Source organism: Crinia signifera, chromosome 3 (genome assembly GCF_055691185.1).
Source record: "Crinia signifera chromosome 3, ASM5569118v1, whole genome shotgun sequence".
Lineage (NCBI taxonomy): Eukaryota > Metazoa > Chordata > Amphibia > Anura > Myobatrachidae > Crinia > Crinia signifera.
This window is the reverse complement of record NC_139219.1, coordinates 222,450,144-222,522,232: the sequence shown is the minus strand read 5'-3', so window position 1 is coordinate 222,522,232 and position 72,089 is coordinate 222,450,144. Positions and strand designations below refer to the sequence as shown.

Here is a 72,089-nt window from a genome sequence, read left to right as displayed (position 1 = left end):
GATTTTGACTACAATTATGCGATGTAGTACAGAATACCTGCATACACATACTATACTAGCGATGTTGCATCACATCGCATCGCAAGGGTAAATAAAAACGTGTGATTTGAACAGATGCGATTTGAACTAAAAAGATCAAAATGCATGTGATAATTGCACCATGTGTATGCACCATTAGGCTACATTTCGGATCTACAATTTAATTATTATGTTAAACATATTTGTAAATTGAAGCTGGCTTGTCAGATAGCAAAAGAAGAGAATAAATAAAGCTGAGCTCAAAACCATAATCCATAATCTCTTGGAAACTGTAAAACAAGGCAGAAACGGGTGTGGTATGGGACAGTCGGGATCCCTACAGTCATTATTCCAACGTCGGGGTCCCGAATGCCCAGAGTCAGACAGCATGGCGAGCGCAAAAAAGCCCCTTGCGGGCTCGCTGTGCTCGCCATGCTGTGGGCACGGTGGTTCGCGTAGCGAGCAGGGGCGGGCTGGGCCGGGGGACAGGGTGCCATGTGCCCCCCGGGCCGCTTAGCCAGTCACTGGCTGCGGGCCACGCTGGTCACCATCCACCTCCTCCATGCACAGGCAGCCCTCCTGCGCTGGCCGCGGCTTCCAGAACACGGCCGTGGCTACAGGAAAATGGCCGCCGGCCCCCCTGCACTGAGGACATGTCCTCAGTGCAGGAGGTCGGCGGCCATCTTCCTGTAGCCGCGGCAGTGCTCTGGAAGCCGCGGCCAGCGCAGGAGGGCGGCCTGGAGGAGGTGGATGGTGATCCAGCGCGGCCAGCAGCCAGTGACTGGCTAAGTGGCCCGGGGTAGCAGGAGGGCTGTCTGTCCCGGACCCCCCAGCCCAGCAAAAATGGTGAGTTGCTGGTGGGGGCATGTGTGTCTCCTCTGGCACTGTGGGGGCATGTGTGTCTCCTCTGGCACTGTGGGGGGCATGTGTGTCTCCTCTGGCACTGTGGGGGCATGTGTGTCTCCTCTGGCACTGTGGGGGCATGTGTGTCTCCTCTTGCACTGTGGGGGCATGTGTGTCTCCTCTGGCACTGTGGGGGCATGTGTGTCGTCTCTGGCACTGTGGGGGCATGTGTGTCGTCTCTGGCACTGTGGGGGCATGTGTGTCGTCTCTGGCACTGTGGGGGCATGTGTGTCTCCTCTGGCACTGTGGGGGCATATGTGTCTCTGGCACTGTGGGGGCATCTCTGGCACTGTGGGGGCATCTCTGGCACTGTGGGGGCATATGTGTATCTGGCACTGTGGGGGAATATCTGGCACTGTGGGGGCATATGTGTCTCTGGCACTGTGGGGGCATATGTGTATCTGGCACTGTGGGGGGAATATCTGGCACTGTGGGGGCATATGTGTCTCTGGCACTGTGGGGGTATATGTGTCTCTGACACTGTGGGGGCATATGTGTCTCTGGCACTGTGGGGGCATGTGTGTCTCCTCTGGCACTGTGGGGGCATATGTGTCTCTGGCACTGTGGGGGCATCTCTGGCACTGTGGGGGCATCTCTGGCACTGTGGGGGCATCTCTGGCACTGTGGGGGCATATGTGTATCTGGCACTGTGGGGGAATATCTGGCACTGTGGGGGCATATGTGTCTCTGGCACTGTGGGGGCTTATGTGTATCTGGCACTGTGGGGGGAATATCTGGCACTGTGGGGGCATATGTGTCTCTGGCACTGTGGGGGTATATGTGTCTCTGACACTGTGGGGGCATATGTGTCTCTGGCACTGTGGGGGCATATGTGTCTCTGGCACTGTGGGGGCATATGTGTCTCTGGCACTGTGGGGGCATATGTGTCTCTGGCACTGTGGGGGCATATCTGGCACTGTGGGGGCATATGTGTATTTGGCACTGTGGCGGAATATCTGGCACTGTGGGGGCAAATCTGGTACTGTGGACAAGACATTGTGCGGTGTAATGGGCATCATGGTATGGGGCGTAATGGGCATTACGGTGTGGGGAGCATTGGGTAATTGCCATCACAGTATGGGCATCAAGGTGTGCTGCATAATGTGTAATTAGCATCACAATGTGCAATCTGCAGGTACACAATACAATCAAGGTACAGGCCACACCCCCTTATGATAGGCCACACGCCTAATTTTTCTGCGCGCCGCCGGCGCGCACAAGCATTCAGCTTTCCAGAATGATGGGGGGTATGGGCCAGTGCTCTGGACTTGCCCCCTAGGCTAAAAGTTGCCAGCCAGCCCCTGGTAGCGAGCCATCTATTCTATTCTCCCTCTCTGGGGGCCATGGACTCCCACGAGGGAAAATAGCGGGTGGCCGTCGGGAACCCGGCTGTTGGCGTTTTGACAGTCGGGATCCCGACGTCGGGTAAACGACTGTCGGGATCCCGACTGTTGGGAACCCAACCGGCACCCAAATAAACAGCTATAGCACTTTCAAAGCTTGTTATTGTAGTCATGGTCTCCGGTGTTTTGCGGTACCATGGGCATGTGGTGAGGGGTCATGGTGGCAGACAATGGGCCTTATTCTGGTTCGTGCGGCTGGGCCGTACACGTACGTTCCGGGGTTTTTTTTATCTGTGCATGCGTACCATCTCCAATGCGCAGGCGCGACCACTCCACAACGCTCACGGACGGGTCTTTCCGTACGAAAAAACCTGTACGCGAGAGTACGGTCATTGTGGGCGGCATAGGGGCGTGTTGAGGGGAGCGGCCGAAATAATGAGGGAAAATGGGCGTAAACATGGGCGTACACGGGGATGTGCACAAAAAATGAACGGTGCTACTACCGCTTGATCGGCGAAAGCACCGTTCATTTCGGACACAAAACAGGCGGCCGCCAACCGCCACCTCAGACCACCCCTACAGATACCGCATGACAGCGGACGCCTGGGTCTGCTAATTAATGCTGATTACTACTCAAACACATACACCTGAATGTAATAAGCAATGCTGCAGTCTATTAAGTCCAAACCATTATTTCACTACCTGCAAGCCACACACAGCACTCAAACACATTGGAAGCTTATCTTTCTATACTTCTCTACATTTAAAGGTTTGTTTAATTTAAGGTAATAATCTTTTTAAGACCTGCTTATATATGCTAAGGTAGGTATTTGTTAAACATTTATACACATTCACTACGTGTTTTCATATACTTTACACAGTAGCACACTCAATCTACACAAGTCGACATGTGTCAACGTGTTCACTCTAATACAAACATATGTTTTGTATTTATGATACAAATACATAAACCACATCTAACAGCTACAAAGGATGTTTCAGCAATGTTTTAAGCCCATGCCCACTATTTTGCACACAATCTTTGTATAGTACCCAAAATACAGAACTGTACCACTTTCTGATCTGCTATGAATTGGATGTTACTACACTCTGGATGTAAGATGCCACCAATCACATTATTGCAATCACATCTCTCTAACAAAGGATTCCTACATCTGCTTATGACACTGTAAAATCATATATATTTAAATAGTTAAACATGTTTGTTCACAAGCAATTTTATCATGTTTGGCCGATTCACACATCTTTAACATACCTGTACCAAGACATGACTGGTTTTTTAGGGAGGACACATATGCATTCCTACACAAATGTCCCTTTTGACCCTTGTTTGTCTACCTCACCCACTCCATGAGGAAATCATTGTTCTGGACCTGCTTTTACCTACTAATGTAGGAGCTACCTCACCTGTACACAAACTGCTTTCTCACCTATTAAGTTGCTCTGCACATGTGCTGACACAAACTAATTAGCTGGGAAAAGTTGGATATGAACATGTGAATGGCCATGGAGAGGGTTACACATGGGAAACTTCTACCACACTTCAAGCAATGCACAAAAATACCCTGGTCAGTAAGTACACATAAATGTATTATTTGTTTGACACAAGAAATTACATATACAACAATTGTGTGGTAATTGTGAAAATAAATTTATTTGCTGTTCAGCATCACAGCTTATTTGACACTTTAATGTCATAAATAAAATTAAAATATAAAATATAGACAAAAATAACAATCAGCCAGAACAAGAGGTTGCATATCTCCAAACATGTGTTACCCTGCAAATGCAATGGTGAAAGAAATGTGGACACCAGAATATGAACTGCAACAACCAGGGTGAATACTAAGCATGATACACACCACCAAAAATGTATCCTGCATTTCTAGAGGTCAAAATAAGAACTTTACTGCCCATGGCACGAAAATGGATAGATGGCCAACTCAGGAAGTGGATGTCCAGTGCAATTTAAACATTTGGGGTCCAACCACAGAGGAAGTGAACCAGGTGTCATTATTTTGGCCCTTTTTTCCCCTTTTTAGATGGGGCCTTGGGGACAGGAGCCTTTGGCTCTGATGGCTTGCGCCGTCTTCCCCTAGTGGACACAGGAGGGTCAGCAGAGGTGGAAGGTTGGGGAGCAGCTTGGGGTGGCCCAGCAGATGGGGGATTGTCTGTTAGGGACCTGGTGGTGGTGAGCAGCTCCACCAGAATGTCATTCTGGCGGCTGAGTTGTTGGGCAATGCTTTGCATGCCAGCCGCCAGAGTGTCATTCGTGCGGTTGAAGGCCTCACACTGCTGTCTGTTTGTGGCCTTCCAATCCGCCAGAAATTCCCCAACCTGCTGCTGACGGACCGCAGCCTCCAACCCTTGCTGCTCAATCCTCTCCAGCATCACCATCCACCTGGCTTAGAAAGTAATGTGTACGAGACACATTTGTTGCACTCCAACAATCCTCCTGCGAACTTTTATGGATATGTGAGTGAAAAAGTACGTTCCTATCTCAAAAGGAACGTTCCTCTTCTCCGCCTCACGATAAGTACATAGGTGTTTTATCACAATGGGTATATGGATGGAGAGTAACGTCCCTGTATCATAAGGAACGCTCCTCTTCTCCGCCTCAGGAAGGTTTAGATATAAACAAATTATTTCACCGTGTGTTCTTATTTCCTCAAATGTCGAAAACAAAAATGTGCACCCCTGCACCTCACTTTATAGGTACCGTACGCCCCTTATAAGGGATTTAACGTCTCCTCTTCTCCGAGGTAATATAATTTGGTCATACACCTGTTCACATTAGTATCCTTTCTTCTCCCATATATAAGGCCATAGATCGGGACACCATATGGAAATGAGATGGCTTTCTCCTGGTCTAGTCTTGCGACGGGAGAGACCTGGGTGTGCGCGTGCTCCCTTCCTCGCTATAACCACCGCGCGCCCCCTACCCTCGTGAGCGCGCAGCGCGTCCCCGCCTCATATCCTCCTCCTCCTCCTCCCCCTCCGCTTTTCTCTCTCTCACTCCCTCTCTCTCTCTAGACTCTCTCCCCAGTATATTTATTTTTATTTATTTATTTGTAATTACCAATTTTTAATGAGGCGTTAGTAAGCTCCTCTCCCCTTCCCTGTCTCCTCCATCGGCCTCTCCCCCACGCAGGAAAATAATTTCTTCCACTGTGGGCTCCCACCTCTGTGACAGCCTGTGAGCCGCAAGAGATAGGACGTATCTAGAGGTCTCCGGGCGCTGCTGGAGCATCTACAACGAAAACCGGAAGTGTGGCAAAAGACGCAACACCCGGACAAGACGGAAGTGGGGCAGCACTAGCGCTGACTACTTCCGCCATTCGCATCCAGGAACTGGTTTTGGCGCGATCAGACGGACCACCCTGATTGGCCATAGACCTTCATAAATAGAAGAAATGACAGCCTAACATTACATCCTTGAAAAAGACCGCAGCAGGCGGTTGAAACGCGTCGGATCCTGTGACTACCGATCGGGGGACTTGTTGCCGGAATAACGGAGGGTGTCTACCTGCCTGAAGTGAAAGAGTTTCCGGGACTCCAATCCTCCACGCTCGTTTGAGAACTTTTTCCACCAAGTTCTCCACCCATTCCGGTAATTGTTCGATTCCCCCCATACGGCTGTCTTTCATACCTTCACCACAGAACTTTTTATTTTTTGATTTGGTTTTTAATCATTTTGTGTGTCCTGAATAAAATTGTGTTACACTATATCCGATTATATCTCATTTCCATATGGTGTCCCGATCTATGGCCTTATATATGGGAGAAGAAAGGATACTAATGTGAACAGGTGTATGACCAAATTATATTACCTCGGAGAAGAGGAGACGTTAAATCCCTTATAAGGGGCGTACGGTACCTATAAAGTGAGGTGCAGGGGTGCACATTTTTGTTTTCGACATTTGAGGAAATAAGAACACACGGTGAAATAATTTGTTTATATCTAAACCTTCCTGAGGCGGAGAAGAGGAGCGTTCCTTATGATACAGGGACGTTACTCTCCATCCATATACCCATTGTGATAAAACACCTATGTACTTATCGTGAGGCGGAGAAGAGGAACGTTCCTTTTGAGATAGGAACGTACTTTTTCACTCACATATCCATAAAAGTTCGCAGGAGGATTGTTGGAGTGCAACAAATGTGTCTCGTACACATTACTTTCTAAACTCTATTTTTGTGGTACGGGGTTTACCACACGCATTCCATATCCACCTGCAGAACTCTAGCGCTTTGTTTCGGTTCACCGTCTTTGTGTCCACCATCCACCTGGCATCCCATGTGTACTGTGGCTGGGGGTGTCGTGCAGGGGCTGGCTGGCAACTTTTAGCCTAGGGGGCAAGTCCAGAGCACTGGCCCATACCCCCCATCATTCTGGAAAGCTGAATGCTTGTGCGCGCCGGCGGCGCGCAGAAAAATTAGGCGTGTGGCCTATCATAAGGGGGTGTGGCCTGTACCTTGATTGTATTGTGTACCTGCAGATTGCACATTGTGATGCTAATTACACATTATGCAGCACACCTTGATGCCCATACTGTGATGGCAATTACCCAATGCTCCCCACACCGTAATGCCCATTACGCCCCATACCATGATGCCCATTACACCGCACAATGTCTTGTCCACAGTACCAGATTTGCCCCCACAGTGCCAGATATTCCGCCACAGTGCCAAATACACATATGCCCCCACAGTGCCAGATATGCCCCCACAGTGCCAGAGACACATATGCCCCCACAGTGCCAGAGACACATATGCCCCCACAGTGCCAGAGACACATATGCCCCCACAGTGCCAGAGACACATATGCCCCCACAGTGTCAGAGACACATATACCCCCACAGTGCCAGAGACACATATGCCCCCACAGTGCCAGAGACACATATGCCCCCACAGTGCCAGAGACACATATGCCCCCACAGTGTCAGAGACACATATGCCCCCACAGTGCCAGATATTCCCCCCACAGTGCCAGATACACATATGCCCCCACAGTGCCAGAGACACATATGCCCCCACAGTGCCAGATATTCCCCCACAGTGCCAGATACACATATGCCCCCACAGTGCCAGAGATGCCCCCACAGTGCCAGAGATGCCCCCACAGTGCCAGAGACACATATGCCCCCACAGTGCCAGAGGAGACACACATGCCCCCACAGTGCCAGAGACACATATGCCCCCACAGTGTCAGAGACACATATACCCCCACAGTGCCAGAGACACATATGCCCCCACAGTGCCAGATATTCCCCCCACAGTGCCAGATACACATATGCCCCCACAGTGCCAGAGACACATATGCCCCCACAGTGCCAGATATTCCCCCACAGTGCCAGATACACATATGCCCCCACAGTGCCAGAGATGCCCCCACAGTGCCAGAGATGCCCCCACAGTGCCAGAGACACATATGCCCCCACAGTGCAAGAGGAGACACACATGCCCCCACAGTGCCAGAGATGACACACATGCCCCCACAGTGCCAGAGACGACACACATGCCCCCACAGTGCCAGAGACGACACACATGCCCCCACAGTGCCAGAGGAGACACACATGCCCCCACAGTGCAAGAGGAGGCACACATGCCCCCACAGTGCCAGAGGAGACACACATGCCCCCACAGTGCCAGAGGAGACACACATGCCCCCACAGTGCCAGAGGAGACACACATGCCCCCACAGTGCCAGAGGAGACACACATGCCCCCACCAGCAACTCACCATTTTTGCTGGGCTGGGGGGTCCGGGACAGACAGCCCTCCTGCTACCCCGGGCCACTTAGCCAGTCACTGGCTGCTGGCCGCGCTGGATCACCATCCACCTCCTCCATGCCGCCCTCCTGCGCTGGCCGCAACTTCCAGAGCACGGCCGCGGCTACAGGAAGATGGCCGCCGGCCTCCTGCACTGAGGACATGTCCTCAGTGCAGGGGGCCGGCGGCTATTTTCCTGTAGCCGCGGCCGTGTTCTGGAAGACCACGGCCAGCGCAGGAGGGCTGCCTGTGCATGGAGGAGGTGGATGGTGACCAGCGTGGCCCGCAGCCAGTGACTGGCTAAGAGGCCCGGGGGGCACATGGCACCCTGCCCCCCGGCCCAGCCCGCCCCTGGTGTCGTGTTGGTGGAGGCTGGACCACTTGCTCCACCTGTGGCTCTGCAGAGGAAGATGCTGCCGGTTCATCCTGTGTTTCTGCTTCTTCTAGGATAATAATTGAAAACAATGTCACCATCACATACACACAAAAAACTATTTTACCAAATACAATGCATTACTGTGACTTACCATCAAAAGCAGCATTAAAGACCTCCACCGGGAGCTCACTATCCATATTGGATATCCCCCTGACCTCGGCCACATCAATGACATCCAAGGCGTCCTGCTCCAGGGGGGTATATTCCAAATTATCTGGCATAGGCCCCCTCCCGGTGGACATGCTGTGGTTACCGGTCAGTCATCTTCCTCTTCAGTGTAGTTTTGAAGTCTGACCACCTACAAGTTCAAAAATACAAATATCACCATGAGATATGTGCACCACTGTGCTAGTGAACATCATGACTACGTTACATTTCCTAGTGTGGGTGATCTTATGTTTTTTAGGCATATGTTTCCCACACACACATTAATGTCTCCATTATGAGGCATTTCAGTGTCTCATTTCATTCATTAGGCCACTAAATGCACATACATAGATCACTATGCAGAAATGACATCATCCATGGCCAAATTATGCACCTCCACCTGGTGTGAAACTACACATTCCACCATAGCTTGACAGTGTTGTTATTATGGAGTAATTTTACTATGGGAAGGCATACTGGGATGTGTATTTTCTCACCAGCTACATGTGCACAGTTTGGACATTCTTGTTTCAGTAGCATCATATGGAACATGTTACAACAACTCTTTTTCAACAACACACTTTCTGTTGTCCCATCACATACTTCACATGAGCAGAACTGTGCCCATAACCTCACATCACACCAATGGTGCATGTTTTATATATAATAACAGACATGGTTGTGTTCACATGTGACATTGAAGTGTAGCACTATCTACAAACACACCTTTCTATTATTCTCAAAACATACATGTAACATATGTACACACATATGACATTATCAGGGGGAGAAACACACTTGCCTTTTCTTCACTGATAGCCAATCTCTGACCACTGGTGACACCTGGTTCACTTCCTCTGTGATCTTCTCCCAAAGGTTTCTCTTTGCACTGGCACCCGGCTTCCTGGTTGGCAATTTGATCCATTCTCGTGCCCTGGGCACTAAAATTCTCAATTCTGCCTCTAGAAATGCAGGGTTTCTCTTTTTGGTGGTGGTATCCTGCTCAGTCCTCGCCCTAGATGTTGCAGCTCGTTTTCTGGTGGCCCCAGTTCTCTCACCATGCACCTGCTGGGTCACACCTGTTTGGAGAGATGCAACCTCTTGTTCTGGCTGGTTGCTTGGCCCTTGTGTAGCTGGTGGTGTTGCAGTAGTGCCTGTTAGTGAGGGCCCCCCTTGCTCTTGGGTCCTCCTTGTCCTCTCCTGCTCCCTCTGCCTCAACCTTTCAAGCAAGGATTCTGCTCTTGCTCTCTGTAGAGCGTCCTCAGCTGCGGAATCATCAGAGCTAGACATGTTTGCAGCAATTATGGTCTGCATCTGACTGGATATTTGTATGGTAAACTCCCGCCATGAACAAGGGGGCGTATATTTTTCCCCGCAATGTAGTAGCTAATTTACGCCGATATTTCCCACTGATAATTCCCGCTTAAATTACGCAGGTCTCGACGCACCTGAACATTCACCTGTACATGCACATACACAGGTTGTTGACCATTGTGTGCTACATGGTTAAATGTGTGCACCTGTCATTCCAATGATGAGTGTTTTCAGGTGGTATCTGTTGGAGTTCGTGTATGCTTTCTGAATCACATTTAAAAACATAACAACGTTATAATGCTTTCCTTACATATGTTATGAGGATGAATTTGTCATACACCAACATGTTGTATGTGCCTTGTTATCAGCGTATGTATTAGTACATGGTTGCGTGTATTATTTTTCGCACACTGTATATACAGTACGTCTCTACATTGAAAGCATGTTGTATGTGCCTTGTTATCAGCGTATGTATTAGTACATGGTTGCGTGTATTATTTTTCGCACACTGTATATACAGTACGTCTCTATAAATTGAAAGCATACTGTTTGTTATGGTGTGTGTATATCGGAACGGTCCGCATAAGTTTCTATTCGCATACATATTGTTCATGTAAGAAGGATTAATAAAGTTAATACTAAACAAACAAGTTTTTAGACCAATCAGCAACCACCAAAACTTATATATGTACCTGCAATTAATAACTGCGCCATTGCCAATATGTCTTCAACCAGGGCTAACTCGTTTTCCATGCAGGAGCTGTTGGCCTTGGTTGAGGTGATGGACCGGTGCCTGGGGCCCAGGGGCCCATATGTGTCAAATAATGAGAAGCGGCGGGCGTATAACGCTGCCCGCCGCTTAATCTACGCCCGGACTGGCGTCCGCAGAAGCCTGGGGCAAGTGGAGCGGCGCTGGTCTGACCTGCGGCGGCGGCAGCCAGTGCTGCGAAGCACAATTCGCCGCCATATTGGCCGATGTAAGTATATATTTACAAATATGTCTGTGTTTGTTAGCAATGATTTCTGTAGTTGTTATAAATATGTGCATGAGTATGTGGGTGTATATGGGGTGTATATGGGGTGTATATGGGGGGTATATGTGGTGTATATGGGGTGTATATGGGGTGTATATGGGGGGTATATGGGGGTATATGGGGTGCATATGGGGTGTATATGGGGGTATATGGGGGGTATATCTGGGGTATATGGGGGGTATATGTGGTGTATATGGGGTGTATATGGGGGGTATATGTAGTCCCTCTGTTTTTGGGTGTAGCATATCAATTAGTTAGCTTGTTACATTTATTAAATATAGCTGCAATGATAATTTGTAAGGTTATGAGCATGACTAATGTGAATTTTTCTATCCCCCAATTTTATGAAACCCAAACTTCGATTTCTATGCCATCAACATGAACATTTCAGCACGCGCAAGGGCACGCCTGGCAGCCCGGGAGGAGGCAGCCCGGGAGGAGGCAGCGCGGGAGGAGCCAGCCTTGGAGGAGGCAGCCCCAGAGGAGGCAGCCCGGGAGGAGACAGCCCCAGAGGAGGAAGGGCCAGAGAAGGAAGGGCCAGAGGAGGAAGGGCCAGAGGAGGAAGGCCTACACCAGGAAGAGGAGGAGGAGGAGGAGACATTGGGGCCTGCTGGTGCCCACCCCATTTCAACCTCTCCTTCCACCAGCCACTCCCCTACCCCCACCCACACCCCTACCCCCACCCCCTCCCCACCCCATTTCCAAACCCCCTACACCTCCCCACCACCCACCCCAAATCTCTCCAATCCCCACTCCAACCCACTACCTCTATCCAAAATCCAATCACATCCCCCTTGCTCCTGACCCCCCCAACCACCGGACACCCAACCAGTGGCGAGCAGGATGGCTCAACTAGCCATAAGTAAATAATGTGGCTAATGTTTACCTACACATTTCTACACATAAACAATCACAACAACCACATATGTGTATTCAACATCATCATTAGTTGTAACATATCACTGCAGGTCGACCATGAGGTGTGGCCTATCCTTCTCCAGGAACAAGGGTCCCCTTGGTGGTTTTTTTGAGTGTGGCCATGGCTCACCCCTTGAATAATTGACATAACAGTACATCCAATGAGATATCCGACATTAGTGGTGTTGTAGTTATGTGGGTCCAGGTGTTGGGTAACTCCACTTCCCAGCATGATGTGCAACATTAATTTATAGATTGTTTTGTTAATAGTGTGTGAGGCCATGCGGATGCATGCTTTACAAACATAGCTTTAGGCCTATAATTTGTACAGCAATGTCCAAAATTTAAATTAGTAAGGAGCGCTTAAGCCCCAACAATGTCATTACCCTTAAATAGCACAGACTAATTGTGAGGTTAGAGGTGAGTCCCCCAACACAAACCTACCAATTGGGATACAGCATACATTCATCCAAGAAGGAGGAATTTATTTCATGTAATGTAATATGTACAGTATGTGTGTGAAAACATAATAGTATTTAGTACCGTGTTTACAGCATACCCATCTTCAATGTAGTTGAAAAATGTATGCGGCCTTCACACTTAACTTCTTATTATGTTAAAATAGAACACACATTTGTGTATATTATATATTCATTATTATTTTTTCTTCCCTTCACTACAGACACTGAACAGCACCAGGATGATGTTGGTGAAATTATGCGGGAACTCTTTTCGACCCTGCTATATTTAAATATTTTGTTTTCCCGATTGGAGGCCCTACTTTAATTCCCCCCCCTTTCAGTTTTGTTCTAAATAAAAGTGTTTTTACAGTTAGAAGTTGCCTGTGTTTTTAATCATAAATATGTGAGAGGGTTTGTAAGGGCAGGTACATACCGATGTGTAATGTAAGTTATATTGGTAATTTGAGGTGAGGGGTAACGAATGATGTGTGAATGTGTGTGTTTTTGTGTGAAATAACACATAGTGAAAAGGCATGATTTTTTATTGTTGTTAGATTAAAACATCACACATAACATCAGGGTAGGTATACATGTTACAAAATCGGATTAAACTAATTGTTGACATAATTTAGTACATACACACAAACAACACCATGACTTTAATTAAATTTAAAAGCAATGTGGGGACACATAGATAGTGATTAAAATGCAACCTTAGAACATAAAATATATACATGTAAGGAGGGTTAAAATGTATTATTTTTAGGCTGTTCATGAAGGTAGACAATTGAGGTAATAGCAAACAATAATTGATTAACAAATAGAATAATTATTTTAATTGTCTTAATCATAGTTGAAAGGGTAGATTATGAGGGCCATATATGTGAAGGGTATGCCAGCGTGCACTGACGTACGCGCACTCTCACGAGGGATGACATACGCTGAGTTTTCCATTGAAAACAATAGAGACCCGTCCGTGCAAGGTGGTGTACGCTCAGATAGCCGCAAGAAGTCGGTGGGAAGACGGACGAGAGACGTCCGTAAACGGTGGCGTACGCTCTGTTGTACGCCAGTTGTCGGAGTCTAAGGGGTGAGCCGTCCGTGTACATTGGCGTACGCTCAATTGTACGCCACTCCCCTTTGTCAGTGTTTGTGCCCGTACGTATGCGGCTGTTTTGTGGGTGGACTTTACCTCAACGGCCACGTACAGAGAGCGTACGTTGATATGGAACGCACGCACGTTTGGCCGCACCAACCAGAATAAACCCCAATGTTCTTAGGAGAAACTTTTTAAAAGTATAAATCTTAACCTACCCAGCTGAATGACATGGTACTAGTGAGACCAACCCAATGCTAAATACATCAGTGCATAACAACTGTGTGAAGCAGTTTTAGTGCCCCTACAAGAACTGTACTTGCAATATTGGGGTTGAAGTCCAGATGTTCCATTTATTTTCACATGATGGTGGTCACATGATGATGTCAAATGACAGTGAGAGCACCGAAGGCCCCACAAACATGTAAATGTTTTGACACACTAAGGGCCTAAATCAGGTTGAATCTGTATGGGCTGAATGTGGCCCAGTGACCAATGTTGAGGGTCTGCACATGCCTATTGTCAAAAATACGCATGCGCTGACCCACTGTTCGTACACTAGGGGAGGGCTGTGGCGGACAGGGGGCAGTTGCAGGTGGGCGACCACTGAAAGACTTCTCATACTAGCAGCCGTATGTGAGGAGATGTGTCAGCGAACACATATCTTCGCATCAGCTCCTACCTGTCATTTTTCAAGCCCAGCCCGTACCATGGCAGAGTTGATTGGCTGGCTGTTTAAAGCTTTATACATCTGAACATAAGGCTTTCCTTCCAATCTCTCCTAATTAATAACCTTCAGGATGAAAGAGGGAAAGATATCTAAAGGTGGTCCACGCAGTAATCCCCTACATTTGTTACAAGATAGACCTGTATAGTAGCATTCAAACACTGGACAAGTCTGCAGACATGTATTCACTGCTTAAATAATTTCCCTGATTTCTTCCTCTTTCCAGACCTAGTTATTAAGATTTATAAGTTGCAACTATCCCAACTGTCCCAATGTTTTTTTGGGACTGGCCTGCTATCCCACTCACAGGCAGCAGTATCCAGCAGTGGGGGGGGCAGTTGATAGTCCCTCTGTCATACGTGCATGCAGTATCCATTCATGGGAAAGAGGGACTGGGGGCATAGCGTTGCACTCTCACAAAGCCATTCCCCTTTTTGCCAAGGCCACACCCCTTTTTGGAGTGCACAATGGAATACTGCATTACAAAGCCTGGATGTTGGGAGGTATGATGACTTTTTTTAAAAAGCACACGCGATTGCTTCATATACGAAGCATAAAGGTGATTTTTGTTCAATGAAAGATTTCTCTTCTCATCTTGATTACCCATTTTGTATCCTCAACCTAGTAGTTCATGTGTGCCTAAACTACAGTACGATGAACAAAAGTGCACATTCTCTAGAGAATCCGTATATTCTGAGTAGGCTGCATTTCATATTTAGTGCATACAGCATTGTACCTTTGCAATATTGAAATTATGAATAAAATTTAATTAAATTTACAATGTATGCAAGTTAATTCATTCTTCAGCCAATCCAAGCGAACAAAAATGTCAAGAAATGATTTGATGCATTTATGAATTCAGATATTAAGAAATAATGTAATGACACCATCATTTTTTGCCTATAGTCAGAGCCGGCCCTAGGCATAGGCAAACTAGACAAATGCCTAGGGCATTTGGAATGCCTAGGGGCACCAGCGGCTTCTGCTGATTAAAATGATATGCAGCATTTCTAATGGGCATTATGTGTGTTGTGTATAAGGGCATTAATAATGTGCAACATTTGTGTAAGGGGCATTATGTGTGTCATTATGTGTATGAAGGGCATTAATAAAGGTTGGCATAATGAGTAAGGGGCATTATGTTTAAAAGGACATTATTAATGTGTGTCATGTGTAAGGGGCATTACTGTGTGGTATTATCAAGGGTGCATAGAGGAAGGGGTAGGGGGTACAAATTACACAGGCCAAAGTCTGATGGAAGGGCCCAGTGGGGGCCCTGGGCTCCCTCCCCTTAAGTGACAGCAGCTGCTCTCCTCTGCCCATCACAAACTGCTTTGTGCTGGGTTGCAGTGTGACCATGGAGGTGCTCAAAATACATTATTTTCTCAGGATTTCTTTCTAAGGGTATAATGTGAATAATGTGAGGAGTAATGTATATAACGTAAAGTGGTACTACAGTGTGATGTAACGTGAATAAGGGACACCATCGCATGATATAATGTGAATAAAGTTCCACTACTGTGTGGCATAATTTGAATTGGGGGTACTATTGTGTGGCCATGCCCCTTCCCAGCAAGAACACACCCCTGTTTGGGCTGTGCACCGAATGTGTGCACTGTTTCTATTTAAAATATTGCGGGTAGGAGCACCAAAATGATGACTGCTATTATGAGGGTGGATGGTGCTGGGAAAGGGGAGCAGGGTCAGAGGCGGAAATAGTGGCGGTGCTAGGGGGCACCAGCCAAAATCTTGCCTAGGGCGTAATTTAGGCTAGGGCCGGCTCTGCCTATAGTATATTTATTAGAGATGTGTGCTGATTCCCATGTTTTGATTTTGGTTCTATTTCATCAGGATTTGGTTTTGTCAATACCACTCTCACTGTTTTGGATATTATTATTTTTTTTAAATGTAGAAAAAAACAAGAGAATTACTATTCTCAATAAGTAATTTGACCACCTCACAGCTCACAATAAGGTTTTCATCCCGTTTAGGCTAAAAATGTTTACCAAACTAGCGGGATGATTAAGTTAAGTCACAGCAGTGTGCAGCACCCAGACATGGAGGATCAACGTCTCATCCTATTCCACTTATACCTGAAGTGTAACATCCTGAATTTCTGTTATATCATTACAACAATGTTTACATACACTGTTCATCCCCAAATTTGCAAATAGAGAAGAAATAGTGAAATAGGGCAAAGGAAGCCTCTCTACGGGTATAGTCTTGATGGATTTCCGATTTTTAATGTGTTATCCAGTTTTTAACGGTGTGAAAGATTTTGATTTCAGGACCACCTGGACTAGATATTGTAGTACTATCATGTCTGGCAGCAGCCACTGCACTAGTACTTAGTTGCTGCTCCTGCTCTTCTATCGACTGATTGTGATCCATAAGAACTCAGTGCTTATATTTTTATGCCGTGGCATGGTGAAGTTTATTGAACACACAAAAAAAAAGTTTTTTTCTTTTTTTGTAAATGACAACTCATAGTGTGGAGCAGTGGGGTATGGCCTGCAGTGTTACAGTTTTTGTATATTTATATGAACACAGTGATGTATGGTCTATGGAGTCACAGTGCTTATCTTCTATTTTTGTGAATGCAAGTTGTACAAAAACTAAATTTTACAACTTTTTTCACAAATAACAACTCACACTGTAGACTCACATTGCTTATGTGAGTCTTAGGAGACCGCAAAATTATTTGTACACTTTTAGTACACTTTTTTATAAATAACGATTCACACCGTGGAGTCAGAGTGCTCATATTTTTGTATTTAGCTAGACCAATATTAACATTAAAGAACCTGTGGGGACTGGAATGCACAGAAAAGTCTGCTCAGCACTGCAGTGGGCAGATAGGTTAGCTCAACGGTCATAAATTTACCAGCACACAGGTCTCAGTTGGTCCTGTGTGAAATGGAGAATTAGCATTGACGGGGCTTATATTGAATCCAAAACCCATGAAATCTGGGTGATGACGTTTTGCCTCATTTTGGAAACCGAGTTTGGTGGAAAAAACCTATTCCTGAAGCTTACAATTTATCTTCTTAGTAACCAGAAAGTCAATGCTCCAAGACCCAAAATTATAGAGCCAATCATTTCTCCTGCCGAAGTTTCCTGTTGTGCTGGGGCTCTTGGGAGGCTGTCTGTAAATGAGACTCTTGGCTGATAAGGTGTACTTGGAGATTCCTTTCTCTCTGGCTGGGTTTCCTTTCTCTTTGGTGGGGTTTTTGTGGTTATTGTCTGCCATTTGCAGACATGCAATCTGCAAGCCTCACAGTGCTCCTTGTTATGAGGACCTTCCATGTTATGACTGTATAGCTCAGGCTTTAGTTCTGGGTTAATCCTCTTCTTTTCATAGAATACTTGCTGGATTCGACTACACACATTTCTAATGATTCTGTTTACGTTCTCAAAAGTGATCTCTGGCTTCTCCATCAGAGGTTTACTGCATTTCTTACATTCCTGCTTGAAGATCCTCATCCTTACTGTTCCTTGTTTCGTGTATCTATTCAGATTCATTAGAAATAAAACATGTACTTCTGCGGAGTTCCATGGACGTCTACAAAGTGAACACCGAAACCTGCAAATAAGATATAATTTGTTATATAGTAAATGAACTGGAAATAAATTAACAATATGTTAAAGGACAATCTAAATAAAAGGGAAGTATTACAAAGTTGAGTGATTGTAATAAATTGATGTAACCAATTTTTTCACTGGACAATTCCCCATACCGTATGTAATTTTTTTTTAAAAACTGAAAAACAATAGATGTTCCACTTGTGAGATAGTTCCACTATAGATATCTGAGGTGACATTTAATGAGATGCAAAAATGTGACTTTTGCGATATTTTCGTGAAAAACGGCCGAAACCCCGAATTCGCATATTTAATGAGATGAGAAAAAAATCGTCAAAAATCGCATATTTTGCCGCAAAATCACACTTTCTGAAAGTGCGATTTTTACTCGCGCCGGAACTCGTATCCAGATGTTTTCCCATTGAAAAGTATACAATTCACATATTTAATGAGATGTTTATTTGGGAAATGTGTTTTAAATTTGACAAAAAATTAGACCAGGTTCTGATATGCGAATTGGCCAGAACCCTGCACAGATCATTGAGATCTGTGCATGGTCCTGTGGTAATAATGTGTTAAAGTGTTTTTTTGGAAAAAAAATGGCGTGGGGTCCCCCCTCCTGAGCATAACCAGCCCCGGGCTCATTGAGCCAGACCTGGTTCCAAAAATACGGGGGACAAAAAGCGTAGGGGTCCCCCGTATTTCTGAAACCAGCCCTGAACTCTTGGACCAGTCCTGGTTCCAAAAATACGGGGGACAAAAAATCTGGGGGTCCCCCGTATTTTGAAACCAGCACCGGGCTCCAACAGCCCGCGGTGTCATGCCACAGCTGGGGGACACTTTTTACATAAGGTCCCCCGGCCGAAACATGAGCACCGTGGCTGGTCAGCCTTGGACGGGGTACCTGGAGGAGTGGGACCCCCCCAATAAAGGGCCCCCCCCAGACTTCACCCGTCCAGGGCTGAAGCCCGGGGCTGTCACCGGCGTCCATGGCCAGTGGACGCCGGCCTGATAGGGTTAAATCTGACGTACCTAACATTGCTTTATGCAGGAGAACTAGAAGTGCCAACAGACCTCCCCCGCAGGCTGGGACTTGGAGAACCACAAGTCCCAGCATGCGGGGCATTAATGGGCCCGCTGGGACTTGTAGTCCACCTGTACAAAGAATGTAAAAAGAAAACACACACACACAGAGAAGTATAACTTTATTACATACACATACACACACCTCACTTTTACACCAACATACTCACCAATCCAGGATCCAGCGCTGTCCACCCTCCTGCATAGCCTGCTCAGCCAGCACTGACAGCGAGCTGAACCGGCTTTCTCCGGTGCAGATAACAGCCTGTGTCGTGATTGGCCGATGCGTCTCCATGGAGACGCATAGCTCAGCCCTGTGTTGCACTGGGACAGCGCGACACAGGCTGTTTTCTGCACCGGAGAAAGCCGGTTCAGCTCGTTGTCAGTGCTGGCTGAGCCGGCTATGCAGGAGGGTGGACAGCGCTGGACCCTGGATTGGTGAGTATGTTGGTGTAAAAGTGAGGTGTGTGTATGTGTTTGGAATAAAGGCCGGCTCTGGGGACAGCTACCGCTGGGTAGAAGTGACAGCCATTGACAGCATAGAGCATGGGGCTGCCTGGTTGTATCCATAGCCCTGCAGGTCCCGGCTGTTTAAAATAATACCCCTTTCACACAGAAAATGCAGGGACTTACCGGGGAATATGGTCCCAGGATCATGCAGGGATATTGCTGGGCTGGCCCCTTTTACACCAGCCTAGTCACTGCATTTTCTGGTGTGAGGGGGAGAGACACCCCCCCCCCCCCCCACACACACACACACACACACACACTTTAACCAACCACCGGCTATATCTTCGGAACCAACTGACCCATTTACATGAACCAGTATCATATTGAAGAACTTTTGAGAGCTCTTGTGAAACTGGGCCATTTGGTTCCAGAGAAATCTGTCCTCAAACAACATGAACAGCCAGAAATTACATTTCAGAAATGAAATAATCGGTTTACCCACAATATCTTTGGAACCAATTAACCCATATGGACCAGCCTGGTATCAGATTGAAGGCCCAGCTATTTGGGTTTGTGTGATGAGCTTTGAGCTTCTGTGATGCCAGTGGGGGAACTGGCAGCCATTAGAACCGGGTGGGGGTCAGAATTAGCGGGTCCCATGTTATCCTATGGGGAAAATGTTCCAGCTTTGCCCAGCAGTATCTCCGATTCCTGTGGGGCTAGCAACACAGGGCTGAGCTCCTTGGAAAGCCCCGGCCCTCAGCTACAAAATGGGCCCGGAGCTGTAGCTCCATCAGGCCCATTGTTAATCTGGCCCTGATCCAGTGTGTGTCCCAGCATTTGTGGTCTGAAAGGGGTATTAGTATACAACCCTGTTCATGTGCATCCAGAATATTTATGGCAGTGTAAAAGGGTTACCAGTCACCTAACCTGACATAAGGAGAGAGACTAGGCAGACAGAGATAAGCAGTTGGGGGTAGGGAGGGTGGACACGAGCTGGAGTAGCATGAGTGATGCAGAGCTGGAGTGATGGGAGACAGAAATCATTTGGTGTGTCAAAACATTTTTTTTATCCTACAGTATAAAAGAACATTACTTAACAACATTGTCACCTAATGAATTGACGGAATACGGTTACTAGGTCGACAAACATTAGGTTGACCACTGAAGGTCGACATGCATGAAAGTTGACCTGACTGAAGGTCTACGTGCATTAAGGTCGACATGGGTTAGGATGACAGGGACATTAGGTCGATACAAGAATTAGGTCTACATAGGGAAGATCAACAGTCAAAAGGTCGACATGGGGTTTTTCCCTTTTTTTGAGCCACCATGTGCTGACAGGGGTATTTCATGACCTACCATCCACTAGAGCGTGGTGGGAGAATAAAATAGGGTACATGTTTATTTTCACGGCGGCCGATATATCGGATGTGATATTGGGCGATATATTGGCCGATCCGATGTGATCCGATGCAATTTTTTTACCTGTTCATAACCCCACTATCCACTACGCATGGAGTTGATTTTATATAGTGTGGCGAGCGCAGTGAGTCACCGAGCATGAAGTGTGGCGAGCGGATGCGGATTACTGCGCTCACCACACTATATAATATCAACTCCATGCGTAGTGGATAGTGGGGTTATGAACAGGTAAAGAATCGCATCGAATCGGCCTATATCGCATCCGATATATCGGCCGCCGTGAAACTAAGTACCTAAAATAGTGTGCCGAGCGCAGCGAGGCTCCATGCCCGAAGCATGGCAAGTATAGCGAGCCATACGAGGTGATGCAGTGTACCTCTCAGCACAAGTTACATCTGCCCCACCTGCAGTACACATGGTTTGGGCCATTTATGTGAACCAGAATAAGGGCCATGATGTATCTATTTGGTTCCCAAATTTTCTTGTTTTCTTGACCAGGGTGCCATATAATATCAGCATTTGTTTTAAGGTGCCCACAGACACATCGATCCCGGCGTGCGTTCTGTGCTTAACTAGCACACATAGCATCGCATCGTATGCCTTGTGCATGCGATGTGCATGCGATGCTATGCGATAAAAAGCTAGTACAAAAAGTATGTGCAGCACATACTTTTTGTACTGTGCGATGAGGTGCTGCGGGAGCGCGCACCCCATCGCATAGCATCGCACCGCCGGGATCGGTGCGTGTGTGGGCACCATAAGGCCCCCTAGTCAAAAAGTTGTTTATGGATAAATTAAAAAAAGTAAAAAGTAAATTGCGCTTAACTGTCACCCTCAGGTTCAGTTATGTGATGGGAAACATAGCTGTGGTTATAATTGTCCATACATTTTATGATTGGCAGCCACCAGCACTGGTTTTGCCTATGACTTTGTGCATAAATAATTTGATTTGGTCATGAAACAAGGCACCCTTGCAAACACCCCGAGCCATCCCAGGGAACCACTGATCTAACCTGTAAAATATTCTAAGGTAAACTAATGGTGTGTACACACTTGTACAATGTGCATGAGATTTTGACTATATAGTCAAAATCTCATCTGGATCTCATGCAGATCGCACAGGTTTTAACCCTTGCGATCCCGATGCGCGCTCCTATATCGCAGCCAGAAAGTCTTGGCTGCATAGACTATATAGTGCAGATCTGCACTATATAGTCTAAATTGTATGCAGATAGTCTAAATTGTATATATTGTATGCAGATAGTCTAAATTGTAATATAGTCATGATTGTTCAAGTGTGTACACACCATAACAGTTCACACTCAACTTTTCTGCTATGAATTGTGATTTTATTTAAAATAACTAAAATAATATAAGTATTTTCTAACCAGCTTGTAACAGTAATTTTTCAAACACAACTTGTAAAATGTAAAGCAGAAACCGATTGGCTATAACTCTCACAGTTTTATACCTCACCGAGCTTTGATAAATATCTATATATATCTGATGGTCTTATTAAATAATTTATATATTTAACAATTGTCTATGTGAATATATATATATATATATATATATATATATATATACACACATAAAAATATGTGTTCCAGATGTATTGTAACTTTGTAGTATACTATGCACTTATACACTTCATAGTAATAGTATAAATAGGGGGTTATGTATTTAAGTTCTGAAAGAGATAAAATTGTAAGGGATAAAGTACTGACCAATTTGCCTTACATTTTAAAGACTATAGGGGAAATTTACTAAGATTGGAGTTCTATTTTACATGGGATGTTGCTATGGGCAACCAGTCAGATACTATCTATAATCTTCCTGAAGATGCTAAATAAGAAGTAGATTCTTATTGGTTGCCCATAGCAACATTCCGTGTGAAATAGAACTTCCATTTAGTAAATTTCCCCCAGTGTCTGGAAAATGACAGGTAGCTTTTTTGGCTGGTACTTCATCACTTTCAATGTTATATCTCTCTCCAAGCTTTGATAAATATCCCAAAACACAAACACACTTGTCGGGTCTTTATGCAAGGTTTTATATTGATAATTTCACATATCATATTTACCTGGCAAATGTATGTGGTGTATACCGCAAGCCTTTTTCTTGTTCTGGAAGATTATCATCAAAATACAGTTTCCATGTATCACGGATTCCCATTTCTTCTTTTTCCCTGTCAAATTCATCTGCCCAGGTTTGTGCATCCATGGTCCGTCCTGACAAGCAGCAGCTCTGAGAACAGAGAGAAATGGGAATCTGTTTAAGTACTAGATGTCACTATTTCCAAAGAAATGAAACTTAGAAGACAATCATGCAGAGAAACGAAACTAATTAGAGAACAGCCGATCTCAGCCAGAATCAATGAATACATTACCTAGTACTGTTCATATCTCTTGGGATAGAAAAACAGAAATGTTTTTTGTGTTTTTCCAGTAGCTTTTACTGTAAAGGGTACTTGTTTCCTAGCACGGCGCCCGATTTTACTACGATTTTAACGTAGTCAAATTGCATCGCATGCCATTATTGTATGGCATGCGATGCGATGCGATGCGATGCGATTTTCCCATACCTCCCAACTTCTGACCTGTAGAAATAGGGACACTCGCGCGGGGGTGGGGCATATGCAAATGAGGTAGCGGCTTATGCTAATTAGCCACAACCTCATTTTCATACGAGAATAGACGCTGTGCGCATGCGCACAGCGTCTATTCTACTAGATTGGGGGTCTCCCAACTGCCACCCCCCGCAGCGGGACAATGCCTGCCGCGGGTGGGACAGCGGGACAGGACCCGAAAATCGGGACTGTCCCGCTGTAATCGTGACAGTTGGGAGGTATGTTTTCCTATGTAATTTATTCACTGCTCTCTGTCAGTGAATACATTACAAAAACCAGGTCCGATATAAAATCGGATGCGATTGCATCCGATATCTGATCCGATTTTACCTGTCATAATGGCATTTAATGTACTATACCTTTTTTTTTTTTTTTTTAATTGAGTCTTTATTTAGTTATTAAATTTCATATCACAATTACATCCATAAAAACAGACAATAGACATCATCGCATATACAAGGATCTATAAACATCTATCAAGAAGAACAGTACATATCATATATGTCGATGACAAGACTACAACAATAACAACACTACACATTCACATAGACGTACTCCCCCTGGACTAACACACTCACAGCTCTCCACTATATAATCTTATATCCGCAATTTGGCCCACACCTTCTTCCCTTCTACCCTTGCTTGTCCATTCAAGCCCACCTGCCCTTTTGCCTTGTCCCTTTCATTTCCTTTCCATTTATTTCCCCTTAGACTTCTCCACCATCCCACCCTTTGTGTAGGGGACCTCTGGACTCTATCAACCAAATATAGTAAAAAAAAAACGAAAAAAAAAAAAACCCATGTTGTCAAATATATATCTTAACTACTCGTTAAATACGTGCCATTATCTACTTAGTTGTGTTTGGGTTATCATTAAGTTCAATCATGATTAATATCTGTGTCTAAAAAACACTTCTACGTTAAATAAAGGGACTCAAATATAAAATCTACAGCATCCCTTGTTCTCAATCCACTTCTATATATATATCACTTTATGTGCCATAACTATACTTTCGAGTTTTCATCCCACCCCCTATACAAACCTTAAAAGTGTATATCACTAATTATAGATATTTCTACCTACATTGTGCTAGTTATTTTATCTAATACTATTACCCACTTTATAATACACTGATCTATTCCAGTGTCCCCATATCCTGTGATATTTCTGAGTCGATCCCTGGGATGCATATACAAATTTCTCATGTTCACTGGTGGAGTTTGCCAAATTAATCCATTCCACTAATGACGGGCCTTTAGGGGACAACCACTGACGGGCTATTATTACTTTTGCAAGGGCGGTTAGATTCCTTGCCAACTGCTGCGTCTCTCAGGTATTTCCCTCCTCCTCCCATATCCACAAAACCAGATTAAGTTTATTCAAGGAACCCCTACTGATACCGATTTGTGCAAGTGTTTTAATTATCCCATTCCAGAACCTGCTTACATTTCTACAACTCCACAATAAATGTTCAAATGTGGCTTCTCCTTCTCCGCATTTTGGGCATCTATGGGACTCTGGACCCGCATATTTTTTGATCCTTACTGGAGTTATATATGTCCGGTGCAGGATGTTAAATTGTACCTGCTGTATTCGCATAGAGTTGGTCGCGGATTTAGGACCCGCCATTGCCACCCTCCACCTACTCTCATCTAGCTGAGGAATATCTTCCCCCCACTTTACCCGTAGAGCTCCAAACTCCTCAGTTTGTACATAGGAATGTAGGAAGTGATATATTTTAGACAGCCGTTTGCCCCTCCCTAGTTTTTTAATGAATTTTTTGCAAGGGGCTTCCTCCATTGTCCACTGCTCACCCTTACAATATTGGGCCATAGCGCTTCTAACCTGTAGGTATCTAAAGAACACTTCCTTCGGTAAATTAAACACATTCTGTAGCTGGGAAAGGATTTTAATGCCCCATTTTGATACCATTGACCTATAGAGCTAATTCCAAAGGAGTTCCACAATTTTCCTCCCTGTTGTTCCTTAATTTCCTTCATTGTGCTGAGGGAAAAAATAGGAGTGTCTGGGTCCAGACTGTCAAATTTTTTCAGCTTACTAGTCCACCTCCAAACCTTAACGGCTTGACTGATAATTGGTGGGAGGTCCCGACGGAGCCCTCGCACAAGCAGTCTCTGAAGGGGAGTGACATCTGGATCCACACCCTCCATTAGTTCCTGCAGTACGCCTGTAGCCTCTCCTGGCCTGACCCATGCACAGATATGGACCATTTGAGCAGCCATATAGTACACTTTGAAATCTGGCAGAGCCAGACCTCCCTTCTCTCTGTCCCTGCATATGGTGTCCAGCCTTATTCTTGGCCGCTTATCGCGCCATATAAATGAAGAGACAAGGCTATTTATCTTCCTAAAGTAATCATCTTTGATAAAAACTGGAGAATTTTGGACAATATACAGAAATTTAGGAAGTAATGCCATCTTAATCAGATTAACCCGACCGATTTGTGTGATCGGGAGTCTGGACCAGCTCCGGCATTTGGTCCTTAGATCTTTAATGAACGGAATTATATTGTCAGAAATAAAATCAGCGGAGTTCCCAGCAAAACATATGCCCAAATAGCGAAACTTCCCTACCTTTTTTAGTTGGGCATCAACCTCAGGGTCATTCCCCTCCTTGTTACCTATTTGAATATAATTTGATTTGTTCCAATTCATTGTCAGGCCTGAATACTTCCCAAAGTCCTGTATATATCCCATTATCCTAGGCAAGTCTCTAGAGACTGCTATGCCGACCAGAAGGTCGTCTGCGTACAGTGAAACTAGATTTCTGCTGGGTCCACCCCCATTCCTCTCTCCCCCCAGAGCAGATCTTAACATGCATGCAAGGGGTTCGACCACCACTGCAAACAGCAGGGGGGATAGGGGACACCCCTGTCGCGTTCCTCTGGAGAGAGAGAAGGAGGGGGAAGTGAATCCATTGATGGTCATCCTAGCTTTAGGGTTCTGATAGAGCAACTACACCTGCTTGATGAACCTTTCCCCAAAGCCAAAAGCCTGTAAAACTCCCCATAGGAAAGGCCATTCCACCGAGTCGAAAGCCTTGTTCGCATCGAATGATGCGATCATTGCTCCCGAATCTCCCTGTTCCGCCGTTTGCAGGTAAGAGTAGGCCCAGCGCAAATTAATCATTGTAGATTTCACCCCCCCATAAATCCTGTCTGATCAGGGTGGACTATTTGCTCTATTACATTCTTCTATTTGCTAATATTTTAGCATATATTTTAGCGTCAGATGAAATTAAGGATATAGGCCTAAAAGAGTCCACCCTGGTCGGATCTTTTCCGCTTTTCGGTATCACAATTATTGCGGCCTCAGACATCGACGGGGGTACACTTCCCTCCATTTCCATGTGCTGAAAGACACTCAATAACTGCAGAGCCAACTTATTAACGTATTTCTGGTAAACCTCCCCGGGCAGGCCATCCAGGCCTGGTGCTTTCCCCCCTGGGACTAAATTGATTGCTGTTATTACTTCCTCCAGTGTCAGTGGGGCTTCTAATAGATCCCTAGAGCTTGGCAAGAAATTTGGCAAACTTATCCTCCCCAGGTATTCCCCAATTTCTTCTTTACTACAATTTAGTTTTGATCTATACACCTCTTCAAAATATGTGGAGAAAACTTCCGCTATCCTAGGGGTTTTTATTACCTCTTCCCCTGAATCTAACTTTATCATGGGGATTATATGAGACGGTCTATCCTGTTTCATCAAATATGCTAGACATTTCCCTGTTCGGTCAGAGTTTGAATACCACTTATGAGCCCCTGTGGCCAACCTCCTACACGTCACATCTTGAAGGTGCTCCACCCATTCTTTTTGGGCTGTCTGCCATGTGGATCGAGCTAGTTCTGATTTATTTAAAAGAAAATAGTTTTCTAGGTTAATCATCTTAACTTCCAATTCGTTCATCCTTTTACGGTTTGTCTGCTTCAGGAAGGCAATTCTTTTTATAAAAACCCCTCTTAAGAAGGCCTTAAAGGCGTCCCACACCACAGCATTTAATGTAGAACCTAAGTTCTCCTCAAAAAACTTTTCCATCATTTCCTCTATTTCCTCCTGTTCCCCCATTTGTGGCAGCCAGTATGGCTGCAATTTCCAGTATCGGAACCCCGTCGGGGTCTCTAGGTCAACCTGGATGGTTACCGGTGAATGATCCGAGATTCCCCGGGCTTTATATTCCACCTGACTGATCTTGTTAAGAACCTTCTCAGAGACCAGGATCATATCGATTCTAGAGAATGCTTTATGGGAAGATGAATAACAAGAGAACTGTTGGAGGCCAGGATTCCTCAGCCTCCAAGGGTCCCTCCTCCCTATCGCCTCAATAAAATCTGCAAACCTGTTACCTTCCTTGGCAATTTATTTTCCGTCCTATTCCATCTGTCTAAACGAGGCAAAAGTACCTTATTAAAGTCACCCAGACAGATTACCATACTGTCTGGAAAAGAGGCAGCAAATTCAACCGCCATTCTTATTACATCATAGGAGAACGGGGGTGGAATATAGACTGTGAGAATACAAAGACGTGTATGTTCAATAGCACATTCCACAAATATATATCTCCCCCCAGGGTCTATCTTCAAAGAGCCAACCTCAAAAACCACCGACTTCTTAATCAACATTGAAACTCCCCTGGAGGTTGAAGAAAAAGGGGCATGATAACTGTGACCAATCCAGGGACGTTTCAAAGATGCTAGACGTTCCCCATGCAAGTGGGTCTCTTTCAAGCAGATAATATCGGCATCCATGTTCTTGCACTGCTTAAGAACTAAAGCTCTTTTTACCCTACAATTCAGGCCTCTAACATTCCAGGATATTAATCTGACCATCTAGACTGTACATGATAGTTAGGCGGATATTTAACATTTACCCAGTGATCTACCGGGCATTGGACATGAATACCAAAAGCAGTTCTTATTGCCGAATATTCCAAGTTTATCGAGTACATGCTGTGGGACAATCTTATCGTATACTTGCTGTGAGCACACCAAAACAAACAAACATATACACACCCTTCCTCCCTCCTCCCCCTCCCTGTATAGCTTATTTCCCACGGTATACCTATATCCCAACCCTCCCCTCAACAAATACCCCCTTTTACCTATACCAAAAACAACAAAATATGGCACATAGCTTAATGGAAACAGCAGACCAATCCGAATTAAAAGGAAAATATCCTTTTATTGGACAGTTTAACTGGAAGACATCTGTTTTCTTCCAGGATATGTGCCGTCCAGCCAACTCGCCGCCTCCCCAGGAGTGAAAAAAAACTTTGTAGCCCCCTCCGCCACTATTCTCAATTTGGACGGATAGAGCATAGAATATTTTAAATCCAACTCCCTGAGGCGGACTTTGATATCCTTGAATTTTGCTCGGTCCTTCTGAACCTCTAACGGAAAGTCCGGGAAGGCAGAAATCCTCCTGCCATTATAAGCAAAGTCCGCCTTATCCCTAGCCAGTCTCAGCACACAGTCCCGATCTTTGAAATTTAAAAATTTAGCTAATAGGGTGCGAGGTGGACCACCTGGGAGGGGGGCCCGGCCTGGGATGCGATGAGCTCTCTCGATTGCAAACTGCGCGGAGAAGGCCTTGTTGCCAAACATCTGATTTAGCCATTCTTCCAAGAATTTTTCCGGAGCAGCTCCCTCTATACGCTCCTCAAAGCCGATAAAACGAATGTTATTCCGTCTAAGCCTCCCCTCCATGTCAGACATTTTTTGGCGCATGTCAATCATTTGACCACTCATAGATTTCACCTGTGTTTGAAGTGGGGCGACTATATCTTCCACTGCTGAAATGCGATTTTCCACCTCAGTTACTCTTTCGCGGATTTTTTGTGCATCATTTCTCAATAAAGTAATATCTGACTGTACCTTATTGATTTGTTCAAGGAGGCGAGTTTCACAGGTATTAATCGCCTCAAGGACTTGCTGCAGTGTTACTTCTGGGGGTGGCAGATTTTTACTCTCCTTGGTGGGAGTCGACTGAGGGGTGCCTGTCTGGGAGCTACTTCCTGCTTGAGACCGAGCGTACTTCTCAAGTCTGGCCGCCGCAGTATTTTTGCCAGTTTTACTCATAGCGTTGTATTTACTTGTGCAGCTAATAGACAGAAGTCCCTGTGAGTAAACTCACACTTAGTCAACTTAGTCAACTGTCCTCAGAGCCTAGTGCACCTTGTCCTTTTGGCCTAAACTAAGTGTACCACACAGTTTAATGCACACAGTTCCTGCGAGGTAACCTCTTGTCTCTTTTTGAGATGTCAGGAATCACAAATAGCACTCAGTTGTTTTTAGCTGCACGATTACAGTTCTGCAATTGGGCTTTGCCCAGTGAGACTCACCCAGAAGCTTCTATGTCCAAGCTGCCCTTCAAGGAAGTCAGGCCGTCCTCCCTCTCCTTTGGCACCCCTGGCCTGCTTTTTGGTAAGTAGGCACACAAGTAGGCACACAGCGGGTCCACCCGGCGCCTCTCCTCACACACGTGCCCAGGCTGTTTTCCCTGCAGGCTGGGATCTGCTGTGCACCCGACTTAGCTGGCTCTTGGAGCCTTCTCCCGGACCGGCACTGTCACTGGGCGCACACTGAAGGACCCCTTTACATCAGCTGGGATCTTCCCCAGCCCTGCTGTGTCGTCCGGCCGTCCACCTGCACGCTGCTGGCGCTGTACTGCACTGGTCTCCGCGTCTCCCACCCGCCGCGACCAGATGCACGATGTATCTGTCTCCTCCGGTGGCTTCAGCTTCGGAGGACACCGGCCAGGCACCGCCGCGGGCAGCTATTCCGAGGACCCCTGTGGCAGCGTCTGGACTCCGGCACGCCGGGCTTCAGCTCCTACCCACTGCACCGGACCAAAGGTACTCCTCTTGACTCATCCCAGCCAAGAGCCGCATTATAGAGGGGGGCAGCTTTCATGCTATTTTACTTGGAGGCTTGCTGGCACATGGGGCAGAGCTCCATCTACAGCTGTGCACACGGAGGAACACGGACGTACACCCTTACTCACGTCCTGCCGTGGCCACGCCCCCGGCTTAATCACAATGTACTATACAATTGAATGACATATAATGTCATTTATTTACGCCTCCCCCCCCCCCCCCACTATCCACATCATCCCGAAGCATGGCGAGCGGCGGCAGAACGCGTCCGCCCGACCTTTTCATACCCCTACTATCCACGTCGGCATGGAGTTGATTTTATATATTTATGTGGGGGTATGAAAAGGTCGGGCGGACGCGTTCTGCCACCCATCGCTAGGCTCGCCACGAGTGCACTCGCCACGTGGGGGCTGCTTAAATAAATAACATTACATGTCATTTAATTGTATAGTACATTAAATGCCATTATTAGATGTAAAATTGGATCCGATATCTGATCGCATCGCATGCCATACAATAATGGCATGCGATGCGAATTTTTATCAGACCCGATTTTTGTAATGTATTCACTGACAGAGAGCATGAATTACATAGGAAAATCGTATCGAATTGCATGCCATACAATAATGGCATGCAATGCGATTTCACTACCCTGAATAGCCCACTACGCAAATGCCGTGTTGGGCACCGTGCTAGGAAACAAGTACCCTATAAAGCTAATACAAGGTGCTGGATTTGAACTGCAAACTGACAATGTACATTTAGCATAGTATTTGCTATTTCTTGTTATTTATTTCAAAGCAATGGTGACAATTGGGGAAAAAGGGCTTTATTCAAGTTGGATCACATAATCGATCCAGCCAACAGATTCATGATTATCAGAAACTACGCACACGCAGGACCTAATGTGCAGAATGTGTCCTGTGCTCACATTTTAGAAAGGCATTCACAGGGTGGCATTCACAGGGAGGGATGAAGGCAGTCAGCATTTGGGAAAATGGGGGCAAGACCAAGGACTGTCACGTATGCAGTTTCCTTGGCCCCACAATGCACCATGTTGGTGATTGAGCCAGTGGCATAACTATAGAGGGTGCAGGGGGGATCAGCTGCTATGGGGACCGGCAGTTTGGGGGGCCCAAAGCAATCCCACTGCACCCTCTTAAATACAATTTATTTCTTTTTTAGTTTTTTTTTTTCATTACTGGAGTCCCGGCACTTTGGGTCCCGGCTGGTACCGGGTCCAGCAGTTACGTGGAGAGAGGCGGAAGGAGGGAGGTAGGTGCAGTCTGAGTCTTGAAGGAATTCAAGGAAGGAAGTGGAAGGAGGGAGGTGGGGTGTTTGCGTGGGCAGCCTGGTGGTGGGTACATCTGTGCTGTGGTAATGATTGCTGCTAAAAAAATTTTTAGACATAAAGCATTTATATAATGATTTTGTAAAAATAAAATAATAATAATAATTGTGGTCAGAAGAGAACCATGTTTATAATGTAGTTTTCTAAATGCAACACAGCATTAAGAAAAGGTAGGTAACTTTTGTGCTAAAGAAATGTTTGCATGCCACTCTGTAAAACATTTTTAAAAACATATTTCGGTACTTGTGTATTATCACGGCACCCAGTTTTGCTACGTACGGCACTGTAGGGAAATCGCATCTCATCGCATCGCATGGGCCATTTAAGGGTCATGCGATGCAATGCAATTTTTTACTGTCATTTATTCACTGCTCTATCAGCCCCGGGGCATCGCATCGCATGTCCCGCAAAATCGCATGTAGGGAAGCCAATCCCGGGGCATTTTTTCAATCCCGGGATTCGGGATTGAAAAATGCTTAATCCCGGGATTCCCGGGATCCCGGGATTGGCTTTCCTAATAGAAAAATGCCCTGGCTGCCCCGCAATTACTTACATCCATGCAGGGGCAGCTGGGTTGCCGGGTGGGTGGATGGGCGGTCATCTTAAGGAGCCAGGCTGGGGGACGGGTAGTTAATGCTTCTGCTGGCTGACTAGTTGGGTGGGCGGGTGGGTGAGCGGCGCGGTGCGGCTTCTTCATGCTGCCGCCCGTGACGTGAGTGACCTGCTTGCGCAGCGTGACCTCGTCACGCTGAGAGGTCACGCTGCGCGGTATGCTCCTGCTGGCTGGCTAGTTGGGCGGGTGGGCGAGCGGCGGGGTGCTGCCGGGCGTGACGTGAATGACCTGCCTGCCCTGCCTGCGCAGCGTGACCTCGTCACGCTGAGAGGTCACGCTGCGCAGTATGCTCTGCCGGGTGCCGGGAGAAGCCAGGCAGCGTCTGAGCGGGTGCTCAGACGCTGCCTGGCATTAGACTGCGCATGCGCAGTCTAATCCCGAAATCCCGGGATTGGAAACTCCAATCCCGGGATTGAAATCCCTGCCTTTTGGGGGCAAAATCCCGGGATTCCGGCGATCCTGATCCCGGGATTGGCCACCCTAATCGCATGTGATCGCATGCGATTTTATAGGGTGTGCGATGCCATGATACTAGCTATACCATAATATCAATGTATGACATACAATGATGTTTTAGGGCCCCCCCCCCCCCCACTATCAACGTTACCCCGAAGCGTGGCGAGCGGAGGCGTAATGCGTCCTTCGACCTTTTCATTCCCCCACTATCCACGATGGCGTGGAGTTGATCTTATATAGTGTGGCGAGCGCAGCGAGCCACTGAGCCCGAAGCATGGCGAGCGCAGAGAGCCCAGCGAGGGGACGCGGATTACTTTACATGTATTCCGCGTGCGCTCGCCACACTGTATGAAATCAACTCCACGCCGACGTGGATAGTGCTTGCTACGCTCGCCACGCTTCGGGGTGGCGTTGATAGTGGGGGGGGGGGGGGGCTAAAACATTATTGTATGTCATACAATAATTTTATGGTATAGGTAATGTCATGACATCGCACACCCTATAAAATCGCATGCGATTGCATGCGATTTTGCGACAGGTGCGATGCCATGCGAGGCTGAGAGAGCAGTGATCAACTTACATAGGAAAATCGCATCACATCATACATGGCCCATGCGATGCGATGCGATTTTCCTACGTAGAATAGCCCACTAAGCAAATTGCTTAGTGGGCGCCGTGATAATACACAAGTACCCATACTGTATTTCTTATCAAAGTCATTGTTTTGAAAGGTACATTAACACTAAGGGGGTATTACATTTTGGCGCTATATCCGCTGGAGAAAATAGCGACTGACGCCTATTCAATGTAACGTGCGCGGGTGCGTGCGAGCAGTGGTGGTGGGTAGAGCCATCAGCCGGGACCACTGTTTAGAACGGCCACGGCAAAACCCTACTCTCACTTTATTGGCCTTCTCGGGCAGGTGACCGTAGGTTGTGAGGTGCTAGGCTTCTCCTTTAGTCGCTGCGTTCGAAGGAGCGAGTTAAGCCCGCTTCGACCCCGATGCAACAATGTTCTACGATGGTACAAACCTACAGCGACCGTCAGAGACAGGACCAAGAGGATGATCTAACTAACAGGGCCTATATGGACAGAACACCATGGCACCAGGCCAAGGACGGGGAGTGTGACTGAGTCACAGGCACCGGACCAAGTAAAACACACCCGAACATAAAACAGTACGCTTAGAGTAATGGTACCCCAAAACAGGTGTGAGCCCACAACCGTGGGCCTCTCCGAATCATGGAGAGCTGGACTAGGACAATAATAATGATAACTCAGGATAAAGGGCAGATTTCCCGCAGAAATAAAGGGATGAGGAACCAGGCTCCACTGGAACACTTACGTGACCGGACCAAACCCTCCGGCAGCACAGGATCGTAATGTGCACGCCAGGAGCGACTTGGCAGGACGGGATGGAAATACGCTGACTAAGACGGAACCGTATCAAGACTGGAGCAGGACGGAAAAGTGACAGGACCAAGACGGGACTGTAACTGGACCAAAACTGGACTGAGACCAGACCAGGACTGGACGCAGGCCGCAGCAAGATGACAGCTGGACAACAGCTGGACCATGACTGGCCAATGACTGGACCACAGCTGGACAGGACTTCACAGCACAGGGAAACAGCAGTACCGGCACAACAGAGTGCTGCAGGCACTCTGTAGGGAACAATATCACCGGCGGGGCTGAGCTCGGCCAGATCCCTTAAAAGGGTTACGCTGGCCAAACAGCCGCCGCCACCAGACCAATCCCCCTGAGTTTAATACAGCTGGCCGGGCACGCGCAGCCCAGCGTCCCCTCGTTACCGAATACTTCCAGTGTCCCCCGGCCGGAAGATGCTGACTTTAAAACAAGTCGCATCTGTGTTGTTGGAAATGGCTGCGGATTGTCGAACTCACGGACGTTTATCGACAATCCACGGCCTTTTCCGCTAACACTCCCACTTTTCGACACTCGGCAGCTGGAACATTGAATTCTGCCTGTCGAATATTTGTCGAGCTGAGCGAAACCTGCCCAGCATTCCGACTGTCGGGACGTTACTTCAGTCAGAATCCTGGATTGAATACCTCCCTAAGCCACCAATAGCCACAGCAATAGTGTAAACCCTGTTTGGGAGTGATATAGATAATTATACTTATATGTTTGTGGACTTCTATCTTTATATTTTTCTTGGGGACTATAATAGAATGTATTTGGTATGTCCCTCTCACAGAGAGAATATTATAAGCAGAACTTTTCGCAGAAAAGGATTTATGGCTACCTATAAGTGAGAAAGAGGTGGTAGAAGGGAAACACCCCTTCATTCTCTACAGTGGATTCATCTATACAATGGAAAGAGTTAAGGGAATGTGCTAATCTCTTTACAGTTGGGGGAGATATTTCAGAGCAAACTGATTGTACCCGAGAGAGAGTTAAATAAAGTTGGGGTGCGCATGGGCTGTAGTTCAGTTGCCCACTGAAGATGAGTTTATAAAAGTGGAAGCCGGGGAAGTGTCTGGAGCTTTCTCTCTGAGGAGAGTGGTGAGAGAGAAGCAGCCTGCTGCTGGGTGAAGAATTAACTGTTGCTGCGGGGATATTACATGGCTACCTCCGTGTGACACAGAGAAGTTGGGGAGCTGAGGAAAGTGTCAGCTTACCATAGAAAGGGGAAGTGGCTGATTGGAGGAGAAGGCCTGGAGGAAAAGGCAAAATGGGGAGTGGTGAGTGTTTAACCCTGCCCCGCAAACCCAGTACAGCCTCTCTGTCTAATAGGTAACGGCCCCACTGTCACTCTAAACCCAGCCAGCAGAGAAGAGCTAAACCCGGTTATAGAACCAGACATATAAGCAGACAGGAGAAAAAAAAGGGCTAAACCTGGTTCCTAGGACCAGGGGACACCTTAGTGCAGTCAAGAGAGAGATTATGAACTCTTTTAATTTTTCTGGACTTATCACCAATTACTCTGGCAAAAAGAAGAGAGATGAGCAAGATTACTAAAATTCTCAGAGACCACCAGATTAGATATAGATGGGGCTTTCCATTTGCATTACAAGTTAGATCGGAAAATAAAATCCTATCTGCAAGAACTCCGGATGAAGCTCTGCGGATACTTTATTCATTGAAACTACCCTGTCCAAATCCATCTTTAAATGCTCACACATGACCAATTCGAAAATCCTCCCCCCCCCCCCCCCCCCCCCCCCGAGAGAGGATTGGCAGACAGTGGGCTCAAGCTCTAGAGTTATAACTTGAAATTCTTAAAAATTCATACTATAAGTAATTATTTTAGTAATAGTAAAAGTAAAAATAAGTCAGAACACTTCTTCATGCTATCACGTCACGTGGATGTGATTTACAAGGATGTGTATCTGACGGAGTCTACTGGTTTTTTAGTTAAGTGTCAGACGATATTTTTAAACTGTATCTCAGATAGCAATTATAGGGGTATTGGTAATAGAGTAAATCTGAATAAGACACAGCATAATTCATAATTGATCATAATTGGTCTGGTTTAAATACTTTGAGATGTAATTTTTGATCTCGAATTGTTTAAAATGTTTAATTTATAATTGGGGTTAAGTACCCCTTTTTAATTCAGTTTTTTTAATTCAGTAATTCAGTTTGACTGATCCATGCAGGCTAAAGCCAAATACGACAGGAAAATAAAGTGTATTTTCCTGCCGTATATTCGCAGCCATTTCACACCAATTAGTAGGCGTATTTTCAATACGGCTGCTTAGTAAATCAGGAGTCACCATTCTTTTGAATGGTGATTCCTGTCGTATTCTAACGATGGTGTATGCATTCGTATTTGTAAATACAAATAAGAAAGTCCCATCAATATGAATACGAATATTTGTATTTTTGGCAAAAATACAAATACACCCCAAAAATTCGTATTTTCCTAGGAAAATACATTTTTTTCCTACGAATTCATATTACAAAATTTCCTAATCTGTGTCTGCTAGGCTCCCCGCCCTGTGCGGCCACGTCACCATGACAACCGGGAGGCAAGCTGTACCGGGACACAGGCTGGAGGCATGGCATGCTCAGCAGCAGCATCAGGGGGCCTGCCCGGCACTCTGCTTCCGGTATAAAGATCTTGTGCGGGCGTCGGCCACTTGCTGCTGAATCTTAGCCAGATAGTCAGTGAGCCTGTTCCTGAGAAATACCAGTTAGTTAGAACTGTATTGTATTCTGTATTGCTTGCTAGTTTACTGCCAAATAGGTCTTGGAATACAGTGTTCAATCCGTCTGATCCAGACCTAGCAGTAAACGGGACTCGGCCATTTGATTTGCTGGGGTCCCTGTTCCACACTGTGGATCCAGTAAGTCTGTGGCTGTGCTCCCAGACCTGCCTTGTCCTTCCTCATTGTGTAGTGCTTCCAGGTGTCAGGTTGGTGGCAGTAAGCTGAACCGGTGTACTGCAAGGGAGGCTAGGCCTGTGGGTACACTCCTACGGTCCTTATTCCCATCTATGACCTAGGAGCTGATAGCCTTATTTGCTTGTAACCCTCCTGGGTTCAGTGGTTGCCCTTAGCAACCGCACTTCAGTTGCTATCCACGTGTTGAAGCATAACATCTCGCTCCACCGTTTCTGCTTTATTAAATCTGAGCATATACTCCACGCTAGTAAGACATTCTGTCTGTAGAGCCCTCGGCTCCCTAGTCTCCGTTTGTGTCTGTAAGTTAACCCACTACCTTCTGAGTAGGTAGTGTGTAGTTCCCAAACATACAAGAAGTGGGATGTTTCCAAATCTCCGGCGCAATACTTGAATACAGGTGAGTCTGAAAGTCCCCAGATATCTTCACAATTTTCAATTAATAGTTCTCAAAGGAAGAGAAGAAGAACGGGATCAGTTGTTATACTGATTCATATTATATAAATTATTAATGAGGCATATGCACAAGATGGATAAATGGGCGTACCCCACTCACGGTAAGTATAGCAGTGTACAGGCACGTAGCGGTTTCTTTCGACCTGGTCCTTTAATCTTCCTTTTTCCTTGTGATTTTCCTCTTTTAGATGCAGATGTTTCCACTCGGTGAGTTGTGTAAAATATGAAAATAAAAGTTCCAGATTAGTGTATGAGTTAATAGCGTAATATAACACCCCGTGTGGTCTGGAGAAAAAAACTAGGTGGTCGTACCTTACTCACCCAAGAAAAGAGTAAGATACGTGTATAAAGGTATCTTTATTTGGTGTATATATTAGATCCAGTCATGAGTTGTGCGTACCGCACTTACGTGAAGAAGAGCTGGGTATATGCCCGTAGCGTGTTCTTGTATTCACTGTGTGTCCACTGTCATCATTAGAACCCCAAGGGATTTTTTTTCCTCGATAGGGATGTGATGGAAATGGATGAAAAAAAATAATATTGGTGTCTGAATATATGATTGAAACCAATCTATTCAGAGTAACACCGCATGTGGTTTGAAGAGAGATAGTGATCGTACCTTACTCACCCAAGAATAGAGTAAGATACACCTATAAAGGTATCTTTAAGGTGGAAATTTGGAAGATCTAAGTTGAGAGGAATAAGTTGTGCGTACCGCACTTACGTGTCAAAATGCTGGATATATGCACGTAGCGTGTTCTTGTTTTCACTATGTGTCCATGGTCACCATAGGAGCCAATTTTTTCTCAGCATAAATAAAAAAAAAAAAAAAATGATGATAGGACAGTATTAGTGCCTAATATATAGTGTTACTACAATAAGCAGGTAGGTGGAAGCCGTAGAGCTTAAAGGATGAAATAGTGGGGGTACTAGATGGCGTACCGTGACTCACACTGTGACGTGTAGAGGGACACCCAAAAAGGTTTCTTTAACAGGGAAGAGGAATTTCACCACCTTTCGTGATTATGTGGATAAGTAGAATTATTAAATACCCAGAAATGATGCAACAGATGAATGATGTGCGTACCAAAACTTACACATTTGTAAGTATAACACCTCCTGTCAGGGTTTCTTTACAGCAATGGTGATTTTTTCCAAAAGGTTGTTTTTAACCACGAGGAGATGATATTCTTAAAAAAGTCTTTATTTATACAGTAAAAAAAACTTATAAAAAATCCTCCATCCCAACAATGGAAGGATATACAAAGAGTCCCAAAATTCAGCAGCAAGAAAAACAGTCCAAAAAAACTTTGACCCAAATTTTTTTTTAAAAAGTTAAAAATACATACAATAAATCCATAAGGTATCCGGAATGGTGAAGGAAATGATGGCTGCTCACTCTCCACAGTACTTGTCGACGCGTTTCGGTGTCTAGGAACACCTTTTTCAAGTCTGTTCGTTCAGTACCCTTGGCATCAGAAATTGGGATCTGTGGGTTAAACGGGGAACCATTGTCCCAAGGTAGAATTACTTCCCGAACCTGTCAGATTCCTTTGTTTATTGGGACTACGCACTCGGAGAGTTTATCTTTTTATTTGACTGTTTGTTCTTTTGCCCCACTGGTTTTGTGGTTACCCTGGTTGAGGGCCCATAATCCTCAGTTTGATTGGGTCTCTGGGGAGATTCTTAGTTGGGGTAGTGATTGCTCCAAGGGTTGCTTGCGCCTTACAGTCAGTCTCTTGCAGCTAAGTTTACCAGGGTTGCCAGAGTGTTATGCAGAATGCGTAGATGTATTCTCAAAAAAATTTGCAAAGGAACTACCGCCCCATCGCCCTTATGACTGTACCATTGATTTGCTGATTGATGCTAAACGTCCCAAGAGCAGGTTATACTCTCTGTCACATCCTGAGACTCAGGCTATGACAGAGTACATTCAGGAAAACTGGCTAAGGGATTTATCAGACCCTCACAGTCCCGAGTAAGTTCGGGGTTCTTCTTTGTTGTTAAAAACGGTTTGTTACGTCCTTGCATTGACTTCAGGGAACTGAACCGTGTCACGATTAAGAACTCGTACCCACTGCCTCTTATTTCAGTTTCGTTCGACCAGCTTCGAACTGCTACCATTTTTTTGAAAATTGATTTGCGTGGTGCTTACAATCTGATCCAGATAAGAGGGGGATGAATGGAAGACTGCTTTTAATACCCATTCGGGGCACTATGAATATTTATTTAGTGATGCCTTTTGGGCTTTCCAATGCCCCAGCAGTCTTGAACAATGTTCTCAGAGAATATCTTGATAGGTTTCTTGTGGTATACCTAGATGACATCCTAATTTTCTCCCATTCTCTGGAAAAACATCGGAATCATGTACACTTAGTCCTCCAGAAACTCAGAGACCACCAGCTGAGGGCAAAGCTGGAGAAATACGAATTTGAGGTTCAGCAAATAGCATTTCTGGGGTATATCATCTCTGCAGGGGGTTTCCAGATGGAGAGTTCTAAGGTGCAGTCAGTCCTGGATTGGGTGCAGCCTACTAGTTTGAAGGCACTCCAGCACTTCTTGGGCTTCGCAAATTTCTATAGGCGATTTATTCCGGGATTTTCGTTTATAGTGGCACCTTTGGTGGGATTCACAAAAAAGGGGGCGGATGTAGCTCACTGGTCTTGTGAGGCCAAAGGGGCTTTTGCCCGCCTCAAAAGGGCATTTGTCTCGGCCAAGGTGCTATGACACCCAGATTCAGAGCGTCCTTTTGTTGTGGAGGTGGATGCCTCTGAGATGGGTATTGGGGCAGTACTCTCTCAGATGGGGGTATCTGATAATCGCCTTCATCCGTGTGCTTACTACAGTATTCCCGTAAATTCTCATCTGCCGAGATGAATCATGATGTAGGGAATCGGGAGTTGTTGGCTATAAAGGATGCACTTGAAGAGTGGAGACACTGGCTGGAGGGGGCTAAGTTTGTGGCCTCTATCCTTACGACCATAAAAATTTGGCATATCTGGAGTCAGCAAACGGCTCAATGCCAGACAGGCGCGATGGGCCTTGTTTTTTGCCCGCTTAAATTTTTTGATTCGCGTTGGATCCCTTTCCATAGAGTATAGGTAAGTATATAGATACAGGCTGCCTTAGGAATAAACTCCTTTGCTGAAATTCACTGGTTAATCCTAGCACTGCAGAAAGTCTATGTGGGAAGCTGTCAGCACAATGGGCCTTATTTTAGTTCACTCTTAGAGGCAAATTCCTTCTCAAATGGACAAAACCATGTGCACTGCGGGTGGGGAGATGTAACTTGTGCAGATAGAATTAGATTTGGGTGGGGTTTTTCGGTACTCTTTACTTAGTACGGCGCCCGTCGCGGGCATCGCGGGTACATTTATGTATGGCCGCGACGCGACCGACGCGATGCCCGCGATTTCCCATTGAAATCAATGTAAAACATGAAAATCGTGTCGGTCGCGTCGCGGCTGGCCATAAACGTACCCGCGATGCCCGCGACGCGATGCTCCCGATTTCCCATAGGAAGCAATGTTAAAAGCCGCGATGGACCCGATTTTAGTGTTAAATGCCTCAATCCACCCGATTTGGCCATAGGAATCAATGTTAAATGGGCCACAGAGCCCATTAACCCTTAAATTTCCCCCCAAATTTTTAACGCCACCCCACGATCCACGCCAACCCGAAGCGTGGCGAGCGCAGCGAGCCCGCGAGGGGCGGCGGTACGCGTCCTCCGACCTTTTCATGCCCTACTATCCACGTCGGCGTGGTGTGAGAATAGAATAGTGTGGCGAGCGCAGCGAGCCACCGAGCCCGAAGCGTGGCGAGCGCAGCGAGCCCCGCGAGGGGACGTGGATACCTTCACAGTTATACGCGTCCCCTCGCGGGCTTCACAGGTGTCCGTGGCGACCCGGACACCTGTGAAGCCCGCGAGGGGACGCGTCTACCTGTGAAGGTATCCGCGTCCCCTCGCGGGGCTCGCTGCGCTCGCCACGCTTCGGGCTCGGTGGCTCGCTGCGCTCGCCACACTATTCTATTCTCACACCACGCCGACGTGGATAGTAGGGCATGAAAAGGTCGGAGGACGCGTACCGCCGCCCCTCGCGGGCTCGCTGTGCTCGCCACGCTTCGGGTTGGCGTGGATTGTGGGGTGGCGTCAAAAATTGGGGGGGACATTTAAGGGTTAATTGGGCCTAATTCAGGGTTAATATGGCCAAATCGGGTCAATTGAGCCATTTAACAGTGAAATCGCGGTCAATCAGCTTTTTTAACATTGTTCCCTATGGGAAAATCGCGGTGATCGCGGTCATCGCGGGCATCGCGACCATCCAATTTTACCCGCGATGCCCGCGATCACCGCGATTTTTACCCGCGATGACCACGATTTTGATCGTTGGCGCCCTTCTAGGTAAAGAGTACCGGTTTTTCTTTAAAGTGAGATCTATATTGCAGTGTAGAAATAAAGCAGTCATTCAGTATCCCTGCACCGAAACAAAATAACTCACCCAAATCTAATTCTATCTGCACCTGTTACATCTGCCCCCTGCAGTGCACATGCTTTTTTTCCCATCTGAGAAGGAGTTTGCCTCTAAGGGTGTTCGTATTTGTAATACGGCCGCTTATTAGCGTAAAACGCCCGCGAATGGCGTGCCAAATACAGCAGGAAAATACAGTTGATTTTCCTGTCGTATTTGGCAGAAGTCTACACAGATCAGTCCGATCCGTGCAGGCTTCAGTGTTAAAAAAAATAGACAAATTAATTAATTAAAAAAACGGCGTGGGGTCCCCCCCCACAGCCGTAACCAGCACCAGGCTGAAAGAGCCGGGCTGGTAATAAAAAATCAGGAAACCTGGCAAATAGGGCTTCGCTGATTTTTTAAAACCAGCCCCAGGCTCCAGGTCCAGGCATGTTAAATGCACCCCCACGCCACCCCCCACTATAAACGTGAACCCGAAGCGTGGCGAGCGCAGCGTGGCCGCGAGGGGCGGCGGTACGCGTCCTACGACCTTTTCATACCTCCACTATCCACGTTGGCGTGGAGTTGATTTTATAAAGTGTGGCGAGCGAATGGGGGTGCATTTAAGCACCCATTTGGGTGCTTAAAAGTACCCTTTAGGGTGCTTATACAATTTTTCATCCTATAGGGGGCAAAAATCGCGTCGCATCGCATGCCATCAGGTGTATGGCATGCGATGCTTTGCGATAAAAACATTGCGCGACCAACATCGGGGGCGCCGCTATAATACACAAGTACCCACTTTAATACACGTCTTCTTTCTTTCAGTTTTTACAGAACAGGTTATTCAGGAACAAGGCTCAGAATGCGTGTACACAAATATTTGAATATGAGGAGTGTGACCGGGACAGCATATTTTTACATGAGGATAATGAAGATCCAGCCAAGGTTTTAGAGCAGCAGCAGCAGCAGGAAAATTAGATCCAGTCCAAGTTTTCTAAACTGATGTGATCAAGGTTTGGTTGATTAGAAGAACATGTGGCTTCCTGTTATGTGTGTCCAGGGCATGAGGGCAATGCTGAAAAACAGCTGGATGATAGGAAGGCAATGTAATATCGCTGCGCTGCGCTCGCCTCGCTGCGCTCGCCACACTATTCTATTCTCACACCACGCCGACGTGGATAGTAGGGCATGAAAAGGTCGGAGGACGCGTACCGCCGCCCCTCGCGGGCTCGCTGCGCTCGCCACGCTTCGGGTTGGCGTGGATTGTGGGGTGGCGTCAAAAATTGGGGGGGACATTTAAGGGTTAATTGGGCCTAATTCAGGGTTAATATGGCCAAATCGGGTCAATTGAGCCATTTAACAGTGAAATCGCGGTCAATCAGCTTTTTTAACATTGTTCCCTATGGGAAAATCGCGGTGATCGCGGTCATCGCGGGCATCGCGACCATCCAATTTTACCCGCGATGCCCGCGATCACCGCGATTTTTACCCGCGATGACCACGATTTTGATCGTTGGCGCCCTTCTAGGTAAAGAGTACCGGTTTTTCTTTAAAGTGAGATCTATATTGCAGTGTAGAAATAAAGCAGTCATTCAGTATCCCTGCACCGAAACAAAATAACTCACCCAAATCTAATTCTATCTGCACCTGTTACATCTGCCCCCTGCAGTGCACATGCTTTTTTTCCCATCTGAGAAGGAGTTTGCCTCTAAGGGTGTTCGTATTTGTAATACGGCCGCTTATTAGCGTAAAACGCCCGCGAATGGCGTGCCAAATACAGCAGGAAAATACAGTTGATTTTCCTGTCGTATTTGGCAGAAGTCTACACAGATCAGTCCGATCCGTGCAGGCTTCAGTGTTAAAAAAAATAGACAAATTAATTAATTAAAAAAACGGCGTGGGGTCCCCCCCCACAGCCGTAACCAGCACCAGGCTGAAAGAGCCGGGCTGGTAATAAAAAATCAGGAAACCTGGCAAATAGGGCTTCGCTGATTTTTTAAAACCAGCCCCAGGCTCCAGGTCCAGGCATGTTAAATGCACCCCCACGCCACCCCCCACTATAAACGTGAACCCGAAGCGTGGCGAGCGCAGCGTGGCCGCGAGGGGCGGCGGTACGCGTCCTACGACCTTTTCATACCTCCACTATCCACGTTGGCGTGGAGTTGATTTTATAAAGTGTGGCGAGCGAATGGGGGTGCATTTAAGCACCCATTTGGGTGCTTAAAAGTACCCTTTAGGGTGCTTATACAATTTTTCATCCTATAGGGGGCAAAAATCGCGTCGCATCGCATGCCATCAGGTGTATGGCATGCGATGCTTTGCGATAAAAACATTGCGCGACCAACATCGGGGGCGCCGCTATAATACACAAGTACCCACTTTAATACACGTCTTCTTTCTTTCAGTTTTTACAGAACAGGTTATTCAGGAACAAGGCTCAGAATGCGTGTACACAAATATTTGAATATGAGGAGTGTGACCGGGACAGCATATTTTTACATGAGGATAATGAAGATCCAGCCAAGGTTTTAGAGCAGCAGCAGCAGGAAAATTAGATCCAGTCCAAGTTTTCTAAACTGATGTGATCAAGGTTTGGTTGATTAGAAGAACATGTGGCTTCCTGTTATGTGTGTCCAGGGCATGAGGGCAATGCTGAAAAGCAGCTGGATGATAGGAAGGCAATGTAATATCATGTTAGGTGCTTTGGACTGTACTCTCACTGTAAAATCTGTGGAAAATCCTCAGATGTTGCAACCTTGTTTGCAAAGCTAGTAACCTGGTATGCTGTTTAACTGCTACAAAATAAAGGCATAGTCTTTATCTATATCCAGTGTACTGTATGTGATTCAGTGTCACAGTATACAGTATGTGAAAAAAGTTATTAATCATTGACTTTGTCACGCTTAAGTAACATAATTAAACCACAATGCAATCCTACACTACTATAATACCATCTAATAAATACAATCAATAATAAATACCAGGGCCGAAACTAGGGTTTCCAGCGCCCGGGGCAAGGCATACCTCCCAACTTTTGGAGCTTCGTAGTCGGGACGCTGCTGCGAAATTTTCGGGGGTGTGGCCTAATTTGGGGGCGTGGTCTATACTCGCGGCTCTCCCGCGAGGCCACGCCCCCATTTTGCCGCTATGGGGGCATGACCCAGAGGCTCTGTGAGCCTCTAGCCATGCCCCCAGCCCCCTGGCTGCAAGAATAGACGCGTTTATTCCCCGCTGACAGGGGGGGACCGGACCAAATGACGCCTTGTCCCTGGCGCCCCCTCCCCGCACAGTCCTCTCACCGCCACGGCTGCTGTCCTTCTCCTCCTCATCCCATGCTGCTGCTGTCACCAGTGACCCGCCGTCCGACTCAGCCATGTGCGTCCTGCTGTGAATGGCCAGGCTGGGTCACGTGGGGCGGCGGCGGACAGCTGGGTGTGGCTGACCGCGGTCTGTGCAGCTGCCTGCTCTCCGGGCTTCCTCGCTCAGCCTCCTCTCCTCCTTTCACGCCGCAGCATGTGAGGCAAGAATGGTGTAGCCGCTGTAGCGGCATCTTACTTTGACTCCGTCCGTCTCCTACTAGCGCTGCGGCGGGAAGCGCTGATGACTTCAAAAAGACTTGCCGGACACTGATTCAGCCAATCAGCGTCCGGCAAGTCTTTTCAAAGTCATCAGCGCTTCCTGCAGCCGCGCTAGTAGGAGACGGACGGAGTCAAAGTAACATGCCGCTACAGCATCTGCACCTGTCACCGGACCTCCGCTGGCTGTCCCCGGACCTCACAGCGCCCCCCACTTCCAGCGCCCGGTGCGCGTCACCCCAAAGCCCCCCCCCCCTAGTTACGGCCCTGTAAATACAATACAAAACATCTTCAAAAATAGTATTGGTACTTGTGTATTTTGGCGGCGCCCATCGCATCGCATACCATAACGTATACGATGGTATGCGATGCGACGCGATATCGTACGATAGTGCACGTTGGCATACAATTTTGAAATTGTATGCCATTGTACATGGCATACAATGCCATACGATGCGATGCGATGCGATGCGATTAAACATTGTATAAGCACCCTAATGGGTGCTTATACAATGTTAAGCACCCAATTGGGTGCTTACAATGTTAAATGCACCCCCACGCCACCCCCCCACTAAAAACGTGAACCCGAAGTGTGGCGAGCGCAGCGAGCCCACGAGGGGCGGCGGTACGCGTCCTACGACCTTTTCATACCCCCACTATCCACGTTGGCGTGGAGTCGAGAATAGAATAGTGTGGCGAGCGCAGCGAGCCACCGAGCCCGAAGCGTGGCGAGCGGACGCGGATACCTGTGAAGCCCGCGAAGGGACGGGTTTACCTGTGAAGGTATCCGCGTCCACTCGCGGGGCTCGCTGCGCTCGCCACGCTTTGGGCTCGGTGGCTCGCTGCGCTCGCCACACTATTCTATTCTCAACTCCACGCCGACGTGGATAGTGGGGGTATGAAAAGGTCGTAGGACGCGTACCGCCGCCAATCGCGGGCTCGCTGCGTTCGCCACGCTTCGGGTTCACGTTTATAGTGGGGGGGTGGCGTGGGGGTGCATTTAACATTGTAAGCACCCATTTGGGTGCTCAAAAGCACCCTTTAGGGTGCTTATACGATTTTTGGTCGTATAGGGGGTCAAAATCGCGTTGCATCGCATCGTATGCCATCGGGTGCATGGCATGCGATGCGATCTGTCCGTCGTATGACGGACATCGGGGGCGCCGCCAAAATACACAAGTACCATAGTATTTGATATATACCAAGATTTAGATTGAATCCTACAGATATGTTGAGATTAGAGATGAGTGGTCCAAATTCAGTGGAATGTAAACCGCTCCAAACAGTGCCCCCCGAGCTTTCTGGCTGTGCTCAGAAACCCGATCGCGGCCGAATGCCATAATTTCATGTAGGATTCTAGTGAGACGCCAAGTCCTTATAGGCTCGGCGTCTCGAGAATTTGGTGACATTTCTCCCCATACTTCCCAAGCAGCGCACAAATCTGCGCTACTTGTGTCGGCAACTGGTGTGGGCATATGTATAATCAGCACTACTAGTGTCAGCAACTGGTGTGGGCATATGTACAGCCAGCAGTACTATTGTCGGCAAATGGTGTGGACATATGTACAGGCAGCTCTACTAGTGTCGGCATCTGGTGTGGGCATATGTATAATCAGCGCTACTAGTGTTGGCAACTGGTGTGGACATATGTACAGGCAGCGCTACTAGTGTTGGCAACTGTTGTGGGCCTATGTACAAGCAGCGCTAATAGCGTTGGCAACTTGTGTGGGCATATGTACAGGCAGCGTTACTAGCGTCGGCAACTGGTGTGGGCATATGTATCAGCAGCGCTACTAGCGTCGCCAACTGGTGTGGGCATATGTATAGGCAGCGCTACTAGTGTCGGCAACTGACGTAGGCATATGTACAAGCAGCGCTAAAAGTGTCAGCAACTGGTGTAGGCATATGTATAGGCAGCGCTACTAGTGTCGGCAACTGGTGTGGGCATATGTATGGGCAGCACTATTAATGTTGGCAACTGGTGTGGGCATATGTATAATCAGCGCTACTAGTGTCGGCAACTCCTGTAGACATATGTACAGGCAGCACTACTAGTTTCAGCAACTGGTGTGGGCATATGTACAGCCAGCAGTACTACTGTCGGCAACTGGTGTGGACATATGTACAGGCAGCGCTACTAGCCTCTTCCCGCGTCCAGCCCCCCCCCCCCCCCCCCCCCCCCCTTCACTCCTCTCCTGGCTTCTCCTTGAGAGGAGTTTGCAAAAGTCGGCAGGTATGTGACAGTGTAGGGAGTGTAGCTCTTTTAAGATGATCCATACCCGGGGGGGGGGGATGATCAGTGGGTGAAGCATATTGGTCAGTATAATATTCTTAATATTCTAAAAAGGAGTTAGCTATATCTGCAGTCGTATTGTGATGGTCCTTTTCCAAAATAATATTTGCCCTCTAACTACCAAGGTTAATAACTTTACAGCTTTATTTCCCCATTGAAAGTATCTTTGTTTTGATACTCTAGGGAATAGTCTGCCTTTTCTGTACATAGGGGGCATTATTCTGATCGGAGCGGCCAAACGTGCGTACGTTCACTATTACCGCACGCTAGCCGTACGCGGCCGTTGGGGTTAAGTCCACCCACAAATCAGCCGCTTACGTAAGGGCAGAAATACCGTAGAAGGGGAGTGGCGTACAAATGAGCGTACGGCAACGTACGCGGACGGGTCAGCCCTTGCACTCCGACAACAGGCGTACAACTGAGCGTACGGCGCCGTATACGGCCGTCTTTCCTCCGTCTCCCCACCGACTTCTTGCGGAGATCTGAGCGTACGCCAGTTTGCACGGACGGGTCCCTATTGTTTTCAATGGAAAACTCAGCTTTTGTCACCGCTCGTGAGAGTGAGCGTACGTCCGTGCACGCTGGCATACCCTTCACATATATGGACCTGCAAATCTTGCCTCTCAACTACTAATCTGACAATTGATTAATTAATCTATTTGTTATTCAATTATTGTTTTCTATTAAGTCAATTGTCTACCTTAATAAAGACCTAATAAAACTACATTTGAACCCACATTACATGTATATTTGTTATGTTCTAATGTGGCATTTTAATCACTATCTATGTGTCCCCATATTGCTGTTACTTTTAAATCAAGTTATGTTGGTGTTTCTGTATATGTACTAAATTATGTCCGTAATTACTTTGTCCAAAATGTGTAACATGTATACCTACCCTGATGTTATGTGTGATGTTTTAATCGAACAACATTAAACATTCATGCATTTTCACTATGTGTTATTTTACTCAAAAACACACACATTCAAACATCAATCATTACCCCTCACCTCAAATTACAAGTATAACTTACAGTACACATCTGTATGTACCTACCCTTACACGCCCTCTAACATATTTATTATTAAAAACACAGGCAATTTCGAACTGTAATCAAACTTTTATTTTAAACAAAAATAAAAAGGGGGGGGGATAAATAAAAAATTAAAGGCGGGCCTCCAGAAGGCCAAAAAGGAGCTGGAGGTACACAAGGGTCAGCATGATCTCCCGCATGAGGGCTGCCACCTCCTCCTGCTGCTGTTCAGTGTCTGTAATGAAGGGATAAAACCAAAAATTAATATATAACATACACAAATGTTTGTTGTATTTGTACATAATAAAAAGTTCAGAGTTATGTGTGAAGGCCACATACATTTAGAAACTACATTGAAGATGGGTCTGCTGTAAACACAGTACTAAAAAAAAATATGTTAACACACACATACTGTACATAGTAAATAACATTAATTCAATTACTCCTTCATCAATGAATGTATGCTGTATCCCAATTGGTACTTTGGTTTTGGGGGACTGTCCTCTAACCTCACAATTAGCCTGTGCTATTTAAGGGTTATGACATTGTTGTGGCTTAAGCACTCCTTACTATTTTAAATTTCGGACATTGCTGTACAAATTATAGGCCTACAGCTATGTTTGTAAAGCATGCATCCGCATGGCCTCACACACTATTACCAAAACAATCTCTACATTTAAGTTGCACCAGTGGCAGATTAAGCCTTTGGGGGGCCCGGGGTACTTTAGAGCGGGGGGCCCCCTTGCACTTGTCATTACTGGCCGCACACTGCATGGGCGAATATTATACTGTCAAAACATAGAGTAAAGGCAGAATAAACTTGGTCAATGGTTACCTGCAGGGGATATATATATATATATATATATATATATATATATATATATATAGACAGGGGGTTGGCGGCACTCGGAATAATAATAGACACCATATATATATATATATACACACACCACATGAAAAGCCTGTGTTTGTCCCTCTGCCCCTTACTCTGGAGGAGACCTCACAGTCCTAGTGCTGCCTCTGATTAAAAACCCTCCTATGACTAAGCTGCTGCTGCTGTTCTCCATGGACCTGAGAAGCATGTAATGAGCTCCACCAATCAGAGCTCAGCACAAACTTCTCAGCCTCTGTCCTCTGGTGCAAAGTGTCATGGGACTTAGTCACATTGGCAGATAGGTGAAGCTGCAGCACTACCCCACCCATGCACAAAACATTTAGCAGAAAAAAAAAACATAACTTAAACATTTTATTTTTAAAAAATACATGACAACCACAGGGGGCCCCTAGCTAGAGGGGGTCCCAGGGGCACTGACCCCTTGCGCCTCCATTATAATCCGGCCCTGTGTTGCACATCATGCTGGGAACTGGAGTTACCCAACACCTGGAGCCACATAACTACCACACCACTAATGTCGGATATCTCATTGGATGTACTGTTATGTCAATTATTCAAGGGGTGAGGCATGGCCACACTCAAAAAAACCACCAAGGGGAGCCTTGTTCCTGGAGAAGGACAGGACACACCTCATGGTCAGCCTGCAGTGATATGTTGCAACTAATGTTGATGTTGGATACACATATGTGGTTGTTGTGATTGTTTATGTGTAGAAATGTGTAGGTCAACATTAGACACATTATTTACTTACGGCTACTTGAGCCATCCTGGTTGCCGCTGGTTGGCTGTGCAGTGGTTGGGGGGGTCAGGAGCAAGGTGGATGGTCCTGTAGTTTGGCCCGAGGTAGTGGGTGTGAGTGGGGAGTGGAGAGGTTTGGGGGTGGGTGGTGGAGAGGTGTAGGGGGGTAGGAAATGGGGTGGGGAGGGGGGGTGGGGGTTGTGGAGGTGGTGGTGGTTGTGGAGGGGGTGGGGGTTGCGGAGGGGGGGGGTTGTGGAGGGGGTGGGGGTTGTGGAGGGGGTGGGGGTTGCGGAGGGGGGGGGGTTGTGGAGGGGGTGGGGGTTGCGGAGGGGGGGGGGTTGTGGAGGGGGTGGGGGTTGCGGAGGGGGGGGGGTTGCGGAGGGGGGGGGGGTTGTGGAGGGGGTGGGGGTTGCGGAGGGGGTGGGGGTTGTGGAGGGGGTGGGGGTTGTGGAGGGGGAAGGGGATGGGGAAATTGTGTGGGTCCAAACTGCACCCAGTGTCTCCTCTTCTTCCTCCTCCTCTTCTTCCTCCTCCTCTTCCTCCTCCTCCTCTTTCTTCTCCTCCTCCTCCTCCTCTTCCTCCTTCTCCTCTTCCTCCTCCTCCTCTTCCTCCTCCTCTTCTTCCTCCTTCTCCTCTTCCTCCTCCTCTTCTTCCTCCTCCTCCTCTTCCTCCTCCAGGGCTGCCTGGTCCCGGGCTGCCTGGTCCCGGGCTGCCTGCTCCCGGGCTTCCATGCGTGCCCTTGCCCGTGCTGAAATGTTCATGTTGATGGCATCGAAATCAAAGATTGGGTTTCATAAAAAAGGGGGAAAGAAAAATTCACATTAGTCATGCTCATAACCTTCAAAATTATCATTGCTGTGATATTTCAGACATTTATCATGCAAACTATTTGATATCCTACACCCAAAAACTGATCAACTACTTAAACCCCCCCTATACACCCCCTATACACCCATATACACCCCCATATACACCCATATACCCCCCATATACACCCATATCCCCCCCATATACACCCATATACACCCCCATATACACCCATATACCCCCCCATATACACCCATATACACCCCCATATACACCCATATCCCCCCCATATACACCCATATACACCCCCATATACACCCATATCCCCCCCATATACACCCCCATATACACCCATATACCCCCCCATATACACCCATATACCCCCCATATACACCCATATCCCCCCCATATACACCCATATACCCCCCCATATACACCCCCATATACACCCATATACCCCCCCATATACACCCATATACACCCCCATATACACCCATATACCCCCCATATACACCCATATACACCCCATATACACCCCCATATACACCCATATACACCCCCATATACACCCCCATATACACCCATATACCCCCCATATACACCCATATACACCCCCATACTCAGGAACATATTTATAAAAAATACACAAAACATTGCTAAAAAACGCTGACATACTAGTAATCACAACTTACATCGGGCAATATGGCGGCGAAGGCTGCTGAGGAACACCGGCTGCCGCCTGCGCAGGTCTGACCAGCGCCGCTCAACCTGCGCCAGGCTTCTGCGGACGCCGGTCGTAGAGAAGATCAGGCGGCGGGCAGCAGTATACGCCCGCCGCTTGTCAGCATTGCTAACATACTGTATGGGCCCCTGGGCCCCAGGTGACGGTCCATAACGTCGACCAGGGCCAACAGCTCAGGGGTGGAAAAGGGCCTAGCACGATTAGACGTCATAGTGGCAATGGCGCAGTTATTAATTGCAGGTACATATATCACTTTTGGTGCTTGCTGATTGGTCGAAAAAATTGTTTGTTTGGTATTAACTTTATTAATCCCTCTTACAGTAACAAACTGGATGCGAATAGAAACTTACGCGGACCGTTCCGATATACACACACCACAACAAACAGCATGCATTCAATGAAGAGAGAAGTACTGTATTTACAGTGTGCGGAAAATAATACACGCAACCCTCTACTTATAACTACGCTGCTTAACGGGGGCACGATACACCGATATGCATGGAGAGGAGTACTGTATATACAGTAGGCGGAAAATAATACACGCAACCCTCTACTTATAACTACGCTGCTTAAAGGGCCACAATGCAACATGTTGCTGTATGACAATTTCCTACACATTACATATGTAAGGAAAGCATTGTAACGTGATGTTTTGAAATGTGACTCACAAGGCATACACGAACTCCAACAGATACCAGCTGACAACACTCATCATTGGAATGACAGGTGCACACATTTCACGATGTAGCCCACAATGCTCCACAACCTGTGTATATGCATATACAGGTGATTGATCAGGTGCGTTGAGACCTGCGTAATTTAAGCGGGAATTATCGGCGGGAAATATCGGCGTAAATTTGCATCTACCTTGCGGGAAAAAATATACGCCCCCTTGTTCATGGCGGGAGATTAACATATAAATATTCAGTCAGATGCAGCCCACAATTGCTGCAAACATGTCTGACTCAGACGATTCTGCAGCTGAGGACGCTCTGCAGAGAGCTAGAGCACAATCCCTGCTTGATGCACTGAACAAGAGGGAACAGGAGCGGAGAAGGAGGGCCCAAGAGAGGAGTCGCCTGCAAGATCAAGCGGGCCCCTCAGTAACAGGCCCTGGTGAACCTCCACCAGCTCCACAAGGGCCAAGCAACCAGCCAGAACAAGAGGTTGCATCTCTCCAAACAGGTGTGACCCAGCAGGTGCATGGTGAGAGAACTGGGGCCACCAGAAAACGTGCTGCAACATCTAGGGTGATGACTGAGCAGGATACCACCACCAGAAAGAGAAACCCTGCATTTGTAGAGGCCGAAATGCGAATTCTAGTGCCCAGGGCACGCGAATGGATTGAATTGGCAACCAGGAAGCCGGGTGCCAGTGCAAGGAGAAACCTTTGGGACAAGATCACAGAGGAAGTGAACCAGGTGGCACCAGTGGTCAGAACTTGGGACGCGGTGAAGAAAAGGTTAGTGTGTTTGTCAGGGCAATTTTTCAGCAGTCTCCAGCAGGAACTGAGGCCCTTATTCTAGTTCACTCTTTCTGACCAAATATTTCTTAGATGGACAAAACCATGTGCACTGCAGGTGAGGCAGGTGTTACTTGTGCAGAGATAATCAGATTTGGGTGGGGTTTTACACCTGCCTCACCTGCAGTGCACATGGTTTTGTCCATCAAAGAAATATTTGGCCAGAAAGAGTGAACTAGAATAAGGGCCTCAGTTCCTGCTGGAGACTGCTGAAAAATTGCCCTGGTCTTTGTCCCCCTGATAATGTCATATGTGTGTACATATGTTACATGTATGTTTTGAGACTAATAGAAAGGTGTGTTTGTAGATAGTGCTACACTTCAATGTCACATGTGAACACAACCATGTCTAATAACCCACATTGATATATGAAACATGCACCATTGGTGTGATGTGAGGTTATGGGCACAGTTCTGCTCATGTGAAGTATGTGATGGGACAAGAGAAAGTGTGTTTTTGAAAGAGTTGTTGGAACATGTTCCATATGATGCTACTGAAACAAGAATGAGCAAACTGTGCACATGTAGCTGGTGAGAAACTACACATCCCAGTATGCCATTCCATAGTTAAATTACTCCATAATAACCACATTGTCAAGCTATGGTGGAATGTGTAGTTTCACACCAGGTGGAGGTGCCTAATTTGGCCATGGATGATGTCATTTCTGCATAGTGATGTATGTATGTGCATTTAGTGGCCTAATGAATGAGATGAGACACTGAAATGCCTCCTAATTGAGACATGAATGTGTGTGTGGGACACATATGGCAAAAAAACATAAGATCACCCACACTAGGAAATGTCACGTAGCTAGGGGTACCACATAGTCCCTTTAATTCCGGACACATATTAATTACACAGGTTCTGTGGCTGGCTGACTTCAAGACTCCACTTCACCTAATTTTAAACTGCCACAGAACCTGTGTAAGTAACATGTGTCCGGAATTAAAGGGACTAGGTGGTAACCCTACACGTAGCACAGTGGTGCACATATCTCATGGTGATATTTGTATTTTTAAACTTGTAGGCGGACTGACTTCAAAAGTGCACTGAAGAGGAAGATGACTGACCGGTACAACCACAGCATGTCCACCGGGAGCGGTCCTATGCCTGACCATTTGGAGTATACCCCCCTGGAGCTGGACTCCTGTGACGTGATCGATGTGGGGGAGATCAGGGGGATCTCCAATATGGACAGTGAGCTCCCGGCGGAGGTCTTTGCTGCTGCTTTTGATGGTAAGTCACAGTAATGCATTGTATTTAGAAAGATATTTTTTATTGCGTATGTGATGGTGACATTGTTTTCAATTCTTATCCTAGCAGAAGCAGAAAGTCAGGATGTACCGGCAGCATCTTCCTCTGCAGAGCCACAGGTGGAGCAAGTGGTCCAGCCTCCACCAAGACGTCGCCCCCAGCCCCAGCCACAGGAGACATGGAGTGAGAGCCTGTTGGTGACGCTGGACAGGATCGAGCAGCAAGGGGTGGATGCTGCGATCCGTCAGCAGCAGGTGGCGGATTTTCTGGCGGAGTGGAAGGCCACAAACCAGCTGCAGGTTGAGGCCTTGAACCGCATTAATGAAACTCTGGCGGCTGGCATGCTAAGCATTGGCCAACACCTCAGCCGCCAAAATGAACTTCTTGCGGAGCAGCTGTCCACCGCCAGGTCCCTAAGGGACAATCCCCCATCTGCTGCCCCACCCCAAGCTGCTCCCCAACCTTCCACCTCGGCTGACCCTCCTGTGTCGACTAGGGGAAGACGCCGAAAGCCAGCTGAGCCAAATGCTGTGTACACACGGGGGAGATAGGTGCTACAATCGCTGGGAATATGGTCGCAGGCGACCATATTGCCAGTGATTGGGAGTTTGCCCCGGAGATAAATCTCCGGGTGCGCGCTCCCGTTTTCTGCCCCATTGTAATCGCTGGTCGCAGGAGCTTGCTCCTGCGACCAGCTAATTACCTCTGCGGCACCCCCAGCAGAGGTTCGTTTTCAACAGCGACCATCTCTGGTCGCTTGTTGAAAAAGAGACACTGAGCAATATATTGCTCAGCAATATATTGCAAGCAATATATTGCTAGCAATATATTGCTAGCAATATATCTCCCCCGTGTGTACGCACCTAAAGGCCCCTGTCCCCAAGGCCCCATCTAAAAGGGGCAAAAAAGGGCCCAAATGAGACCTGGTTCACTTCCTCTGTGGTTGGAGGCCAAAGGTTTTGATTGCACTGGACATCCGCTTCCTGAGTTGGCCATCGATCCATTTGCGTGCCATGGGCATGAAAGTTCGTATTTTGACCTCTACAAATGCAGGATATTTTTTTTTGGTGGTGTGTATCTTGCTTAGTATTCACCCTGGTTGTTGCAGTACGTATTCTGGTGTCCCCATTTCTTTCACCATTGCATTTGCAGGGTAACACATGTTTGGAGATATGCAACCTCTTGTTCTGGCTGTTTTATTATTTGTGTGTCTATTTTATTTGTTTATTTGATTTCTCACATTAAAGTGTCAAGCTGTGATGCTGAACAGCAAATAAATTTATTTTACAAATTAAATCAAAATTGTGGTATGTGTAATTTCTTGTGTGAAACAAATACTAGATTTATGTGTACTTACTGACCAGGGTATTTTTGAACATTTGTTGAAGTGTGGTCGAAGTTTCCCATGTGTAACCCTCTCCATGGCCATTCCCATGTTCCTATCCAACTTTCCCTGCTAATTAGTTTGTGTCAGCACATGTGCAGAGCAACTTAATAGGTGAGAAAGCAGTTTGTGTGCAGGTGAGGTAGCTCCTACAGTAGTAGGTAAAAGCAGGTCCAGAACAATGCTTTCCTCATGGAGTGGGTGAGGCAGACAAACAAGGGTGAAAAGGTACATTTGTGTAGGAATGCATATGTGTCCTCCCTAAAAAAAGATGTGTGAATGGGCCAAACATGATAAAATTGCTTGTGAACAAACATGCATAACTTTTTAAATATATATGATTTGACAGTGTCATAAGCAGATGTAGGAATCCTTTGTTAGAGAGATGAGAGTGCAATAATGTGATTGGTGGCATCTTACATCCAGAGTGTAGTCAAATCCAAATCATAGCAGATGAGATAGTGGTACAGGTCATTATTTTGGGTACTATACAAAGATTGTGTGGAAAATAGTGGTCATGGGCTTCAAACATTGCTGAAACATCCTTTGTAGGTGTTAGATGTGGTTTATGTTATTGTATCCTAAATACAAAACCTATGTTAGTATTAGAGTGAACACGTTGACACATGTCGACTTGTGTAGATTGAGTGTGCTACTGCGTAAAGTCTATGAAAGCAGGTAGTGAATGTGTCTAACTGTTTAGCAAATACCTACCTTAGCGTATAAAAAGATTCTTACCTTAAATTAAACAAACCTTTAAATGTGGAGAAGTATAGAAACATAAGCTTCCAATGTGTTTGCGTGCTGTATGTGTGGCTTGCAGGCAGTGAAATCATGGTTTGGAGTTAATAGACTGCAGCATTGCTTATTACATTCAGGTGTATGTGTTTGAGTAGTAATCAGCGTTAATTAGCCAACTCAGGCGCACGCTGGCATGCGGTATCTGTAGGGGTGGTTTGAGCTGGCGGTTGGCGGCCGCCTGTTTTGTGTCCGAAATGAACGGTGCCTTAGTCGATCGTGCGGTAGTAGCACCGCTCATTTTTGGTGCACACCCCCGTGTACGCCCATATTTACGCCCATTTTCCCTCATTATTTCGGCCGCTCCCATCAACACGCCCCTATGCCGCCCCATTACCCGTACACTCGCGTACAGGTTTTTTCGCACGTTGAGACACTGGCCGTAAGCGTTGTGGAGTGTTCGCGCCGGCGCATTAGCGTATCTGCACATGCGCAGATCGTGAAAAACCCCGGGACGTACGCGTACGGCCCGGACGCTCCAACCAGAATAAGGCCCAGGGTGTCAGAGATAGCACAGCTGAGTTCCAAAAAGCGATTATTCAAAACCTTACATTTGGCTGCTGCATACGCTATTATATGACTATGAATAACGGATTTAGAGGCCGTCCAAAATATACTCATGTTATCTAAGTGTTGAATATTGTTGTCTACATAATTTAAAAAGTGTTTTTGCACTGCCAATTGGAAATCAGGAGAGTTGGTTAAATATGATGTAAATCTCCAATTATGAGAATGGGCAATAGGGGAAGGTAATAAAAAATCAAACCATGTGGGAGCATGGTTAGACACAGCTATTGTTTCAATTTTTTAATGAAACATTTGAACTAGCAGAGAGGTGGGTATAAGCCAATAATCTATCCTTGTAGACGTATGATGGGGATGTGAGTAAAAAGTATAGTCTCGTTAAACTGGATGTTGGTGCCTCCATGGGTCTGAAAGCCCCAGAGAACTCTTCAGCATGGCACGGCAGGCGTTGTGGCATTATTGAATTTATCTAGTGTTTGTTGTAAAGTCGCAATAAAATCTCCACCTAGTATAAAATGACCCTCCGCCCAATCTTGCAATTTGACAAATATATCAGTGAAATTAAACAGTGTTAGGACTAGGACCAGTCGAAAGCATATATCGTAGCTAATGTAAATAATTCGCTTTTGCTTAAGAAATAAATAGCGGCCTTCGGGGTCACACAATTTATCTAGCATATTGTAATGCAGTGAATTGTTAATAACTACCATGACCCCTCGTTGTTTTGCTGTTGAGGAGGCAGTATTATACTGTAGTCTACAAACCAGTTATCTGTCAAAGTGTTAGGGTCGCTGTCCATCCAATGTGTCTCCTGCAAGCAGTGCCAGATTAAGGTCTAAATGGGCCTGGAGCTGAAAATTATCAAGGGCCTATTATGCACAATAATAGGGGTTGTGGCCAGCACCTAATAATGTGGGAGGCGTAACCAGTGTTCTGTTTGGGTGGTCTGCTTATGGGTGTGTCTGTATTTGTGTAAATACTTTCAACTAATTATATATGCCTGGCATGGGGCTGGCATAGGAAAAATGCAGGGAGATATATTGGCGGCTGCCCTCCAAAGGTGCACCCGCAGGATGCCGATGTCCTAAGATACTTGCGGGGTGAGGCGGCACTCCAGTCATAAAAAAAATACTGAAAGCCGAAACTTGGTAGACAACATTTCAGCCTTTTATGTGGTCACCTAGGTTTACCACACCATATACCCCTTATACAAATCAGGTACCACAATAGTAACCCCCTTATTCTGTACTTGCCTCTTACACATTATGCTACATGGTGGGGGAAATTTACTAAGCTAAATTCATTAAAAAAAAGGTGTATTCGTAGGCATAAATACACCTTTTTTTTACACATTCGTATTTTCGGGATTTACTATACGTCAATACGTCAATTCGTACACCTATGGATGGGACATTCGTATTTGTATTTACAAACACGAATGTCTACACCATCGATAGGAATCACCATTCAAAAGAATGGTGATTCCTGATTTACTAAGCGGCCGTATAGAAATACGGCTGCTAATGGCCACGAAAATACGGCAGAAAAATACACCTTATTTTTCTGTCGTATTTGGCTTTAAGCCTGCACGGATCAGTCAGATCCGTGCAGGCTGCAGTGTAAAAAAATAAATAATTAAATAAGTAAAAAAAAACGGTGTGGGGTCCCCCCCACAGCCGAAACCAGCACCAGGCTGACAGAGCCGGGGCTGGTAATTAAAAATCAGGGAACCAAGCAAATAGGGGTTCCCTGATTTTTAACAACCAGCCCCAGGCTCCAGGTCCGGGGCTGGTTCCAAAAATACAGGGGACAAAATGAGTAGGGGTCCCCCGTATTTTAAGAACCAGCCCCAGGCTCAACCAGCCAGCAGGGTAATGCCACAGCCGGGGGGAGACTTTTTATACAAGTCCCCCCGGCCAAAGCATTAACCCCCTGACCGGTCAGCCTGGCCAGGGGCCCTGGGGGAGTGGGGACCCCCCCAATAAAGGGGTCCCCGCCTCCAGGACTAACCTGACCAGGCTGAAGCCTGGTGCTGTCCTCGATGCCCCTGGGCGGTGGGCATCGAGCTGTTTGTGTAAGGTTGTCCAGGTTCTTCAAGCTGCCGGCGATTCCTGGAGCTCTGAGAGGCGCAGAGATGTTTCATCTTCCGTGCCTCTCATCAGAATGATTCTATTGGCTGCTCAGCGGCGCTTCTGATTGGCCGCTGAGCAGCCAATAGAATCATTCTGATGAGAGGCGCGGAGGATGAAAGATCTCTGCGCCTCTCAGTCCGCTGCGGGGAGATGCCCCTGGCCAGGCTGACCGGTCAGGGGGTTAATGCTTTGGCCGGGGGGACTTGTATAAAAAGTCTCCCCCTGGCTGTGGCATTACCCTGCTGGCTGATTGAGCCTGGGGCTGGTTCTTAAAATACGGGGGACCCCTACCGTATATTTTGGGAACCAGCCCCGGATCTGGAGCCTGGGGCTGGTTGTTAAAAATCAGGGAACCCCTATTTGCTTGGTTCCCTGATTTTTAGGGGGAAATTTACTAAAGAAAATTTGTAAACAAATAGGTGTATTTGTATCCAGAAATACACTTATTTTCGACATTTACTATCCCGAAAAATACAGCAATTCGTAGTCGTATTGATGTGCTCTCAATACGAATACGAATTGCCGTATTTTCGGGATAATAAATGTAAAAAATAAGTGTATTTCTGGATACAAATACACCTAATTTTTACAAATTTCCTTTAGTAAATTTCCTCCTTAATTACCGGCCCCGTCTCTTTCAGCTTGGTGCTGGTTACGGCTGTGGGGGAGACCCCACGCCGTTTTTTTAATTTATTCATCTTTTTTTTTTCTTACACCTTGCAGCCTGCACGGATCTGACTGATCCGTGCAGACTGCCTACACTAATTCGTATTAGCGGCCGTATATACGGCCGTTAATACGAATTTATACGCCATCGGAGGGTTACAAAGCAGTCGTATTTGACTGCTTTGTAAATCCCCCTCCGGAACACTACAAAGCATACGAGGTATGCTGTCGTATTAATTCGTATTAAGAATACAAATGCAACTTTTTGCATTCGTATCCTTAGTAAATTTCCCCCGGAATGAGCCAAAATTCACACCAACTCAGCCAAAATTCACACTATGGCACACTAATTGAGTCAAAATTCACGATATGCCACACAAATTAAGGCAAAATTCACATTTTGACAAATGGATTGAGCCAAAATACACCCTATACCAAACAGATTGAGCAATAATGCACAATATGCTTCATAAACAGGGGCAATTCATACCAAAGGAGCACATTCAAAATTTACACCATAATGCCCATTACATGTTAAACCACACTCCATATTGTCCATTACGTATTATGCCAAACACCATAATGCCTATTAAAAATTATGCTACATAAGTGCTGCTTACCTACATGCTCATTGCCAGGGGTTCCATGCTCATTGCCAGGGGTTCCATGCTCATTGCCATGTGGAATTACATGCTCATTGCCAAGGGGGAATACATGCTTGCGGTAACTGGGGGACAGCCGCTGCCGGGCAGAATAGCCAAAACCTGCAGTGCTCTGAATACAGCCGGGCAGATAGCAGGGGGCTGCCCGGCTGTATTCAGAGCACTGCAGGTTCCGGCTATTGGAAATAATACCCCTTTCACACCAGAAATGCAGGGATTTACCCGGGATTATGGTCCCAGGATCATGCAGGGACATTCCCAGGCAGGCCCCTTTTACACCAGCCTAGTCCTTGCATTTTCTGGTGTGAGGGGGAGAAAAAACCACCCCCACCCCCCTTTAAACAACCAGCTATATCTTCGGAACCAACTGACCCATTTACATGTGGGCTTCGAATGATTTTGGTCCCATGAAACTGGGCAGTTTGGTTCCAGAAAAATCTGTCCTCAAACAACATGAACAGCCATGAAATTACATTTCAGAAATGGAAAAATCGGTTTACCCGCAATATCTCTAAAACCAATGAACAGATATGGACCAGCCTGGTATCAGATTGAAGGCCCAGCGATTTGGGTTCGAATGAGATCAAGCTCGAGCTTCTGTAATGCCAGAGGGGGATCTGACAGCCGTTGGAACTGAATAGGGAGGGGTTTTGTTTGCAGAGGGCAAACAGAAAGACAAGTGTGACTTTTTGGGCGCACTCTTTTATATGATCATTGTATGATAAGATTAATTACTTAAAACATCACTTTTATTTAGACTCAGCACCTAAAAATTTAAGAGGCAATTATAGCTGATACATTGTGCAGTCAAATCCTATTGTACCTCTATTATCAACATCTGAATAAAAAGTTTTTCAAGTAGACTTGGTATTATTGTATAGACTAGGCACTTATTTGTACTGTCTACAGTTATTCAACAGAATCATTCTTCATAAGCCGTCGGAACTGGGTGGGGGTCAGAATTAATTAGTATATCCCATGTTATCCTATGGGGAAAACATTCCAGCTTTGCCTGGTGGTATCTCCAGTTCCCAGGGGGTTAGCAATGCAGGGCCAGGCTCGTTGGAAAGCCCTGGCCCTCAGCTACACAATGGAGAGTGGGCCTGGAGCTGTAGCTCCATCAGGACCATTGTTAATCCGGCCCAGCCTGCAAGACAGCTACGTCAGGCTTAAGGCGCTTCAAATGTTGCAGCACCTTCCACCGCGTTAATGGGGAGTTCAACCCTCAAGGTTCCATGTTAAGAATTTAATACCTTTACCTGAAATTAGTGGACTAGGGACCTTATTCTGGTTAATTCAGTCACATGCACGTTCACACACACTCGTACGAACGGTAGTCACACGCATGCAGACATGCTAATTTTTGCCCATAACACATGCGATTGTGAGTATTCGCAACGGTACCCAAAGTATCCGCCCACTTGCGTGCGCCTACACACATACACAGTCTCTGTGGGTGATTTTATTCACAACTCTAACAATACGCACAAAGTCAACCCATTCTCAACCCATTATTTAATAACACGATTTGACTAATTTCCTTGTGTTTATTGGAACTAATTTACTAATCTTAACATACATAAGAGCCATTAAAAAGACTGATGCAAGTGTGGTTTAAACAAATGAAATTTACAGTATGTGGGTTGTGAGAGTGTATGATATTTTGCACAATGATTATCAGTTATTATAGTGATTTAGTAGTTATGGGGGAAATTTACCAATATGAAAAACCTAGTTTTTCGTATTGGTATTTCCCCTACGACTGCATACGACTGTTTCAGTCGTATGCAAAGTCGTGTTCCGGAGGGGAATGTACAAAGCAGTCAGATACGACTGCTTTGTAACCCACCGATGTCGTAGGAATTCGTATTAGCTGGCCATATATACGGCCGCTAATACGAAATCGTACAGGCAGTCTGCACGGATCAGTCAGATCCGTGCAGGCTGCAAGGTGTAAAAAAAATAGAAAAATTAAATAAATAAAAAAAAAACCAGCGTGGGGTCCCCCCCACAGCTGTAACCAGCACCAGGCTGAAAGAGCCTAGCGGCCAATCAGGAGCCGCTAGGCCGCAAGGCGGCCAATAGCGGCATTCAGGAGGCGGAGCCGCACAATGTACACAAACACCGTGCGGCTCTCTGCTGTCCGGCTGGTTTCGCGTTCTCGGTTTGTTTTTTTGCAAAGACCCTTACCTGGACTACGTCGCCCTGGGACAGGTGAGTATCGTTTCCTTCCACAGCTTCCTCCATGGATTTCGTCGGACTTAGGACGCCGACGCCATCGCCGACAGCGACGTCGACATGAAAAAGAATGCAGACACAGGACTGCAGGACATCAGGACCAGGGCTACCTACGGAAAGAAGATAGGTAAGTATCAGTATGTAAGGGCTTTGAATGTATTAAAGTTTTATTTTAAGTGTGTGTCAGTGTGTTTTATTTTACTATTTTTAATACTGTGGCACTACAAGACCCAGCGGGCCCTTTAATGCCCCGCAGGCTGGGAATTGTGGTTCTCCAAGTCCCAGCTTGCGGGGGAGGCTTGCTGGGACTCATAGTGCCCCAGTATTAGACAATAGATTATTCTATTTTTTACACCACTATCAGCTCGATGCCCACCGCCCAGGGGCATTGAGGACAGCACCAGGCTTCAGCCTGGTCAGGTAAGTCCTGGAGGGGGGGGGGCCCTTCATTGGGGGGGGTCCCCACTCCCCCAGGGCCCCTGGCCAGGCTGACTGGTCGGTAGGGTTAATGTTTTGGCCGCGGGACCTTATATAATAAGTGTCCCCCGGCTGTGACATTACCCTGCTGGCTGGTTTGGCCTGGGGCTGGTTCTAAAAATACGGGGGACCCCTAGTCATTTTGTCCTCTGTATTTTGGGAACCAGCCCCGGACCTGGAGCCTATTTGTCGGGTTCCCTGATTTTTAATTACCGGCCCCGGCTCCTTCAGCCTGGTGCTGGTTACAGCTGTGGGGGGGGACCCCACGCCGATTTTTTTTTTTATATTTATTTATTTATTTTTTCTATTTTTTTACACTAAAGCCTGCACGGATCTGACTGATCCGTGCAGGCTAAAGGCAAATACGACAGGGAAAGCAAAGTGTATTTTCCTGTCGTATTTGCATGGGTGTTTTACACCACTTAGCAGCCGTATTATCAGTACGGCTGCTTAGTACTGTCGTATTCTATCGATGGTGTAGACATTCGTATTTGTAAATACAAATACGAATGTTCCATCTTTAGGAATACGAATTGTTGTATTTTCGGGAATGTAAAATTTTCTGCCTACGAAAACACCTATTTTTTACGAATCCATTTTGGTAAATTTCCCCCTATGTTTCTAAATGAAAGTGTCCACATGCAGACAGCAACAGTTTGTAAAGCGAATGATATTAAGATGTTACATATTTGCACAGATATATATATATATTAGATATGAAGAATGAAAGGTAGAAATGCTTAAAGTGCAATAGTGTGCTTACCCTGGGCCTGCATTTAGTAGATGTGGTTAGTTAATTGTTCAATGCGAAAACTTGTATGGTGCATGGGTGAGTATTGTGTGCAGGTATTTTAGCTATTGTGCGTGCTGATTGGTGTTGCGAACGTTGGTCCGCTAAGCTGCAGCCCTGCGAGACCTGAGAGCAGTGGTGTAGCAAGGTGCCACGGAGCAAGGGCATGTTTGTCCCCCCATTTGAAGTAGGCAAAAAGGGGGTGTGGCCTAACATTATAACACACACCGTAATGCCCATTGCACATTTTAGCTAACTTTGTAATACCCATTACACATAAAGGGCAGGATGTATTAATATACATTGCCACCCTTCGCTGCCTGGCCACCACGATGCCAGCGCATATGTACTAACATATGCGGCTGACATCACGGTGCGGTGACGGAGGCCCCCCGTGATACCTCCTGGTCGCTTCCTTCTCCCCTCACGCCGGGGACAGCTAAGCAGGCTGTCCGCGGCGACTCCTCCTCCCCCCTGCAGCTGGAAGGACGTCCATCTGCTTTACTAGGGGGGGGGGGTTACCTTCCGGGTCCAGGAGGACCTGATGCAAGGTAAGCCAGAGGGAGGGGGAGAGGGGGGTTGGCATTGGGTGGCGATAAAAGTCCATAGGCTTCTAAAGGGTATCGCCTCCTTTCGGTGGCGATACCCTGCCCTGTGGTAACTCGGCGGTGGGGTTTTAGTACATATGAAAATGTGGTAAAATGGGGGTTTTACCGCATTTTCGGCTTAGTACATCCCGCCCAAAGCCACATGCCATGATACCAGTTACACATAAGGCCACACATGATGCCCATTACATACTATATAACAAACCGTAATGCCCATTACATACTATATAACAAACCGTAATGCCCATTACACATTTGACACATTAATGCCACTTACCTACATGCTTATTGCTAGGAACTTCATGCTCGATGCCAGGGGCTTCATGGATTGAAAATGCTTGTTGCTAAGGGGGACTAAAATAGCTTGTTGCCAAGGGAGTCTAAAATAGATAATTGCCAATGGGGACTGAAATAGCTTGTTGCCATGGGGGACTAAAATTGCTTGTTGTCAAGGGGGACTAAAATAGCTAGTTGCCAAGGGGGACTAAAATAGCTCGTTGCCAAGGGGGACTAAAATAGAACAATGCCGCTTCTGACTGGCTGCTGGACCGCAAGCCCCTATTGGCTAGCGGTCCAGCGGGAGACTTTTACACAGAAGATTTTTAGAGCGCTAGTTTTTGGGATGTGAAATGGGAAACAGGGAAGAGAATATGCAATACAGAATAATAGAATAAAAAATGAAAAAGTAAAATAAAATAAACAAATTAAAATAAATGAAATTGAATAAACAAACAAATATAAAAATAATGACAAGGCAATAATGTTTAAGCTCCTTTTCAGTGTAATTGCAGGTGCTGCAGAGTTTTTCTATTCTTACCCTATCTAATGCCGGTAATTGCCGTTCCTAGAGGCAGAGCCGGCCTTAGGCATAGGCCAACTAGGCAATTGCCTAGGGCATTTGGAATGCCTAGGGGCATCAGCAGCTTCTGCTGATTAAAATGATATGCAGCATGCCTATTTTGTGTGTGTTAGTTAGGCTGTTAGCGGCTGTGTGAGTCCTGTCTGCGGGTGGGTTGGTTGTGCAATAGTGTTCGGCATATGTGTAAGGGGCATTATGTGTGTCATGTATAAATGCATTAATAATGTGTGACATATGTGTAAGGGGTATAATGTGTGTCATGCGTATAAGGGCATTAATAATGTGTGACATATGTGTAAGGGGGATTATGTGTGTCATTATGTGTATGAAGGGCATTAATAAAGGTTGGCATAATTTGTAAGGGGCATTATGGTTATAAGGACATTAATAAGGTGTGTCATGTATAAGGGGCATTACTGTGTGGTATTATCAGGGGTGCCGAGAAAAAGGGGTAGGGGGTACAAATTACCCAGGCCACAGTCTGATGGAAGGGCCCAGTGGGGGCCCCGGGCCCCGTCCCCTTAAGTGACAGCAGCAGCTGCAGCTCTTCTCCTCTGCCCAGCACACACTGCTTTATGCTGGGTTGCAGTGTGGCCATTGAGGTGCTTAAAATACAATATTTTCTCAGGATTTTTTTCTAATGGTATAATGTGAATAATGTGAGCAGTAATGTAATTAAGGTAAAGTGGTACTACTGTGTGATGTAACGTGATTAAGGGACACCATCGCATGATATAATGTGAATAAAGTTGCACTACTGTGTGGCATAATTTGAATTGGGGGTACTATTGTGTGGCCATGCCCCTTTCCAGCATGAACACACCCCTGTTTGGGCTCCGCACCAAATGGGTGCGCTGTTTCTATTTAAAATATTGCGGAGCACCAAAATGATGATTGCTATGATGAGGGTTGATGATGCTGGGAAAGGGGAGCAGGGTCAAAGACGGAACTAGAGGCGGTGCTAGGGGGCAACAGTCAAAATCTTGCCTAGGGCGTAATTTAGGCTAGGGCCGGCTCTGCCTAGAGGAGACAGAGACACTGCTTGTTGTAATTGCGACTGAGGGACTCAGGCAGCCACAGCGATGAAGCTGATGTAGGAAGAGGCTGGGAGACTCGGGCAGCATTCACTCCTCTCCCAGTGCTGTTGATGGACGGTCAACCATCAGGTACTTGGAAGCAGGTGAATTAATTGAAAGTAGGGGGAGGGAGCGGGAGAGCGGGCAAGCAGTTCAGTGGAGCCAGTGGTGCACGGCTCCGGCGCCTTCTGATCTCTCGGCGCCCGGAGCTCGTGCTCTGCCGGCACCGCCCTCCCTACGCCCCTGCCTGAGAGTCACATTTTTCTTGCAAATGTTTTTCAGTCTGAGCACAAGTGTACAAGCAATGTTGCGAAGCCACCACCCAGCACCTGTGGTCAATTCCCCTTGTATACGCCTTGTATACTCCCCTTGTATACCTAGGTATACACCCATTCTTGCCCTCTTGTGAAGCCATGCCCAGAGAAACACCCACATCACACCTTCATTTTAGGACTCATTTGCAAGCGTATTTTTGTGTGCAAGAGTGCGAGGGTGCACTGACTATGGGGGGAATTTACTAATATGGATTCGTAGAAAAAAGGTGTATTCGTAGGGAGAAATACACCTTTTTTTTTACGAATTTGTATTTTCGGGATTTACTATCCCGAAAATACAACAATTCCTAGTCCTAAAGATGGAACATTCGTATTTGTATTTACAAATACGAATGTCTACACCATCGATAGGATACGACAGGAATCACCATTCAAAAGAATGGTGGTTCCTGATTTACTAAGCAGCCGTACTGATAATACAGCTGCTTAGTGGTGTAAAACACCCACGCAAATACGACAGGAAAATAGAACACCATTTTCCTGTTCTATTTGCTTTAAGCCTGCACGGATCAGTCAGATCCGTGCAGGCTGCAGTGTAAAAAAAAATAAATAAATAAAAAACCGGCGTGGGGTCCCCCCCACAACCGAAACCAGTATCAGGCTGACGGAGCCTGGAGCAGGTAATTAAAAATCAGGGAACCCGACAAATAGGGGTTCCCCGATTTTTAACAACCAGCCCCAGGCTCCTGCTCTGGGGCTGGTTCGCAAAATACGGGGGACAAAATGAGTAGGGGTCCCCCATATTTTAAGAACCAGTCCCAGGCAAAACCAGCCAGCAGGGTAATGCCACAGCCGGGGGGAGACTTTTTATGCAAGTCCCCCCGGCCAAAGCATTATTCCCTACTGACCAGTCAGCCTGGCCAGGGGCCCTGGGGGAGTGGGGACCCCCCAATAAAGGGGTCCCCCCCCTCCAGGACTTACCTGACCAGGCTGAAGCCTGGTACTGTCCCCGATGCCCCTGGGCAGTGGGCATCGGGCTGATAATGGTGTAAAATAAAGAATAAACTATTGTTTTTTACTGTGGCACTACAAGTGCCAGCAAGCCTCCCCAGCAAGCTGGGACTTGGAGAACCACAAGTCCCAGCCTGCTGGGCATTAAAGGGCCCGCTGGGTCTTGTAGTGCCACAGTAAAAAAAATAGTTAAATAAAACACACTGACACCCATTTTAAATAAAAGTTTAATACACACATTACACACATACTGATACTTACCTTTCTTGATCCCGTAGGTAGCCCTGGTCCTGATGTCCTGTGTCGTCCTCCAGGTCCATGTCGGCTGTCTGCGTCATCCTCCAGGTCCATGTCGACGGTCCGTGTCGTCCTCCAGGTCCATGGCGGTATCCGGGTCCGAAGAAATCCATGTTGGAGCTGTGGAAGGAAATCCTACTCACCTGGTCCTGCGCTGAAGAAGTCTTCTCTTGATCCGACGTAATCCAGGTAATGTTGAAGCTGTCGCCGGTCCCCACTGAATTCTATTGGCCCCAGCCGACATGGACCTGGAGGACGACACAGGACATCAGGACCAGGGCTACCTACGGGATCAAGAAAGGTAAGTATCAGTATGTGTGTAATGTGTGTATTAAACTTTTATTTAAAATGGGTGTTTTATTTAACTATTTTTTTTACTGTGGCACTACAAGACCCAGCGGGCCCTTTAATGCCCAGCAGGCTGGGACTTGTGGTTCTCCAAGTCCCAGCTTGCTGGGGAGGCTTGCTGGCACTTGTAGTGCCACAGTAAAAAACAATAGTTTATTCTTTATTTTAAACCATTATCAGCCCGATGCCCACCGCCCAGGGGCATCGGGGACAGTACCAGGCTTCAGCCTGGTCAGGTAAGTCCTGGAGGGGGGGGGACCCCTTTATTGGGGGGTCCCCACTCCTCCAGGGCCCCTGGCCAGGCTGACTGGTCAGTAGGGAATAATGCTTTGGCCGGGGGGACTTGCATAAAAAGTCTCCCCCCGGCTGTGGCATTATCCTGCTGGCTGGTTTTGCCTGGGACTGGTTCTTAAAATACGGGGGACCCCTAGTCATTTTGTCCCCCGTATTTTGGGAACCAGCCCCAGAGCAGGAGCCTGGGGCTGGTTGTTAAAAATCGGGGAACCCCTATTTGTCGGGTTCCCTGATTTTTAATTACCGGCTCCAGGCTCTGTAAGCCTGGTGCTGGTTTCGGCTGTGGGGGGGACCCCACGCCGGGTTTTTTTCCATTTATTTTTATTTTTTTTACACCTTGCAGCCTGCACGGATCTGACTGATCTGTGCAGACTGCTACAAATAATTCGTATTAGCGGCCGTATATACGGCCGCTAATACGAATTCCTACAACATCGGTGGGTTACAAAGCAGTCGTATCTGACTGCTTTGTAAATGACCCTCCGGAACACGACTTTGCATACGACTGAAACAGTCGTATGCAGTCGTAGGGAAAATACTAATACGAAAAACTCGGTTTTTCATATTGGTAAATTTCCCCCTATGAAATCTGCGGCAGTTGCGTATGCGCAATTAGCTAAATTCTGCCTTGCGTGCAAATTCACATGCAAGCGTATCAACCAGAATAAACCACCTAGGTGCTAATGAAGACAAATCTGTGATGGCATACACCGTCCCAGCAAGCGGGGGCATCACCATAGATATCATCAAACAATCAACCAACCAACCAATGAAAAAACCTGTAACAGAATATGTGTTGTACAATACTAGAACACTTTTGTGTTTTACAAACCCAAAATATAAGCCAACTGGGCCAATTATACTGTTCAGATAAGATACCGGTAGATATAAAAAGGGGGGGGGGGGGGCATTTCAAGCGCAAAAGCGCAGTACTAGGCACTAGGCCAAAAGATATACTGACAAGCCCAAGCAATAGAAAAAGCAATAATAAACTTGACATTACTATCGTTGTGCTTCCATCTGGAAAGTTTATACTTGCAGAATTATTAATGTTAGTCCCCAGCATCAGGTAAATGAGTAAAGCTACGTGGAACAGAGTCAACAAAGGTTTGGGTAGAGGAAGCGGAATCAAAGTGGCGATTACCTTTATGTTGTATTCGAAGTTTCGCCAAGTAGGGAAGTGCAAACCTGATTCCTGCCTCCAAAAGGGATTTGCAAACCGCAGAAAATTCCTTCCATTTCACCTGGAAAGAAAAATCTTGAAACAGAAGCAGTTTATTACCTTGGTAGTGTAGATCTCGCATTTTTCTATAAGCGTCTAGCACAGGAAGCTTGTCCAGGTAATTAAAAAACTTGAAGATCACTCTGTGAGGCCTGCGATGCCCAGATTGATTATCAGGGCCGACACGATGGACCTATTTAATCAGTATGGCACCGGATTCTGGCATTGCAATCCACATGGAAACCACTTAGAAACCAAGCCCTTCAAGTTTTTTTGTTTAACTGATTCAGGCAAGCCAATAAGGTGTAAATTATTATTATTTCTCCAATTCCTATGTTCAAGATCTTCCAACTTGTCCTGTATGGCTATGGTGGTTTCGCCACGAGTAGCTCATCTTCCACCTTGGATATACTCTGCTCAGCTTCATCAAAGCAGGAGCGATGATCCCTTTGAGTAACCGCAGATTCTATCACTTCTTTCAGGCCAGCTAATTTCTAATCAAGTAAGGGCAACAATATGGCCGAGATCTTTTGAGCTTTGTTAAAAGCGGATACCCTGTATCAGATGTTTCCTGAAGCGTAGCAAGGTTGGCAGGTGAGGCCGGTGGGCTGCCAGTGTGGGAAGCGTAATGCACTGTATATAAACACTCATCTCAAATTGCAGAGCGGTCCCCATAAAAGAAAAACTAAACGAATGCCTGACAGGGGCGATACAAAGCCGTAAGAAATTATTTTAAGACCCAAGGGCAGAGTATTCAACCACTGCTCCCCCGGTGCAAACAGGAAAAAAAATAATGGAATAAGCTTTGTCTACAGGATGTTGAAAAGTACATTTATATAGCATTAAGAGTTACTCAAGGATGAACTGAATAAGTAACATTACAATACGACACAGGTAGAGAAATGTGAAGGCTCAAATAGGATATTTGGTCATATAACACCAAGCAGGCAATCAAGAATGTAAAAAAATACAAAGAAATTATAAATGCACATCTGCATAGGTAATAATAAACGTGGTGAGAAGTGTTAGTGATCGACATAGCAAATTTAACACTGTCAATCCGGCCAACTCTCGACATCCCGTCCGAAAACGGATAAGGTACCAACTTTGCCCCAAAGCCCTCCAGAGCTGAGACACGAGGTGTACCATAGCAGAGACATAGAAATAAAAAAGTCCCAATTCCACTGCGCTCTCAGATTTGCTGCCCAGTTAATATCCAAGGAGCACCACTTCTCCACAACAAATAAAAAGAAAAAAGGAAAGTAACTAGGCACTGATCTATTCTAATGAATTTTCTCCTTGAGCTCCACCAATTCTTTCTCTAGAGATCCTTATCGATGCCTATTGGACAATATTGACCTGAGTGTTGGTCCCTATGTGCACGTAACGTTTTCTTTTATTCTGTGACCTCCCCTTCATTGGGCATATATGACACAGGTATCCCGTTTTTAATCGTTACTGACCTGAATACTGGTCCCTATGTGCACGTAGCAAGTTCTTTTAGGGTCTCCAAAATCAGGATACAAGGGATAACAGTTTTCCTTCCAAATAATTTATTCCACAGATATATTTAAAAAGTCCACAGCAAAATTTAAAAGATTAATACCAATAAAAATCGG

At 46.4% G+C, this 72,089-nt stretch overlaps 1 protein-coding gene across 1 annotated transcript; it reads right to left on the bottom strand.

The window, feature by feature from the left end:
• Positions 1–12,892: 12,892 nt before the first annotated feature.
• LOC146064247 (receptor-transporting protein 3-like) lies at positions 12,893–63,408 on the bottom strand. The gene is made up of 3 exons (XM_083177513.1): positions 63,166–63,408; positions 22,813–22,976; positions 12,893–17,772 (listed from the first exon to the last, which is right to left on the bottom strand). The coding sequence occupies exons 1-3, from the start codon at positions 63,220–63,222 to the stop codon at positions 17,229–17,231; spliced, it is 765 nt and encodes a 254-aa protein (XP_083033639.1). The 5' UTR covers positions 63,223–63,408; the 3' UTR covers positions 12,893–17,228.
• Between the last annotated feature and the right edge of the window lie 8,681 nt (positions 63,409–72,089).

Coding starts and splice junctions, on each gene's coding strand:
- LOC146064247 (XM_083177513.1), bottom strand. CDS start 63,222: ATGGAGGAAGCTGTGGAAGGAAACGATACTCACCTGTCCCAGGGCGAC. Junction 22,977..63,165: donor CCCAGGGCGACGTAGTCCAG/GTAAGGGTCTTT, acceptor CTCTGTTCTCAG/AGCTGCTGCTTGTCAGGACG. Junction 17,773..22,812: donor ACACCACATACATTTGCCAG/GTAAATATGATA, acceptor TCTTATTTGCAG/GTTTCGGTGTTCACTTTGTA.